We start from the raw sequence: 72,089 nt of genomic DNA, 5'->3' as shown, positions 1-72,089 counted from the left end.
TTATGAATATTGTGACATCCCATTGATAGACATCCAGACCATGGTGTCACATTGTGAACTCACAAATCTGTTAGGATTTCATCACATTTGTGCCAACACATGACTTTGGTGACTACACAGTCCCTTTGTGAACTCATATCCTCATTGTGAATTAATGATATTTGAGAATCGACATGCCATTGTGACATTTCCAACCAATTGTGACAGAACAAACCTATTAGAGTAGAAACACATTGTGATCTATTAGCCATTGTGGTAGCACAATCTCTTTGTGACCCTACATTTCCATAGTAATATCACTAATCCACTGTGAAATTCCAATTCTCTCATACTCAATCCAGGTATGAAATGTGATACCCGAATCCAGTGTGACATTTAGATCATGGTGACATCACACTGATAGATGATATGAGCATTTGTCACATTCTGATAACACGCACATTAGGACTTCATCACTTTTGAGACAACGCATGCCTTTGGAGACATCACAGTCCCTTTGTGAGCACATATACTCATTGTGAGTTGACAATTGAGATCACATATTTGTCATTTTGATGTCACCAACCCATTGTGACATCACCTCTTATAAACTCATTACTAGTGTGGCATCACCAATTGTGGTATCAAAATATTTTTTAGTCATCATATTGCAACATCACATTGCCATAGTGATATCACTGTTTCATTGTGTTTTCAATGACCTAGTATGTCTTCATAGCATTTTAGAAAATTCAGGGCCTTTTATATTTGTCTTCTTCTGTGAACTCTTATCCTCATTGTGAAATAGTAGCAACTGAAATTGAGCATGTGATTGTGAGATGTGACTTCACAAAACTTTGATTTCATCACCAGTGTGACATCACAAACCCATTGTGAGCTTTCATAGATATTTGACATCACTATCACATTGTAGAATCCCAAACTTATTAGGACCTCTTAGCACCTTTGAAAAACAAATGGCCTTTTTGACATCACAGTCCCTTTGTGTAACTATACCCTCATTATGAACTGACAATTGATATCAGACATGCCATTTTAACATCATGAACACTTTGTGACAGCACCAGTGTGACATAACATTCTCATTATAACAACATCAACTACTTTTGACATCAGAAAACTATGTCAAGATAGTATTATGAGATCACATTGTCATTGTGATGTTATAAACAGATTGTGAATGCCTGTTTTTATTCTTTTTTGTTGTTGTAGTTGGTCATGGGACTTGAACTCTGGGCTTGGGTGCTGTCCCTACTCTACAGCTCTAGGCGAGCACACTATCACTCAAGCCACAGCACCACTTCTCATTTTCTAGTGGATTTATTGGAGATAAGAGGCTCATGGACTTTCCAGCCTGAGGTGACTTTGAACTGCAATCCTCAGATCTCAGCCTCCTGAGTAGCTGGGATTACAGGCATGAGCCACCCGTGCCAGGCTTTGCATTCTATTTAAAATTTGACATGTGTGTTGATAGCAGAAACATAATGTGACCTCATAACCGTTGTAGCATCATAAATCAGCAGTGACATCAAATTGTCATTATGACACCATCAGCTCATTGTGACATCACCAAATGACAATGGCATCATAGCATGATAAATCACAGTGACATCGTTATGTCATAGACATAACAGTGTGAAGGCTTATTCTGTGAATTCATTCTATTTCAGAAACCCATTTGACGATATAACCATTGTGATATCACAATCCTTTGTGACATCACATTGCCATTGTGACATCATTAACCTGCTGTGCCATCACAAACCAGTCCTGTCCTTATAAGTTTTGTGACATTGTCATATGTTAGACCCTTTGTGAGCTCATAACCTGTTTTCAATCTCATATTTCTAATAGGACATGTGATATCAGAAATCCCCTGTGACATCATACTGCCAGATATCATGGCCATTGTGTCACATTGTGACATCACAAACCTGTGAGAACGGCATCACATTTGTGACAACACATGCCTTTGGAGACATTACAGTCCCTTTTTGAACTCATATATTCATTTCCAAATAATGACCATTGAGATCTGCCATCTGACATCATGAACCCAATGTGGCATCACAAACTTATTGTGACCTCATCACGAGAATGGCATCAAGAAATAATTCTAGTATCAAAGCATTATTTTGACATTGTATTGTCGTTGTGATATCACTGTCCCATTGTGTTTTTACAAACCTATATGGCCACATCACATCTTAGAATATTCATGGCCTTTGAGACTTCAAGCTCTTTCTGTGAACTCGTGTACTTATGACCTCTAAGACAAGGAGAAAAACCATGTAGTCACATTTAATATAATAAAACAATTTACAATAGCAAGAGGACTGTGATTACCTTATGCTGGCCTGGATAGCCAGGTCCAAAAGCAGCCTTGACCACCAAACCTGAGACCTCCAATGGGCAGCCCCACCCTTTCTTAATTGGTCTGCAAACCACCGGCCAAAAAATTATGATCTCCGAATCTCCAAACCTCAATGGGCAAGGCTTTTTACTTTTTCATTCCTTCCTCCTTCACTACAGACCTGTCCTTCCTTCCTGGTCGTTCCCTTTTTCCCTTCCACCATTTCCTTATTCTCTTTAGGTCTCTCCAGTCTCCACAGGCCTGCTCTACTCTGACCCAGTGACCACTTGCCAAACTTCTGCTCTCCTTCATCTTCCTCTCTTCTCAGGTTTTTTTCCTTCCTGTTGTCTCATCACTTTCTTCCATCCAGGTAGCTCCTATTTTATCCCCACTTCCAATGCTCTGAAAATGCAACCTATATATAGCTTGTACCCCTCCTCACTCTAACGGGTCTCCTGCCTAACAATTTTTAATCGTCTCTTCCCAATCTGCCCAATGCTCAATCACTTCTTGACAGCTCACCATGTGAGGCCTGACACCTCCACCTTTGGCGGCATTCACCACATTCTCCTGTGGTCCAGGCCAAGAATTTACAATGATTATAGGCTCCCACAGATAATTCTGGCAACACTGGTTATTACAGTATCCTAATAATGAATTAGAAGAAATTGAAGTTGTATATGTCATTGTTATATTAAAACTTTGAGATATCACTAATGCATTGTGACCTCATCACAGCGGTGACATCACAAACTCATTGTGATATCACATTGCCATTGTGCCACCATGATCATATTGTGACATCCCAAACCTATTATGACCTCAGAATCTTTGAAAACATGGCCTTTGTGTCATCACAGGCCCTTTGTGTACCCATATCCTCATTTTGAGCTGAGATCAGACATGCCATTTTAACATCGCAAAACTTTTGTGACATCATCACCAGTGTAACATTACATTGTCATTATGACACCATCAGACCATTGTGACATCATAAAACAACAATGACTTCATAGCATTATGACATCACATACTCATTGTGATGTCACAGATACATTGGAATGCCTATTCTGTGATTTCATTCTATTGCAAATGTGGCAGGTGGGTTGATATCAGAAATAGATTGTGACAACCTAACCATTATGACATCACAATACCTTGATGACACCACATTGCCATTATGATATCACTAACCCACTGTGACATCACAAAACTGTCCTATCCTCATAAATGTTTTGACATGCTGTCAGTGTGATCTCTGGCCTCCCTGAGCTAATAATTGTTTAATTCATAATATATCAGGTATGACATGTGATATCAGAAATCCAGTGTGACATCACAACTACTGTGACAACACATTGCCAGATGTCATGAACATTGAGTCACATTGTGACATCATAAACCTGTTAAGACTCATTACACTTGTGCCAACATATGCCTTCGAATACATCATTATCCCTTGTGAACTTATATATTCATTGTCAATTAGAGACCTAGCATGAGATTGTGACATCACCATCCCATTGTGAAATCACAAATCTATATGACCTCATCACCTATATGGCATTACCAACTATTTGTGACTTCAAAACAATACTATCTCATGTAATGGTAACTTTATATTGCCAATGGGATATCTCTGTCCCAACGCATTTCCACCAATCTATTATGTACTCATAATATTTTACAAAATTCATGGCCTTTCTGACTTCTAGCTCCTTATGTGAACAACTATCTTCATTGTGATCTAGTAATATCACCATGTAATGGTGATATTACAAATTCATAGTGACATCACTATCGAAGTGTGACCTTATCCCCACTGTGACATCACAAACCCATTGTGGCATCATAGTTCCACAGTGATATCACGATCACCTTGTGATATACCAAACCTGTTGTGACCTATTAGCACCTTTGAAAAAGCAAATACTGTCTGTGACATCACAGTCCCTTTGGGTAATTATATCCTCATTGCAAGCAAAGGACAACTGATATCAGACAGGCCGTTTTACCATTACAAATGCTTTGTGACATCATCTCCAGAGTGAGATCACATTGTTGTTAGGATAACATCAGCCCATTGTGATATCCCGAAATGACAATGACATCATAACATTATGACATCACATTTTCATTGTGAGGTCATAGAGACAATGTGCTTGCCTGTTCTGTGATTTCATTCTATCTCAAATGTGGCATATAGTTTGATTTCAGAAACCCATTGCGACCACATCACCATTGTGACAATACAATCCCTTTGAGACCTCATATTGACATTGTGATATCATTAATGCAATGTAACATCACAAACCTGCCTTGTCCTCATAAATTTTGTAACAAGCGACTACCTTGACCTGGGCTGGATGCACAGAGCTAAATTCAGCCTCAACCATGAAACCTCAGAACTCCAAACAGAAGCCCCGCCATTTGTTAACTGGTCTGCAAACAACCATCCCCCAAAATAATGATCTCCAAAACTCCACACTTCAAAGGACAAGGCTTTTTCCGTGCTCTTCATCCTCCTTCTCTCCAGACTTGTCCTACATTTCAGGTCTTTTCATTTTCTCCTTCCACCATTCCCTTCTTCTCCTCAGGCTGCTCTACTCTTGACAGTCCTGCCCTGCCATATCCAGGTGGCCAGCTGCCATCCTTCACCTCCTGCTCTCCCTCAATTTCCTCTACTCCCAGGTCTTTACCTTCCTACTGGCTCATCACTTCTTTCCTTCCAGTCCTTTCCCCTTTTTCTCTCCCCTTCTGTTGCTCTGAACCTTCAGCCTATATATAGGCTGGGCCCTTCCCCCAGTGTGATGTTTTCTGCATAACAGTTTTCAATCATCACTTCCCAAATGTTGATGCCCAATGACTTCTTGGTAGCTCACCATGTGGGGCTTGACATCCTATCTCCTTTAGCAGCATGTCCTGCCCCCTCCAGTGGCATGAAGCCACCCTCTCTGGTGGTCGAGACCAAGAGGCCATGATGAATATCTGTTCCCGTGGATTATAAGGACACTGCTGGTTTTTACCGTGTCCTCATGGTGGTCTAGTAGCAATTGAAATTGGACAAATAATTGTGATATTAAAAGTCGTGGCATAAGTAATCCATTATGATCTCATCACCAGTGTGACATCACAAACCCATTGTGTCATCACATTGCTGCTTTGACACCAGGATCACATTGTGTCATCTCAAATCTATTATGACCTCCTTTATCCTTTGATAAAATACATAGCTTTGTGACATCACATTCCCTTTGTGTACTCAAATCCCCACTGTGAAATATTGACAATTGAGAATCAGACAAGACATTTTAACATCAAAAACAGTTTGTGAGTTCATCACAATTGTGACATCACTTTGTCATTTTGACAACATCTGCTCATTGGGGAATCACAAAACTAAAATGATATGATAGATTTAGAACTTCACATCGTCCCTGTGACATCATAGACACATTATGAATGCCTTTTCTGTAATTTCATACTATTTAAAATGCGGCCTGTAGGTTGATATCATAAAGAAATAGTAAACTCATAACCATTGTGACATTACAATCCCTTTTTACATCACGTTGCCACTGTAATATCACAATAACCACATATCACAATATCACATAACACCCCGTGATATCACAAACCTATCCTGTCATCATAACTTTGTGTTATGCTGCAATTGTAATTCTAAGGCCATTTTGTCCCCATAATCTTTTGTTGACCTCATTAAATTTCACATATGACATTTTTAAAAATTAATTTTAATATTTATTTTTTGTGAACATATTGTACAGAGGGGTTACAAATACATGGGCAAGATAATGAGTACATTTCGTATCAAGCATTGCAGCCTCCTCCTTTGTTTACCCGTCACATCCCTTCCCAACCTCTCCCCACACCCCACCCAATCCGCCCCCCCCCCAAAAAAAGTTGTAAAGTTCGTTTTTGGCATGACAACTTGTACTTATACCTGCATCGGGTTCACCTGTATCCTTAAACGACTTGTTTTTCCCCATCTCCTCCACAAATTATACCGACATCAAAAATAGTGAAAGCAGGGGTTGTACTGTGGGGTGGGACATACAAAGCTACCAGGAAATAATCTTATAAATGAGTTAGAAACAAATGCATGAAAAAAAACATTTAAATACTTATATAAGAGTTCATTTTCCAAACATCACATTATCTGACCTTTTCTGCTTGACTGATACATATACTAGATATTGCAAATAAGGGAAACCATGGAGCTTTGTTTCTTTAGGCTTGGCTTACTTCATTTAATATAACTTTTTCCAAGCCTTTCCATTTCCTAACAAGTGGGGAAATGTCATTCTTACTGATGGAGGCATAGAATTCCATTGTGTATATATACCACATTTTCTTTATCCATTCATATACTGAGGGGCATCAGGGTTGGTTCCAGATCTTAGCTATGGTAAATAATGCTGCAATAAACATAGTTGTGCTGGTAGCTTTAGTGTGGTCTTGTTTGAAAACATTTGGGTAAATGCCCAAAAGTGGGATTGCAGGGTCATTAGGACAGCTCGATGTGAAGTCTTTTCAGGAAACTCCATACTGCTTTACAAAGTGGTTGAACAAGTTTACACTCCCACCAACAATGAAGTAAGGTTCTCTTCTGTCCACATCACCTCCAGCATCTGTTGTTGTTAGAGTTCTTGATTATAGACATTCTAGCTAGGGTGAGGTGGTACCTCAAGGTTGTTTTGATTTGCATTTCTTTTATGGCTAGCGAGGTCGAGCAATTCTTCATGTGTCTGTTGGATATCCTTCTTTCTTCTTCAAAGAAGTTTCTCTTCAAGTCTTTAGCCCACTTATTTATTGGGCAGTTGTTTCTTTGAGGATTTGTTGTTGGGGGATTTAATTTTTTGAGCTCCAAGTATATTTTAGATATGAGACCCTTGTTCGTTGTATGGCTAGTGAAGATCTTTTCCCATTCTGTGAGCTTTCTATTGATATTGCTAGCTATGTCCTTTGTCATGCAGAAGTTCTGAAATATCATGCAATTCCATTTGTCAAACCTTTCTTTGATTTCTTGTGTTTCTGGCTCTCTATTAAGAAATTTTCATCCTCAGCCAACGAGGCCTGGGGTTTCTCCTCTTCCATCCTGTAAAGTTTTCAGACTGTCTGCTTTGACTCCGAGGTCTTTGATCCTTTTGGAGTTAATTTCGGTGTGGGGTGATATATAAGGATCTAGTTTTAGTTTTCTATAAGTAGTTAACCAATTTTCCAGCACCATTTACTGAAGAGGCTGTCTTTCTTCCATTCTATTATTTTATCTCCCTTATCGAAGATTAGTTGGCTAGAGGTCTGTACGTTCATTTCTGGGTTTTCAATTCTATTCCATTGGTCCTGAGGTCTGTTCTTATGCCAGTACCAAGCTGTTTTGAATACTATGGCTTTATAGTAGAGTTTGAAATTTGGTATTGATATTCCTCCAGCACAGTTTTTTCTGTTGAGCATCGTTTTGCTATTCGGGGTCTTTTATTGTTCCATATGAATTCTTGGATTGCCTCTTCTATTTCCTTGAAGAATGAGGGTGGAATTTTGATAGGTCTCACGTTGAATTTGTAGATAGCCTTGGGAAGTATTGCCATTTTCACGATGTTTATCTTTCCAATCCAGGAGCATGAAAGGTTTTGCCATTTTCTAAGTTCTGTTTTGATTTCCTTTTTCAAGATTTTAACGTTTTCATCATAGAGGTCCTTCACTTCTTTGGTTAAGTTAATTCCGAGGTATTTTATTTTTTGTGGGGCTATTACAAATGGAGTTGCTTTCCTAATTTCAGCCACACTTTTTTCATTGTTGGCATACAGAAAAGCCATGGATTTTTGAGGGTTTATTTTATACCCTGCTACTTTGCCAAAGTTTTGAATCAGCTTGAGTAATTTGGGAGTGGAGTCTATTGGATTATTTAAATACAAGATCATGTCATCTGCAAAGAGGGAGAGTTTTATTTCTTCTTTCCCTATTTGGATCCCCTTTATGTTTGCATCTTGTCTTATTGCTGTAGCAAGGCTTTCTAATACTAGATTGAAGAGAAGTGGAGAGAGTGGACATCCTTGTCTTGTTCCTGAGTTAAGATGAAATGGCTTTAGTTTTTCACCATTAATATAATGCTGGCTGTAGGTTTGTCATATAAGGCCTTTATTGTATTGAGAAATGTTCCATGGATTCCTAATTTTTCCAAAACCTTCATCATAAAGGGGTGTTGGATCTTGTCGAATGCTTTTTCTGCATCTATTGAGATAACCATGTGCTTCTTATTCTTGCTGCCCTTGATGTGATGAATTATATTAATTGATTTGCATATATTGGACCAGCTTTGCATCCCTGAAATGAATCCTGTTTGATCGTGGTGTATGATTTTTTGGATGAATTGTTGAAGTCGATTGGCCAAAATTTTGTTGAGAAGTTTTGCATCAGTGTTCATCAAAGAAATGGGTTGTATAGTTCTCTTTCTTGGATGAGTCCCTGCCTGGTTTTGGGATGAGGGTTATGATGGCTTCACAGAATGTGTTCGGTAGTGAAATTTCTCTTTCAATTTCATTGAACAGTTGGAGGAATATTGGTGTGTGCTCTGCTTTGTAGGCCTTGTAAAATTCCGCTGTAAAACCATCTGGTCCTGGACTTTTCTTAGCTGGGAGGCCTCTTATTGCTTTTTGTATTTCAATGCTTGATATGGGCTTGTTAAGATAGTTTAACTCATCTTGGTTTAGTTTTGGCATATCAATATTTGCTAGGAAAAGGTCCATTTCTGTCAAGTTCTCAAACTAATGAGCATAAAGTTTTGAGAAGTATTCCCTTATAATGTTCTGAATCTTGGTTGTTCCGTGGTGATGTTTCCATTCTCATCTCTGAGTTTATTAATTTCAGTGTGTTCTCTTCTTTTTCTGATAAGATTTGGTAGGGGTCTGTCAATTTTGTTAATTTTCTCGATGAACCAACTCTTTGTTTTGTTGATTCTTTTTATAGTTTTTTTGGATTCTAATTCATTTAATTCTGATTTAATTTTAATCATTTCTTTCTGTCTACTGGATTGGGGTTTATCTAACTGCTCTTTCCAAGGAGGTTTAGATGTGTCATTAAATTGTTGGTTTCAGATCTCTCCAATTTGTTGATGTAGGAGCTCAGAGGTATAAACTTGACTCTGAGTACTACCTTTGCTATGTCTCAGTGGAGCTGGTAATTTGTGTGTTCATTTTTGTTGAATAGTATGAGCATTTGAATTTCCTTTCTAATCTCTTCCATGACCCACTCGTGATTCAGCAGTGTATTGTTAATGCATTCCATGAATGCCTTTAGTGATCTTTTTTATTCTTTTTCTGCTCTCTCAATTCCTGTATTACTCTTTGATTAGCTTCCTCCCATTCGTGGGATTCCTGTAGTTCTCTTTGAGTGTTCTCAGCCTGCTCACGCCATTCCTCCCTTTCTCTTTGAGTATTCTCAAGCTGCTCAGACAAATCCTGTATCAGTTTTTGAGTAGCTTCCTCACACTTATGATATTCCTGTATAAACTTTTGGATTGCCTCCTCTCTCTCCTTATCATGCTCATACAGAGTCCTTTGTAAGTTTTCAATCTTTTCATTTATCATGTTTGCCAACAGTGTTTGTAGAGCTATTTGGGAACTCTCCTCTTGATTATTCATTACCTGTTCTATCCCCTCATTATCAAGATTGGGAATTGAGATACCCGGACTTGCCATTTTTCTTGTGTTTTTCTGGCTTACTCTGCCCATTTGAGATGAAAATAGCACCAGTTTTGTGCTAGAACACTCTCTTAAGGCAAGCATCAACCAAATTCTGAATTTGCACAGTCAATAGTCTACAGATACAATAGTTCAACAGATACAATCTAGTTCAACAGATAAATCTATTCAATATCAAACAACTATATGTTAATGGGCTATGAACCGCAAAGAAGAATTTGGAAAACCAGAAATTATTAGGGTTAGGGAGCGATGTGGGTAAAAAATAGGAATAGATTGATGTCGGAAATCACAGGGAGTGTTAACTAAGTCCTAATCTCAAAGCAGGAAATAGGTTGGGTAGGATGAAAGTGGAGAGAGAGCAAAAATGAAGAAAGGGAAATGGAAAAGAAAAGAAACCAGAAAAAATAGAAAAATAAAAATTAATAATATTATGCAGGAATTCGACAAGAATCTATTTAAAGAAGACTGTGAATATAATGAGAGAAGGGGACGGATATAAAGGAGATGTGAAAACTTAAAAATAAAATGCTTAAAATATTATATAGGTATAAAGAAGTATTACTGCTATTAAGGAATTTATGTCTCAGAGGTATTGAATTGAGTAATAAATTTGTGGATTAAGTGTGTACACAATGGAGGATAGGGTCTAATATTCAAATCCAGGTTTATCTGAGGATGTGCAGGACAAGAGGTACATTCCATAAAGAAGAACGAAAGAGAGGAAAAGATGAAAAGGATAAGAAAGGAAGAAAAAAAGATCCGAAGTTCAGTAGAGCTAAACAAAAAACAAAAAGATAAGTAAAAAAGAGAAAGACATCAAAAAAGAAGGAAAAATGCACACATGTATCCCTAAAATAAAAATTGTAAGAGGGAAAAAAAAGTTACTGGAAAACATTTTTTTTTCAATCAAGACAAAAATTAATGATTTAAAAAAGTTTAAGAAATGAAAATTTTTTTAATATAAGGTACCAAAAAAAAAAAAAAAAAAAGGAAGAAGAAGAAGAAAAAAAAATCTTTGATTTTTTGCAGAGGGGTGGGAAAAAATCCTGGATCTCCCTTGTGTCCATAACCAGCCTCTTGTTGGAGTCTCTTGTCTGCTTTTGGTCCTTTGGCTTGGTTGGTTTCTTAAGTCAGTTTATTCTAACAGTCAGAAAAATGCTCTGCTTTACCCAGGATTTTGTGATCCTCCTCCCAGGCTAGTTCAATGGGAGTCAGATCTGCTTTGAGTATCACAAAAGTGGGAGATGCAGTGATGAGGCTAGGTTCTGGGTAGAGTTGAGGCCTTTCAACAAGCAGTAGCTTTTTCCTGGTGGCTAGTTTGTGAAAGACTCACAAAGCCCAGCCTGGAGCCATTCTCGGGTTTCTGTTTACTGAATTTCAATTGATTGTCGAGGCTTCTGTAGGGAGGGCCAGCCTCTGGCTCTGATTACCCAGTGAAGAATGCCACTACTAGGGCTGGCACCCAAGCTGGGTGACTTTTCCCTGGGTGGAGCTGAGTCTGGCAGGTCACAATGCCGTTAAGTTCTTGTGACCTGCTAAATGATTCATTTTATTCCAAGGCTTGAGTTGGAGCTCTTTGTCAGTATCCAAGATGGAGATCTCCAGTAGGGGGGGAGGGGTGGCATTCCCTCCTCTTCTCCCTGAGAAGGAGTGAGGACATCAGGCTTCTACTCACGCTGAGTCTTGGTTCCTGGGTCGTCTCTGGTCTGTGACCTGCAGGATGAAGATATCTGCTCCTTGTCGGTTCTTGCTGGTTTTGAGTAGAATCCGCTCACCTGCTGCATCTGGCTCCTTTGTCCCGGACTTTGTATGGCTCAGGTATGGCGCCTGCAGTTGCAGCTGCCACTGCGGCAGCTGCTCACAAGAGCTCAGATCTGTCTCCTTGCCTGGATTTTCCCTCTCTAGCCTGACTCTCTGTCCTGTGATGGCACACTTGGTGTGATTCTCTGGCTTAGGACTGTTCACTGGAACTCTAAAAGTGCTTTCTATGTGAGAGCTCGTTTAGACTCCAGCTTCTCCACCATCTTCCCAGGTCTGACTTTCTTATATTCAAGTACAGTGATCTTCTCCTTCATCCACATTGCTGCATATTTACCCAGATCCTGAGTACAAATTTAAAGCTTGGAAGATTAAACATCACGAATTGCAAGCCAGTGAGTTAATTTTTTATTTTACTTTTCTCAGTATGGGCTTGAAGTCAGTTTGTGGCAACTCTGCCTCAACTTGGATCACCCTAGGCTGGGGTGCAGCGACTAGACCTACAGCTGCTTCTGGGATCCTAGACCCTCAGGTCTTGCAGGGAAAGCAATGCACAGAAAAATGTGGCGTTTTTATGTTTCCTTCCTTTGCAAGGTGACCCTCATGGGTCTGAATGACACTGTTGCAAAGGGTACTTTACCTTGCATTGCTGAAGGCTGCCAGACTATCTGGGAACCCATAGGCCCACTTGGCAACATAGGCCCTGATTTCGAATCCCCCTCCTAACACCAACCAATGGCAGGATATACTAAGAAAATTGTTCCCAACCATAGGAAGAACAATGGAATGTTATCAATGTCAATGTTCAATGAGTTGATCATGAATGATGCTACTATAAATTTAGGCAGCATCATTTCAGGAGGCTAATTGATTTTTATTTAGTATTTATGAAGCATAAAAAGAATATTATTACTTACAGGAATGCAATAATTTCAGGACACTGTTTCATTTCATTAATAGTATAAGGATGAAAACAATAACATTAATGACATGGACGCATTATTAATACCCAGGAATTGGTAGGAATGTATTCTATATAACTGAGTAATATATAGACATCTTTAACACTCTATATAAATACATAGAAATATATATAAATACATATAAATACTTCCATCTGCAGGTCAATCTGTTCTTATTTTGCTAACACCTGGGGCTTGATCTCAGGTCCTGGTTATAGCCTTTCAGCTCAATTTGCCCCAGGATGGCGTACTGACACTCACCCATTCATGAATTGGGCCTAATTGGCTTGTGGCTGTGAGATCAGTTGCCAGCATTCCCTAAAAATGAATTGTGGAGTAAGAAGTTGATGGCGACGCATGTTTTCCTTTTCTGTGAAAGTCCTGAGTGTCGGGTATGAAGTGGAATACATATGCAGACCTATATCTTATGTAATCAATGTTTTATGTGCCATAATAATCAAAATAAATGGTCAATACATGAATAAAACAAATAAAATAATTGCACTGAATGCAATATGGAGTCAACATATGTATGTAAATATGAATCATATATGTAAATTGTACATGAATAGGATGTTTTCTAGTGGTGGGGATCTATTTCAGGCCTAAAGAACCGACTTGTATTTCTTGACTTCAAGGAGGCCAGCTTCCCCTTCCCACACAGTGCAAGAGAGTTACCAAGACCATAGGTTCCAATCCCAGTCCTGGCAGAAAAATGTCACCTTTATATTATGTAATAGTATAGTAATTCTTAGGTATTTCATTATGCCTCCATTTTATGAATGTGATTGTTTAAATGCTTCATAAAGCATTAACTAACATCGATCAGTGTCCTATAAAATAATTCTATATAAATTTATCCTAGAATCATTCAAGGACTGCTCTTTCAATCATGACATACATCATATTCTATTGGTAATCATATGGACAAGAATAAGTTTCTTAGGATCTCCTTCCATTTTGAGGTGGCTGGACCAGGATTCCAACTGTGGGCTATAGCTCCTGCCACTTAAACAGGAGGATAGGGAACTTATCAGTCTGTCCAAGAACATCAGTAAGATCAATGATTAGGCAGGCACCAGTGGCCCTCAACAGTCTTCCTTGATACTTACAAGGCTGTGATGGGTGGATCATGGTCGAAGTCACACTAGGCAGGAAAGTCCAACTTCAGTGCCAATAAAGCCAGAATCCCTGTGGCTCTAGTGTGGATGGCCAGCCTTGAGCAAAAGCAGCTCACAGACTGTGCCCATATCCTCAGTTCATGGTCTGGGACTGGGAACAAACAGCCATACACAATGATCTGTGCAGTCATGCGGCTAAAGCAGGTCACCCTATTGTCTCCAACTGAATTGGACATTGTTCCCTGGGAAAAGGGCTGGGGGAGCTGCTATCTTCTTGACTCCGCCCATGCTGTTTGCATCACAGGATTCTGGCCACACCCCCATTCTTTCATTGTTCTTTCTGACCAATGAGATACAAGAATGGCGGCCACGCCCACATTCCATGCTGCCTGGTAGCACCAGGATTCCCTCTGTTAGTTTACAACACTACCAGCAGTTGAGGAAGGTATAGATGGTTGAGTGGTGAGAAGAGCCTCAAGGCGACTGGAATAGAGAAGGAAATTGAGATGCCTGCCTAGTCCCCAGCCCCCCGCCCCCCGCCTTCCCAAGGTTCAGAATTTCAAACCAGGCAATGGCACCCTGCCAGGCTGTGTAAAGCCCCAACTTGGTCAAAGGCCTTGGTTCTCTGAGGACATGTGTCTGCAATGCCACTGCCATTCCCATTCGCCCCACCTGGAGCAGCCTCAAGCAACTTCCTCCAGGAGCACATGTGAGTGGCTGCCCCAAAACCACCCCTACACTGGGTCAGACACCCCTCTGAGGGCACCAAGACCCGCTATTTGTTTCCTCTCCCTGGCTCTGAGGAGCCACCTTTCTGTTTTGGGCATTTCTAAAACAGAGCCTCTATATGCTCTGGCTGGGCTGGATTGATGTCCTCCTATCTGTGACAGGTATGCTCCACCGGGCCTGGTCATCTGTAGTTGGGGTGGTAGACATGTAGCAACATGCACAGTCATCAATTTAGATGGATTATCTCAAACATTTACTCCACAGCAGCCGAGTTTTTTTTTTAATTGTGAAAATACTGTCCAGAGGGGTTCAAATTACATGGGCAAGTTATGAGGACATATCTTATCAAGCATTGTAGCCTCCTCCTTTGTTTCCCCTTCCCATCCCATCCTTCCCCCACCCCCTATCCGATCCTCCCCCTCCCCCTACCAGAGTTGTCAAGTTCATTTTCTACATACCACTTCTATGTCTCATTGTTGCAATAGGTCCAACTTTAATCCCTATTTCAACGATTTGTTTTTTCCCTTCCCCTCCATAAATTATAACAACATCAAATACAGTGAAAGCAGGGATTATACCGTGGGGGAGGGATATAAAAAGCAACAAATAAATAAATCTTATGAATGTACTAGAAAGAATCGTATGAAAGAAAAAAAATTGAATAGATATCTTAGGGTTCTTTTCACTAATATGTATTTATCTGAACTTTTATGCTTGACTCAGATATATACTAGTTATTGCAAATAAGGGAAACCATGGGACCTATCTTTCTGTGGTTCTGGCTTACTTCACTTAATATAATATTTTCCAAGTCTTTCCATGTCCTAACAAATAGAGCAATGTCATTCATTCTGATGGAGCCTTAGAATTCCATTGTGTATATATAACCCAATTTTTTGATCCATTCATCTACCGAAGGGCATCTGGGTTGCTTCCATATCTTAGCTATGGTAAAAAAGGCTGCAATAAACATAGTTGTGCTGGTAGCTTTAGTGTGGTCTTCTTTGTAAATATTTGGGTAAGTGCCCAAAAGTGGGATTGCTGGATCATAGGGGAGCTCTATGTTGAGTGCTTTGAGGAACCTCCATAGAGCTTTCAAAAGAGGTTGAACAAATTTACACTCTCACCAACAATGAAGTAAGGTTCCCTTCTGTCCACATCCCCTCCAGAATCTGTTATCAGAGTTCTTCATTATAGCCATTCTAACTGGGGTGAGGTGGTATCTCGATGTTGTTTTGATTTGCATTTCTTTTATGGCTAGAGAGGTTGAGCATTTCTTCATTTGTCTATTGACCATCCTTCTTTCCTCTTCAGAGAAGTTTCTATTTAAGGCTTTAGCCTTATTTATTGGGCAGTTGTTTCTTTGAGGATTTGTTGTTGGGGGATTTAATTTTTTGAGTTCCAAGTATATTTTAGATATGAGACCCTTGTCTCTAGTATGGCTAGTGAAGATTTTCTCCCAATCCGTGGGCTTTCTATTGATCTTGCTAACTATGTCCTTTGCCATGCAGAAGCTCTGCAACTTTGTGCAATCCCATTTGTCCAACCTTTCTTTGATTTCTTGTGTTTCTGGGTCTCTATTAAAAAAATTCAACCTGTGCCAAGGAGACCTAGGATTTCTCCTATTCCATCCTGCAATGTTTTCAGAGTGTCTGATTTGTCTCCGAGGTTTTTGATCTATTTGGAGTTGATTCTGGTGCAGGGTGATATATTCGGATCTAACTTTAGTTTTCTATAAGTAGTTAACCAAATTTTCCAGCACCCTTTACTGAAGAGGCTGTCTTTCCTCCATTCTATTATTTTAGCTCCCTTATTGAAGGGTAGTTGGCTATATGTCTGTAGGTTCATTTCGGGGTTTTCAATTGTATTCCATTGGTCCTGAGGTCTGTTCTTATGTCAGTACCAAGCTGTTTTGATTACAATTGCTTTGTAGTAGAGTTTGAAATTTGGTATGATATTCCTCAAGCACAGTTTTTTCTGTTGAGGATCGTTTTGCTATTCGGGGTCTTTTATTATCCTCTATGAATTATTAGATTGCCTCTTCTCTTTCTTTGAAGAATGAGGTTGGAATATTGATAGGTATCGCACTGAATTTCTGAGAGCCTTGGGAAGGATTGCAGTTTTCACGATGTTTATCTTTCCAATCCATGAGCATGGGAGTTTTTGCCACTTTTTAAGATCTCTTTTGATTTCCTTTTTCAGGTTTTTAAAATTTTCATCATAGAGTTCCTTCACTTCTTTGGTTAAGTTAATTCCCAGGTATTTTATTTTTTGTGGGGATATTACGAATGTAGATGCTTTCCTAATTTCAGCCACACTTTTCTCATTGTTGGTATACAGAAAAGCCATTGATTTTGAGGGGTTAATTTTATACCCTGATACTTTGCCAAAGTTTTGAATCAGCTTGAGTAATTTGGGAGTGGAGTATATTGGATTCTTTAAATACAAGATCATGACATCTGCAAAGAGGGAGAGTTTCACTTCTTCTTTCCCTATTTGGATCCCTTTATGTTTGCATCTCGTCTTATTCCTGTAGCTAGGCATTCTAATATTAGATTGAAGAGAAGTGGTGAGAGTGGACCTTCTTGTCTCATTCCTGAGTTAAGAGGAAATGGCTTTAGTTTTTCACCATTAAGTATAATGCTGGCTGTAGGTTTGTCATATATAGTCTTTATTGCATTGAGGAAAGTTCCATGGATTCCTAATTTTTCCATAACCATCATCATAAAGGGGCGTTGGATCTTGTCAATTGCTTTTCCTGCATCTGTTGAGATAACCAGGTGGTTGTTATCTTTGCTCCTGTTGATGTGATGAATTATATTAATTGATTTGCGTATATTGACCCAGCTTTGCATCCCTGAAATGAATCCTGTTTGATCAAGGTGTAGAATTTTTTGGATGAATTGTTGAATTTGATTGGCCAACATTTTGTTGAGAAGTTTTGTATCAATGTTCATCAAATAAATGGGTCTATAGTTATCTTTCTGTGATGTGTCCCTGCCTGGTTTGGGCATGAGGGTTATTATGGCTTCATAGAATGAGTTCAGTAGTGAACTTTCTCTTTCAATTTCATTGAAGATTTGGAGGAGTATTGGTATGAGCTGTGTTTTCAAGGGCTTATAGAATTATGCTGTAAAGCCACCTGGTCCTGGGCTTTTCTTAGATGGAAGGTGTGTTATTGATGTTTCTATTTCAATGCTTGATATGGGCCTGTTAGGATGGTATAACTCATCTTGGTTTAGTTTTGGCATGTCAATATTGCTAGGAAAAGGTCCATTTCTGCCAAGTTCTCAAACTTATTAGCATAAAGTTTTGAGAAGTATTCCCTTATAATATTCAGAATCTTGGTTGTTTCTGTGGTAATGTTTCCATTCTCATCTCTGAGTTTATTTATTTGGGTGTGTTCTCTTCTTTTTCTTATAAGATTTTCTAAGAGTCTTTCAATTTTGTTAATTTTTTGGAAGTAACAAATCTTTGTTGATTCTTTCTATGATTTTTTTTGGATTCTAATTCATTTAATTATGATTTAATTTTAATTATTTCTTACCATCTACTGGATTGGGGATCATCTTGCTGCTCTTTTTCAAGGAGACTCAGATGTCATATTAAATGGTTGGTTTCAGATCTCTCCAATTCGTTGATGTATGAACTCACAGCTATAAAGTTGCCTGTGAGTACTGCCTTTGCTGTGTCCCAAAGGAGCTGGTAATTTGTGTTTTCATCAACATTTGAATTTCTTTTCTAATCTCTTCAATGACCCACTCGTGATTCAGCAGTGTGTTGTTCCAGTGTGTTACAGGATTTTCTCAGGTGGCTTTTCCTTTTGAGTTTTAATTTTTTTCCCTTGTGGCCTGAGAGAATGCAAGGTATTACTTCAATGTTTCTGAAAAGTGATAAAATTATGAGAGGAAGAAAAAAATTAATAGAAAAAAATTAAAGTAAAAAATTAAAAATTAAAAAAAAAACTTTTAGAAAAAAATTGTAAAAGGTACAAAAAAAGAGTTCTTTGATTTTTTTGTGGGGGATGGGAAGATCCTGTATCTCCCTTGTGTTCTTAACCTGTCTCTTGTTGGAGACTCTGGTCTACTTGTGTTTGATTTTCCTGTGGTTTAATGATTTCTTAAGTCAGTTTGAGCAAGCAGAAAAATCACAGCAGACGATTCTTGAACCACTGGTGAAGGTCTGGGTCGGTTCGTAACAATCAGACCTCATTCTCCTCACAGGACAGTTGTGAGGAAACAAGGGATTTATACAGAGGGATCTCTGGAGCATGGCTAGGAACAGAGGGAGTAGTCTTCAGATAAGGTTCTCGGCAATTCTGTGAGGAAATGACAGGAAGATAGCCAGAAAGGGCTCAGGCAGGGCCTGTTATTAATTGTGCAACAGATGTGGGATTATGAAACAAAACATGGCTCTCTCTCATCATTACCCTATCCCCATGAGGAAGAGGATCCTTCACTGTGTTGAGTTTTGCAGCTGGAGATACCAAGGCAGAGAGAAGCCAGGTGACCTACTTATGACTTCAACTTCAGAGGAAGCTCTGCCTGACTTTGCTAAAATGCTCCCTAGGACAATGGGTGCTATTCAGTCCGCTTCTTGTGGTAGGAAGTCCACTTCTTGTCAGTCGTGGGGCTAGAACTCTAGGCATGGGCGATGTTCCCAAAAGCCTCAGCAAAAGGCTAGTGTTCTACCACTTGTGCCCACAACACTACTTTTGATTTTCTGGTGGTTCTTTGGAGATAAGAGTCTCACAGACGTTCCTGCCTGGGCTGGTTATGAACCATGATCCTCATATCTCAGCGTCCTGTGTAGTTAGGATTAGAATTCTGAGCCACTGGCACCAGACTTAATTGTAATTCTGACTTTTTTTCTCTCTCTCTTTCACAAGAACTGGTCAAATGGGTGCTGGAGGAGGGGGCCCAGCATCCCCATGTGGCTGGAACCCAAGGTTGGCCCTCTCATTCTGGAGGTTGGCTGTGGGTCAGGAGCTGTCTCCTCAGCTTGTTGAAACAGCTCCATGAGATAAGCCCTTCTGTTACCTGGATAGACGGTAACAGTTATTCATTGTCCATCCAGCCTTACTAGACTTATTGTATTGCATTGCTTTCTACAACATTTTCTAGCACCTGGCCAAAATTATGATATGTATTTACAGAATGAAAATGTAATGCCATCTTAAGAAAGTTATTTAGGGCTCCGGGAATGTGGCTTCATGGTACGGTGTTTGCCTAGCATCCATGAAACCCTGGGTTCAATTCCTTAGTAACACATACACACACACAAAACCACTGGAAGTGGTGCTGTGCCTCAAATGATAGAGAGCTAGCATTGAGCAAGAGAAAAAAAGCTCAGGAAAATTCCCTACCCCTGAGTTTATGCCCCTCTACTGGCAAAAAGAACAAAAACAAATCAAATCAAAAGAACACAAAAACATTCAGTTAGTAAATGCAAAATAAATAACCCACACTTGGAATATATAATTGCTCCTTCCATACTGACCCCTGACAACAGTTCCTAATTCATGTCCTTTACTTATATGAGGATACTGTGTTGAAAAAATCTTGTTCATTAAGTCACAGCAATTAATGCCAGGGATGTGCTTAGATGTCAGGTAACGTTTAATTCTGGAAATTCAACCATTCCAGGATTTGTGTCGTCACTGTTAATCACAAAGGGAATGGTAGGCTATGTGTGACTTTGAAATCTTTTTGGACAGTTATGGCACCAAAAATGCAGAGGTTAATTAATAGTTGTGAAAGAAAATAAGGAATAACTCCAGATAGAAGGAATAAATGATAGTAATTAAGGTATACCAGAAACTGTTCTTGAGAACCATTTTTGGTTATTGTAGAACTAATTGTTAGCTAGGCTGTTCCTCATTGCCTTTAGCATTCTAAATCTCTTAGGCTAGCTCTTAATCTCTGTGTGATAAATGTATCTCCTTCTAAGCTATTCTTTCATACCTTATCTCCTTTGCTTTCTAAAAATCTTATTCTGTCTATATTTCTCTATGAACATTTCCTGATACTAAATACACCTATACAGATGGCACAGGATGCTAATGTAAGGGTCCCATAGCTCATCAGTCATTAATGTAACAAAATGGAAAGGAGGACATATTTATTGCTACTTCAATTTTTCTGAATTGCTGCAATATCATTTGGTTAAAATTTCCATTCTTTTTCTACACAGTGTCATTCAGTGCACATAAATGCAACTATGAGCCAGGTGCTGGTGGTTTACTCCTGTCATCCTAGCTACTCAGGAGGTTGAGACCAGAGGATTGTGGTTCAAAGCCAGCCTGGTCAGGAAAGTCCACGAGACCCTAACCTTCACTTAACCACAAGAAACCCGGAGGTCATGTTCTAGCTTAGCACCCAGGATCAGAGTTCAAGCCCCACAACCAACAAAAAGGTGAAATACGACTTTAAGTTTCCCCAAAAGGAATGACAAGTTCAATAATCTTCCCAAACAAAAAAATTCCAAAATGATTCAGTGCACCTACTTTTGCTGAGTTATGTTATGGATTCTTTTCTGGACATATGCTCTAAAAACAAATCATTTAACTAGGGATACAGGTGGACCCATTTCAACAATGAGATTTACAAGTCATTATGTCGAAAAACGAACTTTACAACATTGGTGGGGGGGAGGATCGGGTTTGGGGAGGGGGGAATATGGGAAGGGATGGGAAGAGGAAACAAAGAGGAGGCAACAATGATTGATAAGAAATGTACTCGTTATCTTGCCCATGTAATTGTAACTCCTCTATACGTTATGCTCACAATAATAAAGAAAGAAAAAAACTTGTAAAATATTAGCTTTACAATAAACTTCATCTAATATTTCTCGTTTGAAAAGAGAAGTCTATACAGTTGATGTCACTTGGCTTTCTTACTATCTTAGTTTAAAGCCAAACCAGGCAGGAGAGGCTGTCAAACTCTTATTTGTAATTACACAGCAAAAAAAGCCAGAAGTGGAGTTTTGGTTCAAGCAGTAGAGTACTAGCTTTGGGGGTAGGTGAGCAGGAAAGAAAACTGTTCAGGGACAGGGTTCAGCCTCTGGCTTCAAGCCTCAGAACCAACACAAGCTAAACACAAAAGCAAACAAAAAAACAGATATTTCATTGGACCCTCCTTAAAGGAGTATTGGTCTGAGAAATGGCTCCTTTTGCTGATCATACTCACTGGATGCTTTTTTGGAATCCTTATTGCTCTGGAGAACTCAGGACCAAACTAAAGTAATTGATAACTGACTTCTGCAACAAAAGAATCATCTCGGGGTGAAATATCCATCCAAAAAACACTATAAAACATCCATGTCTTTGTTTCATTGCAGTAGAATTTTTTTTTGGGGGGGGTCCAGTCTTGGGCCTGAACTCTGGGCCTGGGCGCTTTACCTCAGCTCTTCAACTCAAGGCTAGCGCTCTACTACTTGAGCCACAGCACCACTTCTGGCTTATTTTTGCTTATGTGGTGCTGAGGAAGTTTACCCAGGGCCTCAGGCATGCAAGGCAAGTGCACTAACACAGAGTCAACTTCCCAGCCCCTGAAGAAGAACATATTTAAAACAATGTTATTTCTTTTTGTTCTATGCTGGCCATCAAATGGCACATTATATCTTTTTGTAATACTCTCAACTAGAAGTTTACAGAAAAATTATATATAAGTAAAAACACACTAGAAAAATTCAGGGACAAAGTTTCCTTCAAGCTTTCAGATTCTCTTCATTTACAGTATAAAGGAAAGCACAAGTTAACTTGAACTTTGTCAATACTCTATGTTCCATTCCTCTACTGGGATCAGTTTCCATATCCAGTAACAGTTACTTCCAGGAACAATCTATGGTGCTGCTTGAGGTATAATGAATGATTTCTGGCTTCACCGAAATAATACAAGAACACATTTGGACCTGATGTAACACGTATTTCAGAGACAACTTAGTAAAGAGAAAATATGAAATTTATATTTCTTATAAATACATTATTCATGAGTATATTGAATTCAAAATTTGTAAATTCTCTGTAAATTAAGGCGAATTTTAAAGAGGAAGAAGGTTCCTAGATCATTTTTTTTGTGAGTATATGTGCTGCACATTATTTCCCAAGTGTACATGAATTTGTTAACTCGTGTTAACTATAGCAATAATAAGAGAAAGAGAAATTCTGTGTTTAAGTATAAAGGTTCAATACACTATAGAAGACTCTACAAATAAGACCACATTGAAACAATAAAGCCAAGTCCAATATGTAGATTTATGAGAGTGATATAGAGAAAGCATTACTCCTACGTGGAACCCGAAGTATGAGGCCACTCCCTTCCTAATCACGCTTGCTAATGACACAACTTTGTAGAAATTAGAATGGAAGAATAATTCTGTTTCCAATGCAAGTCAGATATGGATTTAATAAGGAAAAAATTCCATCTTGAGAGAGCAGGGATTATACTAGCCATCAACTGGTGGATAAGATCACATTTTTTTCTTTCCTTTACTTATATATTTTTTGTTGGTGGTGGTCTTGGCACTTGAATTCTGGGCCTGGGCACTGTCCCTCTGCTATTCCGCTCAAGGCTAATGCTCTACCACTTTATCGACAGTGCGGCTTCCAGTTTTCTTGCAGTAAATTGGAGAAAAGAGTCTCCTGGACTTTCCTACCTGGGCTGGCTTTGAACCCCAATCCTCAGATCTCACCACCACCCAGCTTAAGATCACATTTCTAACCGTGTACATTCAACATATGTAATGTGTATGTTCATCTATCTTTATATGAATTCTTGAGTTAAAAATCTGGGTTACAGCTTAGACTTTACACTCACAAAAATGTTTGTAGTTTAAAAGTTGTTTCTACTGGATAAATGAAACCTAAGTATGTAAAGGAGTCTGGGAAGTTCAGATTGCATCCAGCCTGGGCGGAACAGTGTTTGAGACACTATCTGTAATTAACCAGCCAAAAGCTAGATTGGAAGAATGGCTCAGGTGATGGAATAACAGTCATGAGCAAGAATGATGAATAAGAGCTTGAGGCTTTTGCATACATACATATAAACATACACATACACACAGAGGCACTTATATGTGCACACACATATACACAAATGAAGCAACTCTCAGAATATGTAGAAAAGTTAGAAAATAATAGAAAGTATGTCCTGAGTGAGACTAGAATCAAGTGGTAATTTTTAAAATTAGAAATTAATTTTTAAAATTAAAATACTAAAGTGAACTTTCTTCAAAAAAGTTTGAGAATATTACATAAGTAGGGACCAGAGATAGTAAGAGAGTCAAGTAATCAATATTAAAGGGATAGGATCCATGGAGGAATGAATCAGAGACCCGGCAGGTGCATTTGAAAATGTTCATACCCTGTGTCAAATGTTAGAACATCTTTGAAAATAGTGCATGAACAGTCTGAGAAGTCTAGTGGATAATATCACTGGAAAAGTTCAGAATTGATAGTCTGTATCTAGATTAAATAAACAAAGAAGGGGCTGGGAAGGTGGCTCAGTGGTAGAGTGCTTGCCTTGCATGCATGAAGCCCTGGGTTTGATTGCTCAGCACCACATAAGCAAAAAGAAAAAAGCCAGAAGTGGCTCTGTGGCTCAAGTAGTAGAGCACTTGCCTTGAGCTGAAGAGCTGAGGGACAGCATTCAGGCCCAAATTTCAGGCCCCATTACTGGACCCCAAAATAAATAAACAAACAAACAAACAGATAAAGAAATAAACCAAGAAACTATGGTGGGGCAATGTGATATAAGCCTTGAATTCTAGCACCCAAACTGACAGGAGATTAGAGACTGGAATTACTACTGAGAACTTCGCTGGACCAGGTAGTATAATTTTGTCTTAATGAAACAAACAAAACAAGAAAGGAATACACAGTTGGAAATTTGGGCTAATTTTTTCATTATGTTTTGAGAAGCCAAGTTTTCTATTGAAATACAACTAATCCTCAGTTTTGTTTTATTTTATTTTTTATTTTTTTACTCTTTTTTTTTTTTTTTTTTGGTTCCGGTTGTGGGGCCTGAACTCTGGGCCTGGGCACTGTCCCTCATCTCTTGAGCTCAAGGCTAGCACTCTACCACTTGAGCCACAGCGCCACTTCCAGCTTTTTTTACTTTTTCCTTATGTTGTGCTGAGGAATTGAACCCAGGGCTTCATGCATTCGAGGCAAGTGCTCTACCACTAAGCCACCTTCCCAGCCCCTCCTCAGTTGTGTTTTAAATGCGCTCTTCATTACAGAACATTCCTAGATGCAAAGTGGTTCATGATTCCCATCCAAAATTTGAAAAAGGAAGTAATCATCATTCTGTTAGATTCCAAGGAAAGGATGAAGGATTACAAAAGCTTAAGCCTGGAGGAATAGCAAAGATTACCTAATGTAGGTCTTTATAGATCTTGCTAAATTGGAGTTTAGACTTCAAAAAATACTTTGGTTTCATTTGTAATTTCATATTCTATAGGATACTACAAAATTCTTTTTAGGTAGAGGGTTTAATTGACAAATTTACAGATGTTTCTTGCATTCTATTTACCTAGCATATTGTTTCAAGCGAGTTATAATTAGAACTCAGTTAATAGATAATTCTAACTTCATGTAGAAAATGATAATGTGAATAATTTAGACAGAGTTGCCAAGAAATTGATGATATTAATTTATAAATTTAGAAAAAGCAATTTTTGAGGCTTTAATATAACATGGTATGAAGAGAATAATTGTGTGACATCTTCTTTCTTCTACCTGTATGTAACCCAGGAAGCAATTTCCTTAATTACGTGCCTCTGTATACAGTGAGAAAAATGCTAGGATTTGGGTTTGTTTTTATTTTTGTTTTTGTTTTATTGCTTTGTCATAGGGCTTGAACTCTGGACCTGGACACTGTGTCTGAGCCTGTTAAGCTCAAGGCTTGTGCCCTACCACTTCAACCTCAGTACCACTTGTGTCTGGCTTTTGCTGAGAAGTTTATTGGAGATAAGAATCTAGGGAACCTTCCTGCCTGGGTGGGCTTTGAACTGTAATCTTCCAATCTTTAGCATCCTGAATATCTATGATAGTAAAAAAGTATAAATATAAATAATATTTGCAAGAATACCAGTGGAGGAAAAATGATGCAACCCAGTATGTTGTGGTGTTCTTTCCGGAACATGGAGGGCACCACATTAGCAAGGTGTAATATTTTTCCCAATACAGATAATCTATTTGTGATGTGAATTAAGGGAATTTTGAGGTGCACCCTACAAGTTGGAAACTGTTGGTCTAGGATGACTTTATGGCATAAATTTTGGGATTGATGTTCATAGAAATAATAGCTTAATCTGATAAAAAAAATTGCTTACTCTTGAAGAATTAATTATAACCGGTGCTTTATAGTTTTATCCTATACCAGAATGTGGCTATTTTTCTGTTCACTTCTCAATCTGTAACACCCCATTGGAAAATGCATCTATTGCAGAATTACATAACATGGAAACAGGAACTATTTTGAATCTCTCAGGTATGGAATGTTGAGAATTTGAAAGTGAGTAGTTATTAGTCATAGGAATTTTGAAGAACACACATATTCTGTCCTCTTAACAACTTATTTACTTTTAAAAGTTATGGGTTTCCATAGAATTAAATGTTTTCCGGTTTTAGTATGAGAAAGTACTAATTTATTCTTTTTTGAAAATATTGGCAAGTATATTGTGAAAAAATTTTCTAGTTGGATAACATTCAAGTTGATGGCCTCTGATAAAGAAGGGGTAATTAATTCAAATTATATGCCAAATAACACTGAATTTTTAAAAAGTTACTACATAAAGAATAATATTTACTATACCAATACAGTGAAATTTTATTTCATGCAGCTTATTTTTTAAATTTAATTTTAATGTGAAAGTGATGTGGGTTAGCAATTGTAAGGCAGTGAATACATAACTTTTCAAACTTGTTATGCCCTCTCTCATTTTTTCTCACGTTTTTCCTTCACACCCAAACCCCTCACAGGTTGTAATGTACATTTCCAACATATTGTCTTCTGAGTATTGCTATTGCATTGGTTTGCTTTTTGTCCTTTATCTCGCCATTTTGTTGTTTCTCTTCCCTTCCCTAATTAAGGTAAATGTATACACAATACACAGGGTACCAAAATCAAACACAGTAGGAGTTATACCATAGGGGAAAAACCCAAGGAAAATAGAAATCACATAGTACATTAAAAACAACAACTGCAAATAAATATCTCTTTACATATCTTGGAGTTCATTTTGCTCCGCATCAGCTTATATCTTCATATATATGAGTAACAAAGCCACTGGAAAATAATAGTTTCATGGATACTATATCATGAAAACAACATGTTAACTGTTTTTGATGATAAACGTGGAATTAGGATTGGTAAATTTGAGATTCTGATAAAGGAATTTCAAAAGTGTTTTAAAATTATGACAGGTAAATTTTAATTGTTCTAACTTTTAACTTAGCCTATTCAGAAAATTTAAAATTTCCTGGGAAAATAGGCTTTCATGCAAAGAAATCCATGGAGACTTAGCTGAGAGGGAGCAATGTGGGTAAGGTGGCTCATTTTCACAGTAAACAAACAAACCTCTCAAACCTTGCTGTAAATCCTGTATAGGTTCCCATGAGAATTGTCCTTACCCAGGAAATATACTCTTACTGTGTGAAACAAGGTTGTAGTGGAATTTAAATTCAAAGTTTTTTTTAAAATAAGACATCAAAATTTGTGAATTGACCTTTAATTACTAAACAGTAATTCTCTTAAAAAGCTTATTTGGGTCAAAATATTTAGGGAGAAAGTGTCCTGCACAATGAAAGAACGTATTGAGTTTACACTTCTCTGTTTTAATACTTTCCACAATGTCTTTGCACGTGAAGCACTGAAACACAGAAAAAAATCTGATTGGATACTTTAATGATTTCACATTTCTAAGTAGCTCAAAAATATAATATCCTTATTAACATGAGATAGTGAAAACTTCTCCTATTTCATAAGCCCAAAAGATCGGGGATCAGAAAAGATTAGAGCAAATAGAAAAGGTAAGAAAACACGATATTAGAAGACCTAGCTAAGCGTTTTGGTTTCAGCAATGGAGGGGGCCAAAACTATTCTATATAGTGATATAGATTGTGTTAATCTTTTTGCTACCTAAAGTAATTTTACAGAGCTTATTTGGTTCAGTATAATGCAGAATAAATTGAATGAAGACATGAAAATAAATTCCACCTCCAAATAAAAGAGTTTTCAAAGAGAAACCATGAAGATGTAGCAGTGGGGGAAGCCTTATGGTGCTTCAGCTTCTCTAGAATTGAAGCCAAGAACCTGTGATTAATTGGAAATCAGGCAAGAGCTAAGAAGAGGACATAGAAGTAGGACATAGAAGTATTGTCCTTTGTAACAGACAATATCATCCAAGGAATTGGTGATTTAACTCTATTCTTCTCATACATCTTGTTGAGCAAATACAAGACCAAGAGGAAAATAACCTATTGAAATAATTTTGCAAAGAATAACTTCACTGTTCCTGATATGGTATCTAAGGAGATTCTTACGAGAGAAGATAAAAGTTTTAAGAGAGAAGATAAAAGTGGAGTATTCTTAGGATTCCTCTAAGCATCTTGTTAGCAAAATATCTTTGAGGTTAGAAGTGATTGAACCAAAAAGTGGTGGAATACTTATTTTTGCGGGCACTTTAGACACAAGAAGATTTCAAGGTAAAAAAAAAGAAAAATTATAGCTAAATATTTGTGATTATAGGTTCTTGGACTGGATTTTTGGAGACAAAGTTTTGCATTAGCGTTGGTCCGCATTAACATAGTTGTTGGATTTTCGTGGCAACCAAATGAAAAGGGGAAGTTTAATGGACTCGCTTGAACAAGTAAAGAGCATGATAGAAAATAATGGCAAATAATATTTAATGAATTATTTTGAACAATTACTTTGTGAGAACAAAGAAGGAAAGATATAATTCAAAATTACTTGACGTTGTTAAAAGTATGAAAATGGAGTAGTGAGGAGATTGAGAGAAAACAGAGAGGACTGTTTTCTCTCCAGTGGAGAAATAGGTTCTTGATCTTGTTTCTTCCATTCTGTCTTCACAAGCTATCAAGTGTGACTCAGGACTGGAGTATCCAGTTCAGACAAAGAGCACTCGCAGAAGAAAATATTTGCAGAAGATATAGGTGATTTATAACCTTAGACAATCTTTCTAAATCTGGTCAAAATTCTCCCCTACCCCAAACTGCCCTCTTTGAACAGATTGTTTGCTTTTCCAAAGACTGCCCTTCATTAACTGCTTAAAATTTTGAGAGGTCATATTCATACTCTCTAGAGATTGCTGTTTGGTTGTCATTTTTGTGTGTTTTTGTTTGTTGTTTTTTTAACTGAATTTCAAAAGGTTGTACAAGTGTTTACAATTAAATATGTCCATCTGATTGTCTAATGCTCCTGGATCAGAGTCACTCCTTCTATCAATGTCAACCAACTCTTTCTCCAAGATTGAATTCAGATTTAGCACTTCCTTCATTACATATGTACATTGAGTATTCTAGCTGTACTTGCCCCGTGTTCCATTTTTCATTCATTCTATTTCTTTATTATTGTTCCTCTCTGGTTTCAATTTCCTGATAGTCATTCTGTTAAACTGCCTGTTAATACTTTGAAACGTTTATATACATTCCATGGAGTTTCACTCCCACATATACTTGAACTGATGTCAGCTTATATTTCCATAATTCATTCATCTGCAATAACAACTAGCAAGACTGGAGATGTGAAGCATTTAGACATGATTTTATATCTTTAGTCAACAAGAAAATTTAAAAATGGCTTAGAATTTATTTCTAACTACCAGTTTTTATAAATTGCTTTGTAAAATGGTGTATGATTATTTTATTTTACATAGGATAATTTTTTCTACTACCTATAAGTTTTGGAAAAAGAAGAAAACTAAAATTTACTACTTAGAGGAATATGATACAAATAAATGACAGATTTTATTTTTGTCACATTTCTCATTAGTACCCATATTCAAAACTTAAAGTCATATTTCTTACTATGTTAGACAGATAGGGAAAATATAAAACAACACATGATAAGGCAACTATTAGTGACTTTTTAAAATGTACCTTCTTATGTGATAAAATTTACTTTATTAGCTAATATTTGGGTTTGAAATATGGGAGGCTGATCTATTTAACACATTTCTGGAAGGCACCTACTGAACAACACAAATGGTGGGGAGTACTATTTCTACACTTTGATGAATGGTTGAACTTGTTTGCTATTGGTGCTGGGTATGTAAATCAACTCTATTGTAACTAGCTCCCTACACTTGAAATCCTGGTAATGTCACTATCATCTACTTGTCAAGTGCTATTTTGGCAAATGTGATTTTAAATAGTTTATTTGAAAATGAATATACTTTCAGGAGATTAAATATAGGTTATCTTTGGTTTGAGAATGACAACATTTTTTTATACTACAGAACCTCATTTTACTGAAGTACCAGTGTTTTGAAGCACTAAGGATCTTCTCAATTAATGTTTTTCTAAATTATATTTGACCTCTAAATCAAGTATTCCTAGCCTTGTTAGGCCACTTATGGATCTATCATTACAGAATCTATTTTTTGGCTGCACTAAAATCTTTCATTAATCATTAGGAGAGGGGTATTAAAAATAATCTTGTTCATTTGTAATTTTGTTGACTCATATGGGCTGATCATCTGTAAATTGAAAGTTTGAATTATAGTACTTTCTCTCAGATTTTGTGATCTCATCTTTCATTTTAACTTGCCTTGCATTTCACAATTGAATTCTGCTAATTCTTGTAAGGAAGTGGGGTCCTGAAATATTATAGGAAATGAGAAATTGAGATGTCTTCAATTATTTTCTGTTGGCATGTTGCATGGGCCTATGTGAGAAGTCTTGCCCTTGTTATCTGATGATACAGATAACTAGGAACTGGTATCCTCGGATCCGTGGGTCCTTCAGAAAAATAATAGATTTTAGACATCATATCAGCAAAATTTGGGTATAATCTGTAAGAATGCTTCAGAAATATGGAGAAAAACACTTTGGGACCAGCGAGTTAAAACAATAAACAGAGCATCAGAGTAAAATCCGTTATAGATTAGCAGAAAACAATATTGTTATTTTACCATGTGATTTCAGAAGATCACGAACACATAGAACGTATCACAAGTTTATACTGAAGATATTGCATTGATACTTTTTATATTCTAATATATATCCTAAATCTAATTATTTATATTCCATTCTATTTATCAGAATAAGTGTCAATATATTTGTCAAATTATCAATTCTAGTAATATTCATTGTGTGAAATTTAAAATCAGCACATACTTTATATTTATAAATATAAAATATATAAGTATATATAATATAAAAATTGTTTTGCATTGTTGTGTTGTAGTTAGGGAATCAAAGGCAACTCTATTTTAAAGTTTTCTTCCATTATCTCCACCTCAGTGTTTGGTAGAGTTAGACTTAAAGCTTTACCATTTGTAGATTTACAGCCTAGAGGCAAGAGGAAACACTGTGATTAAAACATTACCAATTTAAGGGCTAATTTCGAGGAGAAACATATGGACTTTTCCAGGAGCTATGGAAATATTTGGTGATAGAGAGTCAGTAGTGTAAGTTCCTGCCTGGTTGGATGATAGACAGGCCAGGACAGTAGGTAATCATGCATATGAAAATTTTTTCACCTTCTTGGCTTTAGCTACTTTTGAAATGATAAGTATAATAAACAATTATATTTTGATAAAATACCTTCTATTCTGAACAATTCTGTCTGAACTGTTCATCTCTCTATGATCCCTTGTAACTAAGATTAATTTTGTTCCAGTAAGACAATCTATGGTGTCAGGGTGAGATATTCTGGTTGGTCTGTTCCTACAAGGAAGAAGGGTAAATGTTCAGGTAGACATTTGTCCCAGCAAGACCTAATTTGGGAAATTTTAAGCTGCAGAAGTTTAGAAGTAGCTCTCAAGCAAGGCTTACTTTGAATCAATTAGCTCTACAAAGCTAACTCAGTTGATAAATAAGTACTTGAAAAGCCATCACCTTTGGACTTAGCTTTAAAGGCTTCAAAGTATGATCAAATTTAAAATGAAAACGACAAAATAGTCATTGACAAAAAAATTGTAAATATGAGCAATCGACCAAATGATATAAGCTTTTCCACTATACACAGAATTTTAGAGAAATAAGATCAATCGCAATTTAAGGAACAATAAGTGTTCCTTGTTACAAATAGGCAACCATGGATATATGCCTGTATAAAGATTGCATCATTAAGTATTTAAATTTAGAGGGTACTTCATGCTTCAGCAGCAGGTCTACCCAAATTACAATAACACAGAGATGAACATGGCACTTGCACAAGGATTATATGAAAATTTGTGAAGTATTCTATATTTGTCATTCTTCTTATGCAAGAAATATAAAAACAGTTATTAAAAAGTTGATTACAAAAATACAAGTGTAACAATACATGTAATTCATAGAATTAAAGGTTAGTTTGACATCAGTATATTAAATCTTCACCTTAGAAAGGCCTTTACATAGCATAACCATTACAAAACTGAAATTAGATAACATTGTCATGTAATCCCAAAGAAATAAAATAATATAAGGACCTAGGATAAAAAGGAATTTTAAACTTCTTCTATATGGAATGCAATCTGAAAGGACACATTTATTAATGAAACTATACATTATATAAAAATGTAGAATTCAAAGTATTATATCTAGGAGCGAATGAAATAGATTATGGATATTGTACAAACATAGATATACTTGTTTCCCAAAAGCACCATTTCAACAGATAAGTTAAAATTATTTCTGATAAAAAAAATCACAAACTCTGCAGAAATCATTATAGATGTATACAAAAAACTCTTGAATGCATTTTGACATCAGAGTCAGGCAATTCACTTGGAAGAATACCATGGAATCCATGAATTTTAAAAGTAAGATATTGCTGTTGCTTTTTATTGTGAAAAAATGTGTAGGGCCACAGAGGATGGACTGGCATTTTTGAAATTTAATAAACTTAACCAAACCATTACGACTTATGAGAACAATTTGTACAGCCTTCCACAACTTCAAAGAGGTAGTGATACATACTTATCCTTTTGGCAATATTAAATGCAGTTTCTTCCAAGCTGTTCTTCAAACCTGGTTTGATATAATGGTTCAACAGAGTATCATTTCGATTTATATTCCCAGCAGCAACATGCAAGGAGGACCAGAGGCCTTTAATTTGGGGATTGGTATCTGCCACTCTGGTATTATTCCACATATAAGCACTGTGCAGGGGTGTCAGCCATTCAGAGTTATTGCATGAATATCTGCCTTGAGCTACCAACTCATGGACAATGTCTAAATGTCCACTCTAGGCTTCCATATGAAGAGGGCTATGCTCATCCTCATCCCTAGTATTCATCTGGGTGGCCTTTTTGGAAAGTAGTCTTCACACCATAGTAAGAAATTTGCTTGGATCCTACTCCATTTTTTTCTTGAAATTGATACCATTCCTCACTTTTTCATCTTGTTCCTTGTCTGAACATGAGGACCCTTGGTGTCTTCATGTGCAGCTTATTCTAGGAATGAGAAAATAGGAAACAATGCCTTCTTTGTAAATGATTTGGGAAATATCATGTTATAGTGTAAGAGAACTCACTATTCAACATATGGGCTTTAAGAGCTTACTAGTAGCTTTCTAATGTTGGTATCCAACATTAGAAAAAATGTATAATGCAGTAGTAAAATAGAAGTCCTTGGTATGACTACCTAAATTCTTGTTTTTTTATGTTTTTTTATTTTTATTTTTTTTAATTTAATTTTATTTTATTTGAGAACATACTGTACAGAGGGGCTACAATTACATGGGCAGGATAATGCATACATTTCTTACCAAGCATTGCAGCCTCCTGCTTTGTTTACCCTTCACCTCCCTTCCCAGCCTCCCCCCTCCCCCCACCCAATTATACCCCCCTCCCCCCCACACCGACATTGTAAATTTGGTTTTGACATGACATTTTGTACTTCTCATTGTTGCAACAGGTCCACCTGAATCCTTAAACGACTTGTTTGTCCCCATCTCCTCCACATGTTATACTGACATCAAATATAGTGAAAGCGGGGGTTACACTGTGGGGGAGGGACATACAAAGCAACAAAGAAATAATCTTATAAAAGACAGTTGTTTTCATCTAAAAATAGGCCTGTCTATTGCATTCAAGTTATTTTGATTATTGAAGATGCTTAATGAGAAGTCAAAATGTATTAATAGTCCTTTACTATCAATTAAATTTCACTTTTTCTTCTTGGAAAATATAATGATCAAAGCAATAGTTCAGAATCAGCAAGCAATAGTTCTGATTCATGCTTCAAGTGCAAGTGAATCACCAGTAAGTAGTCCTCGATTCCATTTTCCACAAAGTTTTGTCACAGATACATTCTGCCTGCCTTTTGTAGCTGCTTTCCTAGCCTGGACCTATTCCTTCATTGTACAGGAAAAATGTGATTCAACTGATTTCAGTCAGATCTGTTAGTAGAATTATCAAGTATTTAGATTCTTTTTTTAAATTAGTTGTGGGGCCTGAGCTCAGCCTGGGCACTCTCCTTTAGCTCTTCAAATCAAGGCAAGCGCTCTACAACTTGAGCCACAGAACCACTTCTGGATTTTTCTGTTTATGTGGTGCTGTTCTGGGAAATGGCAGAGCAGAAAGTGAAATGATGAAACTAAAAATATAAAAGCAAAATAAATTAGGATAATTATGGAGCAACCATATTGTCTATGAGAACCATGAAAGAGAAAGAGGAAAAGAGATACATATGTGAAATGACATAGCTAGCCACAAAATCCATGCATCTAATCAATTTACAGAGCAAACAATTTTTTTTTATTTTTTAAAAGAGATGGAAATAGAATTTATGTATTTACTTGAAATTAGTAAATACATTTTTAGTCGCCTATGTAAAGAGACATAGCTTTGACCAAATTACAGGCAAGAACCTTAATCCTTGGGCTGGGAAGGTGGCTCAGTGGTAGAGTGCTTATCTTACAGCTTACTACAGTGTGGAGAGTACTTTCCAAAAGGGCCACTTATATGAATACTAGGGATGAGGATGAGTATACCCCTCTTCATCATGAAGCCTAGAGTGGACACCTAGACATTGCCCATGAGTTGGTATCTCAAGGCAGATATTCATGCAATAACTGAATGGCTGGACACCGCTGCACAGTGCTTATATGTGGAACATATTGCAACAGCACACACACACACACACACACAAACACACACACACACACACACACACACACATGCACATATACACACACAACATCAGGTTTCTTCTTAAGTATTTTTTGTGTATGGTCTTAAGAAGAAATTTACATTACTAACTTGAATTTCTGACAGGACAATATCATCACTGTACATCTTGCTTCTATGCTCTCAGTTTTAAATTACTATCTAAGTATGTGCATTACATATGTACAGGAAAAATTAAGATCCACACGGGTGGTTCAGGTCTTTAATCCTACCTAATCAGAAAGACGAAATCTGATGACTGTGCTTTGAAACCAGACAAAAAAGTTCATTAGATTCTGGTTTGAAAGTAACCAGCAAAAGCTAGAAATGGACCTGTAGTATAAGCAGTAAAATGCTAGCATTGAGAAAACTAAAACAAAAACATAACAAATTCTGGGACAGAGCCAAGCCTTGAGTTCAAGCTCCAGTATTGGCAACAAACTAGTGAATGATGAATAAATGAATGAACTAAAAATAAATTAAGTGGTCACATGTGGAGAGACAGGTAAAATGTAACAACCGTGGTGATTAGATTATGTATTATTTTGTAATAAGTCAAATTATCATTTTTCTAATCACTAATATTTTAATTGAACTTTTATGTACAATAAACCCTGAATTTGGCATTCATGTATATGTGTGTGTACATGTGCGCACATGTGTGTGTGTGTGTGTGTGTGTGTGTGTGTGTGTGTGTGTGTGTGCGGTTGCAATGTTGCTTGCCAATGTGGACACTGAGGCTGAAAAGAGCTATGTTGCAATATTGTTATTTATCAGTGTTCCGTCCTGTCATTTCAGTGGAACCACCCTTCTGTACATTTTATTTGTAAAATAATAACATCATCATAATCAAAGCATTTACACCATTAAGTTAGATAAAAGAGATCACTTTAAGCTCTTAGCATATGCTAGGAAAGAAAATACACATATAATTATGTAGTAAGTCATTGCTGTAATATGACTCTCAGTACAAAATATGTATTTGACCTCTTAAATTGGATATACTTTTAAGATATACTCATAGAGTAATTTTGACCAACTTGACCAAACAGTTATTACTCTCCAGTTATTCCTGTGAAACTCAAGGTGGATAAACTCTTTCCGGATTTCTGTTGAAAATAACTTTCTTTGTAAGTTTGAATCTATTCACACTAAGATAATAAACCCCGTATTTTTAGGTTTGAATATCCCATCATATTTACTGAAAATCAGTATTGTGGATATGTTTGTTAGATATACATTGCAAAAACAAACAAAAAGCATGTGTCACCTCCAGATTGTGGATGCATTTGAAGTTGTATTATACATACAAAGGTTTCTTCATTAATAGTACTTTTGTGGGAGTAACTATCACAACTTTAACAAATAAGGCTTTTTGAATATCCTTTCCAATCTAAATAACATCACAGAGCGAGTCTTGCAATTTCTGAAAATCCTTTGAATATTTTAGTGTTATTTCAGTTCATTGACTATACAGCTAAAGACATTTCTGAAATAAACATTGTTAAAATCTGAAAATGTAAGTGGGTATATAGGCTTTTTATGCATCATTTTATGAAAAGCCAGTTTTTATGAAAATAAAAGATATAGAATAAAAGAATGGAAGTGAATTGGCTGAGATAATTATTAGTATAAATTTATTTTCTATTAGCAAAGTCCTTTGAATGTATACGATGCAGTTAAATTATGTCCTTCGTTACACTATGCTTCAGTTATTTTTAGAATCTTTGTAGTTACGAGAGTGAATTTGTAGTATAAATAAATGTCTTTGAATATGATTAGGATTAACCTTGTGTTTTGTTTCCTACTCCCAAGAAAATGAATTATTTTCAAGTGTTAACAGTTTACAATTGAATCTTCAGTATCATAAGAAATTTTGAACAAATATAGTAGTATTGATATCTTTTTTTGGGGGGTGGGGGAGTCTGGTAGTGGGGCCTGAACTCTGGGCCTGGGCGCTTTTCCTCAGCTCTTCAGTTCAAGGCTAGTGGTCTTCCACTTGAGCCACAGCACCACTTGCGTTTTTTTTTTCTTTTTGCTTATGTGGTGCTGCGGAATCGAACCCAGGGCTTCATGCATGCAAGGCAAGCGCTCTACCACTGAGCCACCTTCCCAGCCCTTAATGTCTTTTTAAACCAATTGTAGTCACAAGTTGGAGAGGCTTTAATTCATGCTTAGGCCTTCTTGTCTATGATTTTTTATCCCCTCATTCCTAACATTAATAATAGGTCAGACTGCATTTTTGGGTACATGAAAGGCAAATTATTTATCTGGGGTCAAAGGTGATTTTTATATCAGTGTTGCTTTAATAGCATTTTAAAGTAGTACCTTTGTCTCAAAATGTTGGGTATAAAAAACTATTAAAATACTTCTAATGGTAAACAACTTACTTGAGCTACAATGTGGAAATGATTGGTCCAGAAGACCTGCAGTCTGTTTCCATCAGGAATTGGGGAGGTCATTCTTTCAGTAAGACAGTGTTAAACAAAGTTAGGCTCCCCAGGCAGTGCAGTGTTGAGTGAAGGGATAGAATATGATTTCTGCTATTTTGACCTAGAAATCAAGAATGTTATATTTTAGCAGTTCCTTTCACCAGGGAGGTATACATTGATTCTGAACTTCAAGTTTTCATATTACAGTTCCCTATTTTCTAACAAAGATAAAATGTAATATTATGAGTGTACACAAAAATTCTAGGAATTTTTCCTAGAATTTTAGTCATAAAATAGAATGAGGTTAATTGATACAGTCGGGGATGGACCTCAGGCTAACACTTACATGTGTGCAATGTTGTACTAGTAATTACAACTCTGAAGACTTCAATATCATCATCAGAGAATTAAAAATGTAAGTAGTTCCACTTTATGGAATTATTCTGAGGATTAAATTAGATACCATAGGTAAAGTACTTGGAAAAATAATCAATTAGCATTTGGCACATTCTACCTGTTATTTTATCATGTGGTGAATTCTAACATTTTTACTGTGATTTTTATTGTGTCTCTTTCTGATGTGCAATGTGATGTATTGATATTCATTGCATTGATCATTTTTCTGTCACTATGAGGAAAATACCTGCAAAGAAAATTTCTGAGGAGGAAACTATTATATTGACTCATGGTTTAAGAGAACACAATTTAAGATCAGATGTCTCCATTCTTTTTAATTATATTTTCATTATGTTAACTAGTTGTACAAGGGAATTTCCATTAAATAAATCATGATTTAAGTGTAATGGATCTTTATATAACCTTTCCCTATACTTTTTTCTTTTTTATTTCTTTTTTATTTTATTTTATTTTTTTGTGAACATACTGTACAGAGGAGTTACAATTACATGGGCAAGATAAGGAGTACATTTCTTATCAAGCATTGCAGCCTCCTCCTTTGTTTACCTTTCACATCCGTTCCCAGCCTCCCCCCGCCCCCTCATCCAATACTCCCCCCCACCAAAGTTGATTGAAATTAATAGCAATTATCCATTTTGTTAAAGTAGAGATGGTTTTCCCAAACTGATTCTCACAATTCATCTTCCATTCAACAAGTAGTAACGTGTAAAAATTCCCTTTGTTTTGCTCCTTATTAAATTTGTTTCCATTTTATTTTATAATGAAGGATGATTTCATAAATCTACTGTAGATGCAAAAATATGTCAATGTATTTCTAACTGTATGCATTGATCTATATATACACATATATTACACAGGTTACAATGATAATTTATAACTTCTGTAACTATACAATTTACTGAATTATTAAAAACGTCAACGGCTCATGCCTGGAATCCTGGTTACTCAGGAGGCTAAGATCATGGTTTGAAGCCATCCTGGGCAGGAAAGTCCATGAGCCTCTTATCTCAAAACAACCAACAGAAAATCAGAATTGGAACTGTGGCTCAAAGTATTAGAGAAGTATCCTTGAGAGAAAAAGCTCAAGGACAACACCCAGGCTCTTAGTTCAAGAACTACAATCTACCCAAAAATTCTAATTTACACCTCTGTAAGTAGAGTATTTCCATCACCCAAATGTACATCCATGCTCATTTGCAAGGTAACTCTGTTTTGTCTCAAGTACCACAAAATATTATCACTAAAGTAGATTGGAACATGGGTTCATTCTATCTCTCTAATGGATTTTTCTCCACTCAAATACTCAAGTATTACAATTGTTCTAATTATTTAAATCATAGCTTTTTTTTACCCCTAATACTAGAGTTTGATTGAGTGTTTTGTGCCCCTTAAATGGATGTTCTTACCACTTTGTCATGCCCCCAGCCCTAAGTTATCCTGATTATTTTTCAGCTAGAAACTTGCTTCCTACTTGTGTATGAACTTGGTCTCAGTGCACTTCATGTTATTCTTCCTGGAATTTAGAATAACAGGTGCATGGCATTGTGTACAGAACTTTCTGTTCAGTCTGGGCTTTAGCCACTATCCTCCCAACTGCACTCCCATGTAGTCACGAATTTCATAAGCTTGTCATAGCTGATTTTTTTAAATCTTTAATTTCCTGCAGGTTCTTGAGTACTGAATTAATTTTTGTTTTCTTGGGTTGTTTTGTTTCATTTGAATCTATGTGTTGAGTTGTTCCTCACTTTTCCTTTTGTTTCTTTCCCTCAAGTTCTTACTTAAAGTGCTAAGAAACCAATGCTTCTTTTTCAAGATAGTCAGGGTGAACATTATTTATTCCAAAGCAATTTCAGTATCTATGAATGGTATACACATGCTAAGCGCAGACTTTGGCATACACAGAGAGATCATGAAATATATGAAGAAAATAAAACTACAGATGAATGCCAGGAGGAGAATAAGCTATTATTAATTGTTTGACAGAGGTTTCTGTTCTAGTAAAAGAAATATATTGCTTGATGCAGAATTTCAAAAAACCATATTGCTAGGAGGAACCTAAACAATCAACTAATACTATAGACTTGAGAGTGATGAATTGACTTCCTGAATAATTTACTTTTGGGACAAATAAAAGCAGGCTTCCAAAAAGAGAGTAGATTTTAGAGAAACATGATGAATTTTATGTAAATAGGTCCTTAGCTGATTTTGTTAATTTGTGAACTAATACAGGGAAATAAAGTACAGCAAGGTAAAAAAATAAATAACTTCACATTGAAATATTCATTTGTGTTTGTATATGTATGCATGCATGTACAAGTACGCACACGAACATGTGCATATGCTCATGCTTGCATTCATCATTCTTGAGGCTTGATAGTCCCTGGGAACTATTTCTCACCTTTTGTGCCCAAGGATAGTGGTCTACTACTTCAGTCACTGCTACAATTCTGTTGTGTGTTTTTTTTTTAGATAATCGCTTGTATTTTCATGATTGAACAGTGGTCTTCAGATCTCAGACTCCCGAGTAGGTAGCTAAGCTTATTCAGCCTCTGAGTAGCTAGTTAAAATTCTACCTATCCTCTGTGCTTCACTGCTCTTTTATTCTTTTCCTGAGGTATTCACAAGCCTAAGTCATACATATATATGTTTACTTGCTTTAAAAATATTCTTACTGCTTGGCACCAGGGTATCACATGTATATTCTTAACTACTTAGGTGGCTTGAGGACAGAACCCAGGCCAAAATTTAGTGGACTTATTTCTCAATCTATAGCTGGGTGAATTGGATCATTTCCATCATCCTGCGCTATCTAGAAACTAAGATTGGAAGGACTGAGGATCCAGGCCAGGCAAAGTAGCAAGTTAGAAAAGTTGGTGTGCAACTCTGATGCCATTGATGATGGGAAGGCTAAAAGGACAGATCAGGTGCATGTTCTTGTGGAAAGGGAACTACTATCCTAAAATTAACCACAGATATGATGCCGGCCTGCAAGAACAATATACCCCAAGTTGAAATCCCCACATTTTCCACAACCAAAATAAGTATATACATTAACATCCAAAATCTTAATAAATCTGTTCTTTGTTCTAATATCAGCTTTGATTATCATATGATGTGACAGAATAATTTCTTCATTAAACTTATGATAATTTTAAAAGACCTAGAAAATTCTTTTCACTTATTAAGTGCAAATGAATGGCAAATTGCCTCATTTCTTACATATTTGACTACCACTATAAATTCATCATATGATTATTATTAATGGTAATATATTCTGATTTATTACTTTACTTTGTAACAGTTTTTAAACTTTTTGCTTTTCTGCTGAAGTTGAAGCGTTTAAATAGTATCATCAAAGTATATTTCTTGGATATTTAGGAAATTTTTTACAATGTTTTTCACCAATGGCTTCTAAGAATTCTTAATTGGTATATTATTTGGTTTATTTTTAATTTCAAATTAATTTTATTGTAATGGTAATGTACTCAGTGGTTACAGTTACATAAATGAGGTAATGAGTACATTTCTTCGGGAAGGAACATTGTTATATATTTCAACGATATTTTTTTACACTCAAAACAAGAACTATTGATGCTTTTGCTGTTGCCATTGATCAATGGGTACTTTTGCTGTTTTTGTTCATTTTTTATTATAAAATTGATATACAGAGAATTTACACTTAATTAATTCAACTAAAGAGTATACTTCATTTTCTTTACTTTTTTGGGGGGGGGCGGGGTCCGGTTGTGGGGCCTGAAGTCTGGGCCTGGGCCCTGTCCCTCAGCTCTTCAGCTCAAGGCTAGCGCTTGAGCCACTTGAGCCACATCACCACTTCCGGCTTTTTTCTTTTTTCTTTTGTGGTGCTGAGGAATCGAACCCAGGGCCTCATGCTTGCAAGGCAAGGGCTCTACAACTGAGCTACCTTCCCAGCCCCTACTTCATTTTATTTTCTAAATTTCAAATTTTGAGCTTAAATATTTCTTTTTCTTTCTTTAGAGTAACTCTTTTTTCAAAGTTTAGGATCAGTTAATTTAATTTTGCATGATTTTTACCCATGTAAATTATTCAGACACATATATTTTGCTTTTATAATATTTAACATGTGGCTATTTAAAAATTAATTTCTTAATTTTACATGGTTAGTGAATCTAAATACATTTATTTTCTTATAGTATAAAAATATTTGTGCAGGTAACAAATACTTACAGTATTTTCAAGAAGCACATACTTTACTAAGAAAGGCTTCATTACTTGGTCACTTTTTGGAAGTACGTTTACTTTGAATTAAAAAAAAAAAGCTTTGAGCTAGGCATGGTGATTTGTGACATCCATTTTCCAGCTATGGTGGGATGTGTAAATAGAGTTTGTAATTTGGGAGAGACTGGTAAACTATGAGGCCTTAGAATAAAAATATTCAGAGTGAAATAATTATGGATATAACCATCCCTAGCGTTATATACAGCACCTCGCTATCATATTCTAAATCTTGAGTTAAAACACCAGTAATATCAATCATTTGTTAAAATAAAAGGACACATGTTTCAAATGTTTATTGTTTAAAACTTATTTGCAAAAGTTCTCATGTCTTCTATTAATTCTCAATTTACTTAATCTATTAAAATCCAAGTATATTGCGACTATTTTCTTTCTACCAAACTTTTAAATACTACGAGCAATATTATTATTTCATATATTAACATACTTTTACTGTTTGTGATAATTTCCTCCGTTTAATATGATAATATCAATATTGCAAATATGTGTAGGTGGTGTGTGTGTGTGTGTGTTTATGTGGTTTTTGTGTGTTTGTGTGTGTGCTTTCTGTGTACTTTGTAATGCTTGGGAGTTCACACCGTTGCTTCACATATGCAAAGCCAATGGTTTACCACTGAGCTATACTGTCTAGTTATAATCCAAATAGTGTTTTAAACCATGACTTTCATTCCTAGTATGCTTTTTCAAAATTATATATAATAACATGTCATCCATATTCTATCCACGCTAGCAATTTTTATTGTAATTTAGAATATTTCCACTTCCAAACTGTTGTGTGTGTTATTGATAAAGGTTTAACTTTGCTTCTTTTCTCTCTTCATTCCTTCTCCCTTTAGAGTTTAACTATTCTCTCTTATTTCTTTGAAAATTATCATATTCCTATTACAACATGTATATACAATGCTTTAATTTCTATTTTAATTTTTCCCATTTCCACTGATTTTAGTACAAGCTATTAGATGGATTGAAAAGAAACTTGTCTCAGGACACTTTATTTTTCTCCTTCTCTACTCTGAAGTCTTTCTGGTTTTTGAAACACAATAGCAATCACATATAGCTCCTACGTGGTCCATCATTTTTTCTCCTCTCACTTTCCTCTGTTGTACAGCTCAAGTTGTTATCATTCAGCTTTGTTATGCTACAGTGTTATCTAAATCTTAACTAATTCCTGAGTTAATTTTAGTTGTTTCAAGTATACTCTGAAGACATTTTTCTATATATAATATCTGGGATCTTGTGTTTTTTGAAGGTACAAAATATGAGTGACTATCAAACATCTAGATATCTCTGTAGAATATTGGTCCACCTGCTCAATAAACTCCTATGTAAATTCAAGGAATACAGGTCAGTCAGAACAATCTTGTAAAATGGTGTAGCTTCACCCTGCATACTAGCTTTGAATCTTTTTATCATGTTTAGTAGTGGAGGCAACATAGTTCTACTACAACAGCAGACACATAGAAGAATGTAACAGATATGTTAAAAATAAATTCTCAGTTGTATGGTCAATAGATTTTGAAAACTATCCTATGACTTTATGAAATAAAAATAGAATCTTAAATGGGTATATTGGCACTATTGTCTTTCGGGATTTACAGAATGATCTTAGACTACTACCTCAATCCTTTTTTTTTTGTTTCTTTTTTTTTTTTTTTGTCACTCATGGGGCTGGAACTCTGGGATCAAGAGCTGTCTTTGTGCTCTTCAGCTCAATGTGAGCACCCTACTACTTGAGCCACTGCACCACTTCTGGATTTCTATTGGTTTATTACAGATAAGAGTCTCATGGACTTTCCTGCCCAGGCTGGCTTTAAACCGTGGTCCTTAGATCTCAGACTCCTGCCTAGCTAGGATTACAGGAGTAACCTACAGGTGGCTGGCCTACCTCAATCCTTATACAAAAATTTATAATAAAAAAAGATTATCAAACTAAATGTGAGATGTAAAAACCTATAAGAGATAAACGTAAAAATTCATGACATTGTATCAATAAAGGTTTCTAATGGAAATCATTAGTGGCTAAAGAAAGGCAAGAATATACTGGATTATATCAAGTGATAGTATTTCATAATTCAAAGGACACTGTACTCATAATTCAAAGGACACTATAACCGAAGTGAAACATATCCAACAGATAGAGGGAACATATTTGTTAATGCTACAATGTGAATGCTACAATGATTCCGAATCTTAAGTATTATTCTTCCATTCTTGTTTTTACAAATTTGCATGATTAGCTACCATGATTTAGAGCTAGTAGAAGAAAGGGAGTGGCCTCATCCTTCATGTTCCATTTAGGAGTAATGCTTTCTCTATGTCCCTCCCATAGGTCTAAATACTGGCCTTGGCTTTATTGTTTCAAAGTTGTCTTATTTGCAGAGTCTTCTACAGTGTATTGAACCATTATACTTAAACATAGAACTTCTCTTTCTCCTATTCCTATTGTTTATCCTTCTGTTAATTTATGTACACTTGGGTAATAATGCACAACACCAACACTGACAAAAAAATGTTTCTGAGAACCTACTTCCCACTTAAAATTGGTCTTAATTTACAGAGCATTTAGGAAATTTGAACTTAATGTACTCCAGGATAATTTTTTTTCATGTTTTTTTTAATTGTGAAAATGGTAGACAGAGGGATTAGAGTTACATAAGTAAGTTAGTGAGTATATTATCTAACGAACATTGTTACCTTCTCTTTTGTTTTTCCCTGCCATCCCTTTTCTCCCCACCGCCCCAACTCTCACCTTTCATTCCCAACTAGTAAAGTTCATTTTCAACATAGTGTCTTGTTCATCTCATTGTAACAATGGGTCATACTGTGTACTTCTTTCAGCATTTTATTTCCCTTCCCCTCCCCACATTAGAAATTTGTATATGCAAGTTGGAGCTCACAGACCTCAAATACAGTGGAAACGGGTTATACCATGGAGGAAGAAAATAGAAGAGAAACAAAAAATCACATAATATATGGTAGATTGGCAGTTAGGGTGGCTTTGCTAGGGCATGTTAGCTTGGTGAGGAGAGGAAGAAGTCTCGAGTCCCACCCAAACCGATAATGAAAAATGAGACAACCAATGGCTAAAGAATTTCAAGAACAAAGGCAGGGACTTATAGGTAACCTCCAGGGGCAGTGAGGGCAGCAAGGCTGGGCCTGTGGTTGTCATGCCTCTCTCGATGCCTTTGGAAGTGAGGGCCAGCTCTGCTGTGGGCTAGCCCTGGCTCTTGCCTTGAAGCAGGCACCAGGCAGGAATTGTCAGCACAGCTTCAGCCTGCCCCAAGGAGGTGGCCTGTTGTGGGTGCTGTAGCCTGGGCAGCTGCTAGGATGCTATACTCAGCAGGGCAGAGGAAGCATGGCTGGTAGGCTCCGCTCCAGCCCAGCCAAGCTCAGGGCCACTTTGGAAGTTCCAGCTCTGGATCAGGACCAGGAACTGCTCCCCAGACAAGTAGGGCCTCTGGGGACCTGTGCAGTGGCCACTACGTGTGGGTTGTGAACCTCCTTAGAATGACCGAGGAGTTTCAATGGAGAGGTGCATTTGCTTCTGTGCCTCTCACATCTTCTGGATTTCTGCTCTCCTCCTGCCTCCTGCCATGTGCAACTAAAGGAGTCAATTTCTCCAAGCCACTGAGAGGCCATCCCGGAGATGTTCACAGGGCTTTCCAGGCTGCTTCACCATGCATGCAGGGCTCACAGGGTGCCACCCTCCAGGCAAAGTTTACCACCATTTCAGCTTGGCTACCACTGCCTAGAGGATCACAAACTGCTTTCTTACACATAAATCCAGGGGTACACAAGGCTGTCCTGCAGTCTAAGGCATCCTTTCCTTCCTCCTGCTCAGGTGTGGAGCAACTGTGGAGCCAACTGCAACATCATGATTGATTATCTAAAAAGAAGAGGAAAAAAGCTTCATTTTTCCAGATACAGCTGCCCCTGGGGTTCTCTGTGTACACTAGCCTTGTGCTTAGATAAGGATCCCCAAAGACCACCATGGATCCAGTTCTCATGTGACCACATTAGAGTCATTTATTGCAAGGTCGAGCCTGGACTCACAACTGTCACCATTGCAGTGGGTCAGAGTTGAGATCCCGACCCTTCTGTTAACTGGGTAATCATATAAAAATCTTATGGGCTAGCGAGTGCAGGCTAAGCAAAAAGAAATAATTTGTGGAGGAGAAGGGGAAAAAAAACAAATCGTTTAAATAAGGATACAGGTGGACCCATTGCAACAATGAGATGTACAAGTTCTTATGGAGAAAAACGAACTTTACAACTTTGGTGAGGGGAAGTGGGGAGCAGGATTCGATGGGGGGGCGGGGGGGACAATGGGAAGGGATGGGAGGGGGAAACAAAGGAGGAGGTTACAATGCTTGATAAGAAATGTACTCATTATCTTGCCCATGTAACTGTAGCTCCTCTGTACAGTATTTTCACAATAAAAAAGTGAAAAAAAAAACATTAAAAAATTAAAAATAATCTGTAGCTTTAGGTACTTCCTGTCATCCGCTGATGGCTGTTGCTAGGGGAGTTATAGGCAGAACTTTATTGTGACATTTCACGGTTTTTCCAGGAACCTGAGTTCTAACTTTCAGTAAATGTCTACTTACAATGGGTACTTTCAGTAAAGGCCCTCACAGTGGATAGTTTCAGAGTATTCGGTGTCTAAGTCCAGAATGCCTGTCCTTTGGCAAAGATTTCTCACTAGGTGTGTGTGTGTGTGTGTGTGTGTGTGTGTGTGTGTGTGTGTGTGTGTGTGTGTGTTTGTGTGTGTGTGTGCCTGTGTGTCTGTGTGTGTCTGTGTGTGTGTCTGTGTGTGTTGTGTGAGAGAGTAAGACACAGCTGAGGTTTGCGGTAAAATTCTCCTTCCCTTCAGCATTGAGCTTTGATATCTATTGTTTGTCCCACCTCCCCAATTTTGAGTTCTAATGTTGTCCTTCTAAATACTTTTATCCTTTCATCTTCTTGATATTCAGTTTCCTAAGGTATGCTTGTGAACTTCAACATTTGCTTCATGAAGGGGATGCCTTTCTTCGATCTTTTATGAAGCTCTTTGCTCTCTTTAAATGCAGTTTATACTTTGTTAGTGATTTTACTTAGGCCAGACTGTGGTGGCCCAGGCTCTGACTGTTAATTCTGAGATTAGTTTAGGCCAATATGAGATACTATACTTTCAGTATATCAATGAAAGAAGTTCAGCATCTTTATTGAAACAATTTCCTGGCTGTAAATACAAACAAAACATCCAGTGATATAAATGTACAATCTGTTGTTTTTAGTTAATTGTGCACCACTGTAATGAAAAAAAATCATTTTACTAACTGAAATGAGTATTTGTAATGGGAAAAAATCAAATGTTATAAATCTTAAAAATTGATCAAATACCAAAGAAAAAGAAAGACACTACTCAGGAATGAAGTATAAATGTAAGTATTTAATAAATAAATGAAATTTTTGAGATTCATATCCACATAGCAAATACGAAGGAAAATAAAGAGGAAAGTCACTGAGATCCTATCTTACACACCAGAATAGCTACCACCACTCAAATAAATAAACTGCTGGAGAGGTAAATAAATCAGGAACTATATTTGGTTTTGTGGCATTGTAAACTAGTGCAACCCATAGGGATATCTTAATGGAAGTTTACACAATACCAAAAAGACAGATATGTTGATGACGTTTACTGCAATTGGATACATATTGAAAGAATATAAATCAACATGAACATACATGTTCATGGCAGCAATATTCTATAGCAACCAAGCTGTGTAATCAACCTAGATGCACCAGAAAGAGGGAATGAAGAAAATGTGCTATTCATAGCTATAAACATGTTCTGGTATATGAGAAGTGAATGTTTCTACTGTATCATTGCTAAATATTTTGAATATATACCTAATCCTACTTTCACTAAGTTTTGTGGCATTGTGTTTTTGCTTTAATGAGGAACATCCATATTGATTTTCAGACCAATTACAATAGGTTGAGATTTCCTATAATATGTAGATATTAGATCAAAATTTAAATATATCAATGAACACATAGAGGACCATCATATATAGTTTATAATTTGAAGCAATTTTAAGAAGGCAACTGTTGGGGGAAAAGACGATGTTAGAAGCTTAAAAAATACACAGACATGGAAAAATACCAAAAAAATGTGCAACTAATTACTGGTAATAGTAAAATATTTTTCTCAAGTATTAACAATGAAACTATTAAAATAATACTTAATAACATCAAATAAATATGCCATAGAAGAAAATGTACCATAGATACGCGTTTCCCCATAATTTGTTTTCCTTTATAGCAAATGGATTAGAAGATGATAACACATTCAAGTGTCATTGATTGCATGCAGCAAAGGAAAGTAACAGAGAAGTAGAGAGTAAGAACAACCTGGGGTATGGATAAAGATACTCAGTAGAACTTTGTAAGGAAAGAATGTGCTCTGTTTTCCTGATCAAAATAGAGCTAGGACAGCTAACTTTTGACAGAACACTTGTAATGTAGAGTAGTGGAATTAGTAATTTCGGTAGTAATTTATTACATTAATTCCCTAATCTTATGATGTGATTCCCTAATGATCTGAGTGATCTTAGATTTTCTTTTTTGGGGGGAGGGGTGTCCGGTCTTGGGGCCTGAACTCTAGCCTGGGCACTGTCCCTCAGCTTTTCAGCTCAAAGCTAGCGCTCTACCACTTGAGCCACAGCGCCACTTCCAGCTTTTTTCTTTTTGCTTATGTGGTGCTGAGGAATCGAACCCACGGCCTCAGGCATGCAAGGCAAGCTCTCTACCACTGAGCAACCTTCCCAGCCCCTTTATTCTAGATTTTCTGAGCCCTATTTTTCACCCAAAATCTCTAAATTCCTCACCCTGCCAATGGTTCTTCTGCTTCTCTCATTTCTCCTTGTTTCTGAACTAAACTCCTGTAATCTTTTGGTTTATGAGAAAGAGCTAGAGAAATATGAGGATGGCTTGGAGTCTGAGCTAACATCCACTCCAGCTTGGAGGATCTGGTAAAGGACTTTCACCTGGGTCTCAGAATCAGATATTAATTGACCTCTTTGGAAATGGAGAAACTCACTCACTCAGACAGAATCTGTCATTCCTTGACATTCTTTGAAGAGATTCGATACTAGGGCACAATGAAGAGAATGAGCTTTCCCATTGTCAGAAGGAACAGGTTGAAAACTAAAAGTGGCCTCAGGTCCCAAAGGGCCAGTCAGAAGCCAAGAGATCAAACTTTCCTCCTCATCAGGGACCTTCTAGTAGGAATAGAGTCTGAGCAAAGTCTGACATAAACTGAGACTGGGCCTAAGGTGGAAACAAAAGGATGACCCTCTCTTTGATTACAAGGGAGTTATGTAGTGAGACATGACAACTTCCTTCATATAAGAAAATTAATGTTATCTCATTGCCATTTTGCAGGAAGTCAGTTTCCCCAAAGCAGAAGTTGTTAAATGTTGTGACTGCCTGTTTGCTCTGTAGGCTGTTGTCTCTCTCACCCCTTCTGATGTCAGGAATGCATTGCTTCTTTCAGGCACTCAACTACCTGTACTGACTCCTAGGCAGGAATACTGTAGGCTGTTCTTTGGCTAACCTCTTGCATTTAAAGTAGATTAGGCCCAGGCTCTGCTCATGCCAAGAGGTAGATGCAAGAGGTGAATATAATCTCAGATTTGTACAGAACCACGATCATACTGAAAAAAATTAAATGAAATTAATAGTTGAGTAATTTAGGGTTTATAGCCACAAAATTTAGGTAATTATTAGTAATACATCTAGAATCATGGATTAGGAAGAGAACTGTGAAGTAGGTTCAGAATACAATGAAAAGACACACAATAGCCATAACAGGAGATAAGAGTATGAAGGAACTATTGGCATATGTCCATTTATTATCTTAGGAGTGACCTTGGATAGGAGGCTTTTAGAATAATATCTAAAAGAGAGGGAATTGCTGGGCGCTGGTGGCTCATGCCTGTAATCCTAGCTACCCGGGAGGCTGAGATCTGAGTATTATGATTCAAAGCAATCCCAGGCAGAAAAAGCCAGAAGTGGTGCTGTGGTTTAAGTGGTAGAGCACGAGCCTTGAGCTCAGGGACAATGCCTAGGGTTCGATTCTTCAGTGCCACATAAGCCAAAAAAAGCCAGAAGTGCTGTTATGGCTTTAGTGGTAGGGAACTAGCCTTGAATTGAAGAGGTGACAGAGAGTACTCAGGCCTAGAGTTCAGGCTCCTTGTCTGGTCTAAATAAAAACAAAAAAATAAAACAAAAAAACTTATAAACTTATCTTTTCTCATAATTGAAGAGAGGCTGTTTTTACAGAAATTCTCCTTATCTAGCTCAAGGTCATCAAAACTTCAATAGAACTTTCCTGTTGAGATGTAATGCACCTAACTCTACTGAACCTAATCATGGCTGGGAAAGTGTGGACATAGATACTTTTGTTGTATTTTTCCTTATTAATATATAATACTCAGTTATTATATATAATATATATTATAATATAGAATATATTATACATTGTAAAATATATTAAATAGATTATAACATGTATTATGTATTAACAGACTTCCTCATTTTAGATGTAGGAACAGGCAACATATTAAAAGAAAAATGTTCTAATCTCCGAGTTATTTCTCTACCAGAGAACAATACCAGGTTTCATTCTTTTTTTTTTAATTTTATTTTATTTTATTTGTGAACATACGGTACAGAGGGGTTACAATTGCATGGGCAGGATAATGCGTACATTTCTTACCAAGCACTGCAGCATCCTCCTTTGTTTACCCTTCACATCACTTCCCAGCCTCCCCCCTCCCCGCCAATTCCCAGCCTTCTGCTTTCCCCCCTCCTCCCCTCCTGCACCAACCTTGTAAAGCTCATTTTGGACATGACAACTTGTACTTCTCATTGTTGCAACAGGTCCACCTGCATGCTTAAACAACTGGTTTTTCCCCATCTCCTCCACAAGTTATACTGACATCAAATATAGCAAAGAGATAATCTTATAAATGCATTAGAAACACATGCATAAAAGAAAAAAAACATTAAAATACACATCTAAGTGTTCATTTTCCTGACATCACATTATCTGACCTTTTCTGCTTGACTCATACATATACTAGATATTACAAATAAGGGAAAACATGGGACCAATGTTTCTTTGGGCCTGGCTTACTTCACTTAATATAATGTTTTCCAATTTTTTCCATTTCCTAACAAATGGTGCAATGTCATTCTTTCTGACGGAGGCATAGAATTCCATTGTGTATATATACCACATTTTCTTGATCCATTCATCTACTGAGGGGCATCTGGGTTGGTTCCATATCATAGCTATGTTAAATAAAGCTGCAATAAACATATTTGTGCTGGTAGCTTTAGTGTGGTCTTCTTTGTAAACATTTCGGTAAATGCCCAAAAGTGGGATTGCTGGGTCATAGGGGAGTTCTACGTGAAGTCTTTTGAGGAACCTCCATCCTGCTTTCCAAAGTGGTTGAACAAGTTTACATTCCCACCAACAATGAAGTAAAGTTCCTTTCTGTCCACATACCCTCCAGCATCTGTTGTTGTTAGAGTTCTTGATTTTTGCCTTTCTAACTGGAGTGAGGTGATATCTCAATGTTGTTTTGATTTGCATTTCTTATATGGCTAGCAATGTTGAACATTTCTTCATGTGTCTATTGCCCATCCTTCTTTCTTCTTCAGAGAAGTTTCTCTTCAAGTCTTTCTCCCACTTATTTATTGGGCAGTTGTTTCTTTCAGGATTTGTTGTTGGGGGTTTAATATTTTGAATTCCAAGTATATTTTAGATATGAGACCCTTGTCCGTTGTATGGCTAGTAAAGATCTTCTCCCAATCCGTGGGTTTTCTATTGATCTTTCTAGCTATGACATTTGCCCTGCAGAAGCTCTGCAACTTTATGCAATCCCATTTGTCCAACCTTTCTTTGATTTGTTGTGTTTCCGGGTCTCTATTTAGAAAATTTCGGCCTGAGCCAAGGAGACCTAGGGTTTCTCCTATTCCATCCTGTAATGTTTTCAGAGTGTCTGCTTTGACTTCAAGGTCTTTGATCCATTTGGAGTTGATTCTGGTGCAGGGTGATATATAAGGATCTAGCTTAAGTTTTCTACATGTAGTTAACCAATTTTGCCAGCACCATTTACTGAAGAGGTTGTCTTTCTTCCATTCTATTGTTTTAGCTCCCTTATCGAAGATTAGATTGCTGTAGGTCTGTAGGTTCATTTCTGGGTTTTCAATTCTATTCCATTGGTCCTGAGGTCTGTTCTTATGCCAATACCAAGCTGTTTTGATTACTATGGCTTTATAGTAGAGTTTGAAATTTGGTATTGATATTCCTCCAGCAGTGTTTTTCCGTTGAGGAGCGTTTTGGCTATTCGGGGTCTTTTATTTTTCCATATGAATTTTTGGATTGCCTCTTCTATTTCCTTGAAGAATGAGGGTGGAATTTTGATAGGTCACACGTTGAATTTGTAGATACCCTTGGGAAGAATTGCCATTTTCACAATGTTAATCTTTCCAATCCAGGGGCATGGGAGATTTTGCCATTTTTTAAGTTCTGTGTTGATTTCCTTTTTTAAGATTTTAAAGTTTTCATCATAGAGGTCCTTCACTTCTTTAGTTAAGTTCATTGCTAGATATTTTATTTTTTGTGGGGCTATTATGAATGTGGATGTTTTCCTAATTTCAGCCACACTTTTCTCATTGTTGGCATACAGAAAAGCCATTGATTTTGGGGGGTTAATTTTATAACCTGCTACTTTGCCAAAGTTTTGAATCAGCTTGAATAATTTGGGAGTGGAGTCTATGGGATTCTTAAATACAAGATAATGTCATCTGCAAAGAGTGAGAGTTTTATTTCTTCTTTCCCTATTTGGATTCCCTTTATGTCTGCATCTTGTCTTATTGCTGTAGCTAGATATTCTAATATTAGATTGAAGAGAAGTGGAGAGAGTGGGCATCCTTGTCTTGTTCCTGAGTTAAGAAGAAATGGCTTTAATTTTTCACCATTGAGTATAATGCTGGCTGTAGGTTTGTCATATAGAGCCTTTATTGTGTTGAGTAATGTTCCAGGGATTCCTAATTTTTCCAAAACCTTCATCATAAAGGTGTGTTGGATCTTGTCGAATGCTTTTTCTGCATCTATTGAAATAACCATGTGGTTCTTATTCTTGCTCCTGTTGATGTGATGAATAATATTAATTGATTTGCGTATATTGAACCTGCTTTGTATCCCTGAAATGAATCCTGTTTGATCATGGTGTATGATTTTTTGGATGAATTGTTGAAGTCGATTGGACAAAATTTTGTTGAGAAGTTTTGCATCAATGTTCATCAAAGAAATGGGTCTATAGTTCTCTTTTTTTGATGATTCCCTGCCTGGTTTTAGGATGAGTGTTATGATGGCTTCATAGAATGTGTTCGGTATTGAGCTTTCTCTTTGAATTTCATTGAAGAGTTGGAGGAGTATTGGTGTGAGCTCTGCTTTGAAGGCCTTGTAAAATTCCACTATAAAAACATCTGGTCCTGGACTTTTCTTAGCTGGGAGGTCTCTTATTGCTGTTTCTATTTCAATGCTTGATATGGGCCTGTTGAGCTGGTATAACTCATCTTGGTTTAGTTTTGGCATGTCAATATTTGCTAGGAAAAGTTCCATTTCTGTAAAGTTCCCATACTTATTAACATAAAGTTTTGAGAAGTATTCCCTTATAATGTTCTAAAACTTGGTTGTTTCCGTGGTGATGTTTCCATTCTCATCTCTGAGTTTAATAATTTGCGTGTGTTCTCTCCTTTTTCTGATAAGATTTGCTAAGGATCTGTCAATTTTATTAATTTTTTCGAAGAACGAACTCTTTGTTGATTGTTTCTATAGTTTTTTTGGATTCTAATTCATTTAATTCTGATTTAATTTTGATTATTTCTTTCTGTCTACTGGATTGAGGTTTATCTTGCTGCTCTTGTTCAAGGAGGTTTAGTTGTGTCATTAAATTGCTAGTTTCAGATCTATCCAATTTGTTGATGTAGGAGCTCAGAGGTATAAACTTACCTCTGAGTACTGCCTTTGCTATGTCCCAGAGGAGCTGGTAATTTGTGTGTTCATTTTTGTTGAAAAGCATAAACATTTGAATTTCCTTTCTAATCTCTTCCAAGACCCACTCTTGATTCAGCAAGGTGTTGTTCAGCCTCTATGTTATACCGGACTTTCTTTGGTGGCTTTTGGTGTTGAGTTCTAATTTTATTCCCTTGTGGTCAGAGAGAATGCAAGGTATAACTTCAATGTTTCTGAATTTAGACAAGATTGGTTTGTGGCCTAAATTGTGGTGTATTTTGGAAAACGTTCCATGTGCTGCTGAGAAAAACGTGTATTCTGATGCTGCTGGGTGAAATGTTCGGTAGATGTCTGTTAAGTCTATTTGATCTATGCAGCTGTTTAGATCTGCGGTTTCTCTGTTGAGTTTTTGCCGAGTTGATCTATCTAGTGGGGAGAATGGTGTGTTAAAATCCCCAACAATTAATGTCTTTGGATCTATATGGGATTTGAGGGAAACTAGTGTTTCTTTGATAAATTTGGGTGCTCCATTGTTTGGCGAATAGATATTTAGAATTGTAATATCCTCCTGAAGGAGAGATCCTTTAATTAGTATGTAGTGACCTTCTTTATCTCTTCTCACGAATTTTAATTTGAAGTCTATTTTATCTGATATTAGGATTGCAACTCCCGCCTGTTAATGGGGGCCGTTTGCTTGGTAGATTTTGTTTCAGCCTTTAACTTTGAAAATGTGTTTGTTTTTACGGGCAAGATGTGACTCCTGCAGGCAGCAGATAGAAGGGTCTTGTTTTTTAATCCAACTAGACAGTCTATGTCGCTTAATTGGAGAGTTCAGTCCGTTAACGTTAAGAGATAGGACTGAGAGCTATTTGGGAGTGTCTGCCATGTTATCCACCTTCTTGGGGGCTGCGAAAACTGGGTTCTTCCTATGGTTCTTGGATTCTCAGTTTGGGTGCAGTTTCTTGGCCTTTGTTGCGGTCTTGTTGGTTTTCTATGTGTAGGACATCTTTAAGAATCTTTTGTAGGGCTGGTTTGGTGGAGATGTATTGTTTCAATTTTTCTTTGCTATGTAAGGCTCTTATTTGGCCTTCAGTTATGAAGGAGAGTTTAGCTGGGTACAGTATTCTTGGTTGATAGTTGTTTGTTTTTAGGGCATGGCATATGTCATTCCAGGCTCTTCTTGCTTTGATTGTCTCTGCTGAGAAATCTGAGGTGATTCTAATTGGTTTCCCTTTATAGGTGATTACCCTTTTCTCCTTGACAGCTTTAAGGATCTTTTCCTTGGTCTGAGTTGACCCTGTGTGGATTATAATGTGACTGTGTGATGTCCTATTCTGGTCTGGTCTATTTGGGGTTCTAAAAACTTCTTGTATCTGAATAGGCCTATATTTTTGTATGTTTGGGAAGTTTTCTGCTAGGATCCTGTTAAATAAATTTCCTAGACAATTAACTTCTGTTTCTAGGTGCTCCTCTACACACATTATCCTTAGATTAGGCCTTCTGATGGTGTCTTCCAGGTGTTGGATAGATCTATATTTCTTGGACTTGTCTTGGATGGTTGTATTTTCTTTCTCTATAATATCTAGGCTGTCTTCAATCCCTGAGATTCGATCTTCTGCATGGTCTAACCTGCTGTCAAGACTCTCTACTTTGTTTTTTATCTCTTTTCCTTCTAATTGGTCAGCTTTGATGGCTTCAAGTTCTTTGTTGAAGCTCTGTTTTAGGTCTTGTAGGAATTTCATTACTTCCTTAATTTGGTGTTCAGTGTTTGTTCTCAAATCACTTAGTTGATTGGTTATGGTTTCTTTGGACTCCCATTCCTTCTCTTGGGTTCCATTCAGCATTCCTTTGTGGTCTCCCTGACTTCCTTCAGCTCTTTGTTAATGGATTCCATGAATGTCTTTAGTGATATTTGTGTATTCTCTACCTGGTCTCTCAATTCCTGAATTACTCTTTGATTAGCTTCCTCCCGTCTGTGGGATTCCTGCAGTTCTCTTTCTTCCCATTCGGGGGATTCCTGCAGTTCTCTTTGAGTGTTCTCAGCCTGCTCACGCCATTCCTCCCTTTCTCTTTGAGTATTCTCAAGTTGTTTACGCAAATCCTGTATCAGTTTTTGAGTAGCTTCCTCACGCTTATGATATTCCTGTATAAACTTTTGGGATGCCTCCTCTCTCTCCCTTTTCACGCTCATACAAGGTCCTTTGTAAGTTGTCAAAATTCTCATTTATCATGTTTGCCACCAGTGTTTGTGGCGCTATTTTTGAACTCTCCTCTGGGTTGTTCATTATCTGTTCTGACCCCTGATTATCAAGATTGGGAATTGAGATACCGGGATTTGCCATTTTTCTTGTTTTTCTGGCTTACTCTGCCCATTTGAGATGAAAATAGCACCAGTTTTGTTCTAGAACACTATCTTAAGGCAACCATCAACCAACGTTTGCATTTATACAGTCAATAGTCTACAGATACATTCTAGTTCAACAGATACATCTATTCAACATCAAACAACTATATGTTAATGGGTTTCAAACTGCAGAGAAGAATTTGGAAAACCAAAAATTTTTAGGGTTAGGGAGAGATGTGGGTAAAAAATAGGAATAGATTGGTGTAGGGAGGCACAGGGAGAGTTAACTATGTCCTAATTTCAATGCAGGAAATAGGTTGGGTAGGATGGAAGTAGAGAGAGAGAGAAAAGGAAGAAAGTGAAAGGGAAATGAAAAGAGACCAGAAAAAAATAGAAACGTAAAAATTAATATTATTATGGAGATTAAAAGACCATCTATTTAGAGAGGAATGTGAGTATATTAATAGAAGGGTAGGGACATAGAGGAGAAGTGCAAAACTTAAGAAAATGCTTAAAATATTATAGAGGTATAAAGAGGTAGAACTGCTATTAAGGAATTTAAGTCTCAGAGGTTTTGAATTGAGTAATAAATTTGTGGATTAAGTGTGTACACAATGGGGGATAGGGTGTAATAGTCAACTATGGGTTTATCTGAGGATGTGCAGGAAAATAGTTAAGTCACATACAGAAGATCAAAAGAGAGGAAAAGGTGAAAAGGATTAGAAAGGGAGAGAAAAAGATCAGAAGTTCAGTAGAGCTAGCCAAAAAAACAAAAAGATAGTTAAGAAAGAAAGAAAAAGAGAAAGAAGACAAGAAAAGAAAGGAAAACGCACATTCATGTATTCCTAAAATAAAAATTATAAGAGGAAAAAAAAGTTACCAGAAAACAATTATTTTTTCAAAAAAAGGCAAAAATTAAAGATTAATAAAATTTTTAGAAAAGGAAAAAAAATTATATATATAAAAGGTACCAAAAAAAAGAAAAAAAAGAGAAAAAAAAGAAAAGAAAAGAAGAGGAAGAGAAGAAAAAAAAAGTTCTTTGATTTTTTTTTTGATTTTTTCGGAGGGGTGGGAAGAATCCTGTATCTCCCCTTTGTCTGTAAACAGCCTCTTGTTTGAGTCTCTGGTCAGCTTGAAGTCATGTGGCTTGACTGGTTTCTTAAGTCAGTTTGTTCGAACAGGCAGAAAAATGCTCTGCTTTACCCAAGATTTTGAGATCCCCCTCCCCGATTAGTTTAATGGAAGGGTGATCTGCTTTGAGAATCACAAAAGAGGGGGATGCAGTGGTAAGGCTAGGTTCTGGGTAGAGTTGAGGTCTTTCAACAATCAGTAGCTTTTTCCTGGGGATATTTTGTGAAAAAAAAAAAAAAAAACTAACAGAGCCCAGCCTGGAGCCGTTCTCAGGGTTTCTGTTTTTCAATTGATTGTTGTGGCTGCTAGAGGGAGAGGCAGCCTCTGGCTCTGGTTAGCCAGTGAGGAATGCCACTCCAATGGCTGGTGCCTGAGCTGGGTGACTTTTCCCTGGATGGAGCCGAGTCTGGCAGGTCACTTCGCCGCCGTTAAGTTCTTGTGATCTGCTAAATGACTCGTTTTATTCCAAGGCCTGGGTTGGAGCTGGCAGCTCCTCCGAGCTTTGTCAGTATCCAAGATGGAGATCTCCGGTGCTGGGGGGGGAGGGGTGGCCTTCCCTCCTCCGCTCCCTGAGAAGGAGTGAGGATGTCGGGCTTCTACTCACGTCGAGTCTTGGATCCTGGGTCGTCTCTGGTCTGGGAACTGCAGGATGAAGTTGTCCACTCCTTGTCATTTCTTGCTGGTCTTGAGTAGAATCCGCTCGCCTGCTGTGTCTGGCTCCTTTGTCCTGGACTCTCTGTGTGAGCGCTCAGTTATGGCCCCAGCTGTGCCGCGACCCTGCTGCCGCCGCCGCCGCGGTGGCTGGCAGGCGCTCAGATGTGTCTTTTTGCCTTGGCTTTCCCCCTCTTGTCTAACTCTCTGTCCTGTGATGGCACACTTGGTGTGATTCTCTGGCTTAAGACTGTTCACTGGAACTCTAAAACTGCTTTCTATGCTAGAGCTTCTTCAGATTCCAGCTTCTCCTCTGCCATCTTCCCCCCAGGTTTCATTCTTATTACCCAAAGAGCAACATAGGAAAGCTATGCCCATGGATGTGGTTCTCTGGATTTTGGAAATTGTGATCATATGTATATATATATATATATATATATATATATATATATATATATATATATATATATATAAATGAATAATATTGAATATATAAAACTATAACAACAGATAAATAAGTGAATAACTATGTGCACACACTCCCAGTCACTTTCATGTATAAGACTTTTTTTCTTTGCTCTTATTCACCTACATAGAGAGTACATGAGTTGCCCTTGAATTGTCCTGGAAGTTCTTTATTGGGATACTGTAACTTCACATCTTTTGTTCCCTAAGTAGTCAGATGCTATGTATTCAATAACAAAACTGTTACAAGCAAAAGTATCCACCCTGACACACAGAGGAACTTGGATTTCAGAAATGCCACAAATAAGCGGGAGGTACAGCAGTACTTTTCAAAATTGAATAGACTACATATTTATTAGAAAGCTTGTAAGAAAAAAACTTCAGCATAGGATGATACACTTGAAGAAAACTACAGTTTAAATTACATATAGCCGGGGGCTACAATAGACAATAAATAAGAATTAAAAAAAATAAATTACATATGACATCAAATTACAAAGTTCCAGGACATTTCCCTACTCTTGAAAACTAGAGTAATACATATTAAAAATAAATAAATGAAAAGACAAATGTTTTATACCAAATTTCAAAACATACTAGATGTTATACAAAGGAAATGCAATAAGCATGCATTTTACAGTCTAGTAAAATCATATGGCATGAAGAATCTGATTAACTGATTCATAAAAGTCAATACAATGCAGTTAAACCTTCCGTTATCTCACGTGGTAACTTAGCAGAATACTTTCAATCTATGGTGTCTATTTTGCATGTTATCCAGCCCTATCCATCCCACAATGGCAGAAGGCTTTTCCTGAGAAAGTCCAGAGACCCGTCTACTGTGAGTGCTCAATGTAAACCTGTTCCAATTCTCTTTTATTTGGGCATGTGATAGACTGACTATCTGTTAACTTGCCAAAGGCACAATTTGGACAGGTTTCCAGTAGTGATATTTTAGCTCTCAGAAAAAAAGGGAAATTGAAGTCAGAGGGAAAATCTACCAGATCTCTGAAAGATTTCTATCATTGTGCTAAACCTGTAGCTTTCTACTGACAGTTGAACAAACTGCAGTAATTGCCACTCCAACGACATGTCCAAAAATTGGCTTTCCAAATATTGACCTATTTTCACTTTGGTAAATCAAGACACACTATTGTGGCTCCGTTTTACTTAAACTATCAGCTATGGTTGGCCCAAAGGATAGTTGAACTTACGAATTTCTTAAATTTTAGGTCATCACACAATCACTTCATAGCCCTTAAACATTAAAAATACCTACCCATATAAGTCTGCATTACATACTTATTACTGTTTTTCTTCATTTGTCATGTTTTACATATTTGGGTATCCCTGGGCTTAGCTCTGTAATATTCCTTCTCATGTTTTTTTTTTTTACCACTGAGTACAGTAATTATTTCTGTAGTTTTTCTCCATCTCTGTTTACTTTAATTCAAGTCCTTAATAGCATCCTGTCTACTGACAACTCCTAACAACTGATTTTAACAAACTCAAAATATCCCAAAGTGAGCTTTGATCTCTATCTACAAACCAATCCCTCATTACTATTTGATTAAGTGATAACTCTTCCAGCTGTCTTCTCAAAATACCTTGGAGTCATTTCAGACTTACATACTTTTTCACACCTCATGTTTAATCTATGACCAGGTTCGACAAATTAACTCACTGTATATTTTAGGAAGCATATATATGTGTATACACACACACACACACACACACACACACACACACACACACACACACACACACAAACACACACACACACACACACACACACACACACACACATATATATATATATATATATATATATATGTTATATGAGTGCTAGTACTATGACTAAAATTTGCGGCCTAGGTTCTTTTATTTTTATTTTGTTTGGGGGGGGGTCCGGTCGTGGGGCCTGAACTCTGGGCATGGGTGCTGTCCCTCAGCTCTTCAGCTCCAGGATAGTGCTCTACCACTTGAGCCACAGCACCACTTTCAACTTTGTTCTTTTTGCTTATGTGGTGCTGAGGAATTGATCCCAGGACCTCATGCATTCAAGGCAAGCGCTCTATCACTGAGCCACCTTCCCAGCCCCTTACTTTTCTTTTTGGTTCAGTCTTTATTTGGTATAAAGATCACCTACAATGTCATTACCCACACCCTTTTAATTTAAAAATGTGTATATTCTGTAGCAATGTTATTGCCATTATAACCATAATTAGGAAGATATTGTGGGTTCATCTGCTCCATACATCTTGAAAGGTAATGAATGTGAAACCTACAGAATATCCTCAGATATGCCTGGTGGAAACCTGGATTTGAATTATGGTTCTGCAGCTGATCCGTATTTGGTACTTGGGAAATTTGTTTGGCCTTGTTGCCTACTTCTGTTTTTAATAAAATAGTTAATTCATTTCCTAACTGGAAGAACTATCTTGAGCACGAAAATTACCCTAATGCAGGTGCAGTGCTTGGAATGGTGACTGCACACTGTGTAGTAGGTCCCAAAGAAGTCAGCTTCCATCAACATTGTCAGAGAGTCCTTCCTGAAGGCCTTAAGAAATATATACCCAACTGCTGTTAATATCTGTGAAAACTTATCTTTACAAAAAAAGGTCTTGTCTTCATATGAAACAAAGTAATGTTGGGGCTGTCCTGTGGCTTTTAGTCTGAAGGAGTTTTGCCTAAATTTTATTCTTACACGATTAGTAGTAGCAGTAGCATTCTTTAGTGCTACCCTTCATTTTTCTAGTTCTGTGTTCCATTTGGAATACTATTGTAACAATTTATAATCTTTGTTATTAGAATAAATAAACTAAAACTGCTGAAGTTTTAAATAAAGAGACAATTTTAGGTGTGCATTACATTTTATGTGCTTAATACTTTCCTGAAATTATTCCTTTTAGGTTATATATCCCTAACAAACTATTTTTTAACATTTCTTATATGATTTATAGATTTATTTTATGATTCTTATATGATTTCTTAGAGATCCATAAATAAAACATCTCAGAACAGGAAAAAAGTAGGTAAGAAGTTATAAAAATACTATTATGGTGTCTTAATGGCTAAGTGTAAAGAACATGTAACAAAACAGTTAGAAGATTCATTTGTTCTTTTTTCTATTCTCTCACCCTTCATTGTAGAAACTTTCTCACAATGAAGTGCCAAGTTGTCTGGACATTTCAAGACTCATCTCAGTGACAGAAGTGATGGGATTAGGACATGTGCTCCTATGACTGGCTTTTAGGAAGTTCACAATAAAGCAATACCAGTACATATAAAGAAACTTTTGTGAGTGATGTGCATTGACTTCCTCAATTGCCAAAATTAAATTCATATGTCAAAACATCAAATTACTTACATTATAATATATGCAGTTCAACTGGCATTACTAACACTTCCATAAATCAAATGCAAACTAAAAGCTCTATATCAAAAACCAACATCTAAGGCAGTGTTGGAAATACAAGAAGAAACACAATAAATCTTATAGAGTGAGATCTTTAACACTGGCAATGAGCAATGATATCTGAATTTTTCACCAAGCTTGGAAAGTTCAGGTGTCCACTAATGATGTGATTAGAGTTTCGGAGTTGACCTTGGTATTAAGATTAGAGGTAAAATTCAAAGACAGCTAAGGTTGCTGCAGTATTGTAGCTCTATACAATGTGACCCTCCCTGATAATGGTAAAGCACAGAGTAGAAGCTAAGTCAGTAAAATGTATAGGAAGGATTTTCCACTGAGAATAATTGCAGGGGGTGATCATCACTCTTCCATTGAAAATGTACAGCCCATCATTCTACTTTAAACTCTAGAATATTTCTGATCTGAAGACAATTATAACACACCGATGTGCTGTGAGTGCTGACCAGTTTAGGTGTGTATTACTATAATATATGTAAAATCTTTAGAGGTATGGAGTGACCTGTGTTGTTAAGTTTCATGGAAAAATGTTCACAATTATGCAATTCACACTCATCTAAGTCTGAATCAGGCAACTGAGATAAGACATTTGGGTCATCACTCCAGTGACCAGGTTTGTGACCTATGAAATAAATAACATTATTTCACAATGTATATGTGTTTCTGAAAATTTATGCAATACCAAATACCAAATGTACAAAAGGGACAATTGTCCATCTCTTATATATATCCGAAGTAAAGGTACACCAGAATTATACTTTCTTGTTAGAGGATCACAGAATGACTGCTGATTTTAGGTTTCTTTCCAGGTGCTCCTATACATTTGTGAATCTTCTCTGAGGAAGTGTTTTCCATAGTTTGTTTTGAGGTGTTCCGAATATCAGTACTGTCACTAACCACAGCCATGAAACAGCAAAGATGATGGGATACCTGGCCAAAGAACTGAGAAATCACAGGAAGTGATAGGAAAGAAGATACCAGAGGACCCAAAGCCTCATTGCCAGCTTCTGGATCCCCAAATCCTGTTTTAAATGCTTTATATTCATTCTACTACAGGGGTGGGGTAATGAGTGGCTACAGGTATGTCCGCAAACTGAGGCATCAATCTAGTTGGTGGTTACAATTATTAACTGAGGTATTGTTTGTATACATAGTGATAATTGAATCCCTTATTATTAAGGAGCAGAAGGGAGCAATAATCATTACAACCATAGCACAGACATCCATCTTGTTTCCAAAGTCTTAAACTTTTAGTGTCCAACAGCTCTAACTTAAATACTTTTGAGGTAATAACCCATACCCCTGTCTTCCCTTAACTGTTTGACCTTTCCAGAGCACAGCTCTCAGCCTTTTGATTACTGTTTGAGATGGCTTCCCAATATATCCCTTTCCAGGTATAACAGTTTGACTCTAGAATCCCTCACAAGTACTATTACAGATGGGTTATTTTGAAAGGGATATTTTTTTCTAGGGTAGGTTCACTTTTTTAAATTTTATTTTATTTAAAGGTACTGTACAGAGTGGTTACAGTTACATGAGTAAGGTACATTCCTTGATGTATATTGTTACCCACTCCATTGTTGTTCTCCTATCCTTTCCCACCTCAACCATACCCCCCACCCCAAAGTTGTAAAGTTCATTGCTGGTATATTGTCTTGTGAATATCATTGTTGCAATGGGTCACTTCTTTCATCATTATGTTATTTCCCTTTCCTTCTCCAAATCAGATAATGTATATACAAGATAGAAGGTACCAGAATCAAGACAGAGATGTCCAGAGATAAATCAAAGACAAATGAAATAAAATAACATCTAGTTACACTTCTTTACCGACATCAAGGTTGATATCTGAAAAAAAAAAGTAATTGTTGTTTCCATGTCTTGGAGTCCATTTCAATTAGCATCATTTTGTATGGTCAAATGTACATAGCTCTAGAGCCAGCATTCCCATTCATGGGCATTTGTCGAAATTATCTCTAGATAGCTAATGGATGAAAAATAGAATTGAAAATAGCAAAGGAAAACAAATCACCATTCAGGTATTATGATTTTATAATTCTAATATGAAAGAACTGAAGCTTTTGTTTAATGAAGAAGACAGTTTAGCCTGTAATTTCAATGCAAAGCATCAGTTGAAATGAGTCTAAAGTCTTTTCCTCAAAGATATCCAAGAGTAATATACTCATCCTCTAAAGAGTAAAAAAGTAATTATTTTAATTAGCTTTGCTTAATATTAATTTACGTGTAGAAAATAAGTTAAAATATCTTCTCTCAGGCAGGGAAGGTGGCTCAGTGGTAGTGTTGGCATGCAAGAGTCCCTGGTTCAATTCTTCAGTACCACATAAGCAAAAAGAAAAAACCCGGAAGTGGCGCTGTGGCTCAAGTGGTAGAGTGCTAAACTTGAGCTGAAGAGCTGAAGGACAGCGTCCATGTCCATAGTTCAAGACCCACGACCGGACTCCAAAAAATAAAACACTAAAACTACCAGCACAAGTATGTTTTTGGCAGCATTATTACCATATCTAAGATATGGAACCAGTCCAGATGCCCCTCAGTAGATGAATGGATCAGGAAAATGTGGTATATATAAACAATGGAATTTCATGCTTGTATGAGAAAGAATGACATAGCTCCTTTCTTAAGAAAATGGAAAGACTTGGAAAAAAATCATTATGTGAAGGAAGCCAGACTCAAAGAAACATAGGCTCTATGGTTTCCCTCATTTTTATTAATTAATATATGCTTAGGATAGTCCTGTAAGATAGGTTCATTTTTTACACTCTTAATATTCGCTGTGTGTGTTTGTGTGTGTGTGTGTGTGTGTGCACGTGTGTGTGTGCACGTGTGTGCACGTGTGTGCAGTAATGAAACTGACTCAGAGCCTCAAAATCTTGCTTGGTTTTTTTCACTCATGTCTGACTGAATCTGTACTATTTTAACCAAGGTTTCACTATGTGTTTGATTGAACAATTGAACATAAATGTCTCGTGGATTGCTACCCCAGCCATCTGTGAACCATGGTCTTACAATCTCAGCCTCATGAGATGAGATACTGGCATCTAGCTCTATTGCCAAGTGTCATTTCTTCGTTTTGTTTTGTTTTGTTTTTTGTTTTTGTGCATCCAAAATCTGTATGGAAAACAAATCATTTATAATCAGGACTAGTCACATAAAATTGTGTGTTGTTTAAAGATTACCTTAATAATGTAATCCTTTTGCATACACATTATGTGATTTGATTTTTTGAACTCTTCTTGTCTTGGTTTTATAGGGTGTTAGGTGTTTAAAAACAGAATTTATCAAGGTTTAACTCTAAACTACTGAAACAGGACCTTTATTATTACTCAATGTCCTGTAAATCATAAGTTTATCACTACTTGAGGCACCATATGAGCACAAATAGTTTCCTATAATACCTACACATATTTTAGACCTCAATTCCATACAATGCACACTTCTGTCAAATATGCAAGGGCATTCTTTCTGATTCTCCATGGATTTTCACTGTTCTTTTCTCTATTCTCCAGTGCTAAGTCTTGTGATGGTCATGTTGATTTTCTCCCCTATTATATTCATCATTGCATCTTGGGAACTACTGGTATGCATTACTATACTTCTGTCCATTCTCCTTGTGCTTCGGCTTGTACCCCTCTGACCTCGAAGGGCTAAGAATTGGGGATGTTTGCTTTACTCTTTATCTCAGACATCTATCTTTACTTTCTAGAAATACATTCATTGAATTCCTTCTGTAAAGTCTAATGTCTTAAAATTATTACTGCATTTTCATGGCTTTGTTACTTGGCATTAGGGAAGAACATAGATCAGTACTGTAACTTAGGTAAAAGATTATTGCAATCATGTTTCACTAGATATTCTTCATTGGATAATGTGTATTTCAAGGTCTGCCTGCCTGCTTCCTTTTCACTGTTTTGTTTATTTTTCAATGTAGTCTTTTCTTCTGGAAAATATTTATGTGCCTAGTGAAGATCAATTCTTACTGTAACTATTCATAAATTTTATTCCAACCTCATTTCACAGATCCCTCTGAGTTTCTTCAGGGTCTGTATAGTGCTTCACATTTTTAAATATGTTTTAACATCGATGCATCCAATGATGAAGACACATTCCTTAAGTCACCATTTTGATGACTGAAAAGAAACCATGCTGCAATCTCACTATATGGCAATTTTCTGGTTTTAAATTCTTTTAGATTAAAATTGATGCTGGACAACAAATATTCTGTGTACAATTTTATATTTTCCTAATTATTTTAATATACTTCCCATATTATATAAAGTTAAAACATTATCACTTACTTAGTTTTAGGATTTCTAAAACGGTCAGAGTAAAAGTTCTATTCATTCACAATTTTTTTTTTGGGGTCCAGTCGTGGGGCCTGAACTCTGGGCCTGGGCGTTGTCCCTCAGCTCTTCAGCTCAAGGCTAGCGCTCTATCACTTGAGCCACAGCAACACTTCCGGCTTTTTTTTTCTTTTTGCTTATGTGGTGCTGAGGAATTGAACCCAGGGCCTCGAGCATGCAAGGCAAGCGCTCTACCACTGAGCCACCTTCTCAGCCCTTCATTCACAATTTTAAGATAATAGAATATCCATTATGACCAAGTGAGATATTTTAAATTTTTTTTGTAGTCCTTAAAGGTTGTGCTGGGGAATACAGCCCAGTGCTTCATATTTCTTGGTCTACTGTGGGCCTCTGAGCCTGATGTGACCTGTGGTTTTATTTTCACTCAACAGGAATTTAAAAAAAAATTTAATAGGAAAGAATTATTACTTGCTTACTTTCTCCAATATCTCTCGCATACATAAAAGTAATATAATTCTACACTGACTGAAAATGGTGTTCCTATTAGAGTAATTGTTTATTTTTTGTAGCCCCACTCTTCACTAAGTCTTGTCCCTTTCCTATCTCCCCTTCCCATAAAACTTGACTGGAACCACTGGAAACCCACTTCCAGTCAGCCTGGTACTTAAAAAGCCAAACCTTAACTAACCTACCCCCTGATAGTCCTGCTATAAATTTTCAAAGGCCTGACTGCAACCAGAATCCTTCCTGAAAGTCCTCCTCTGCTACAGGGAAATCCTTCTTCCACTCCACCACTTCCTGGAATCCCTGCTCTGCACCACCAGAAACCAAGCCACATCCATATCTCCTCCTAAGATCCACCTTGCTGCACCAAGAACCCCGCCTACATTGGGCTCCTCCCTCTACTCCTAACTTCATCCACCAGATACCCTGTCCCTAACTACTCTATTCCCTCAGAGTCCCATTACTCCCATATTCTATTACTTCCAAGCTCCTCCCGTCCCTTTCATACCCCACTCCCAACCAAACTTCTCCCTCGACCCCTCCTGGTTTCATCAGAAACTCGATCCATAACTAGTCTAAGTAGCCGAACTTTTCAAGCACAGCCCTGAACCTACCTCTTCCCACAATTCCCTTCATGCTACACCAAAAACCCTCCACCTCTCTATAACTGCCCTTGTAGCCCCCCCTTAGTTGACCAGAAGCTTCTCACACAGCCCATCTCCTGCTTAGAAAGCCAGCCCTGCTCCACCATGGGCCTCTCTACCTCCCATATCTACTCTCTCAATGGCTTCATTGTTCCCGTGATGAATCCTCCCCTTACTGGCTCCTCCCACAGATCCACATCCTACTCAACCCTGCCCATAATTACTCTACACCTTTGTAGACCTTCCACTCCTTCTCAAAGTCCCTCTTCCAATTAACCCCATGGCTCCAAGCCCTGACCTGCTCTAGAAAACCCCCACCACACTATCCCATCTCTCGACACCCACATTGCTCCACTGCAAACTACTGCATCTGTTGGCCTCCCTCTGGAAGCCTCACCAGGCTCAACTGTAAATCCCTGTCCCTTCATAATCCCTTTTTGAAGTTTACCTTGCCCCACTGGAAACCCTGTCCAAGTCTAATGTCCTGCCTTGCAACACTGAAATCCCCACCCAAACTCACTGCTCTTTTCGAAGTGGTAACTGGCTACACCAGAAACCCTGTCCTAACTAATCTAGTCCACTGGATCCTATCTCTGCTCTCACAAAGCTCTGGTCCTGAAAAATTCCTCCATACATTGTTACTACATCCTGCTCTGCCAGAAACCCCACCTCCACCCTAACACACTTCCCAAAGGCCCGCCCCCTACTAGCCCACTTCTTTCTAGCACCACTCTGCCCTCTCACAGACCTTGAAAAGCCTCTCCCTCATAGCTCTGCATTCCTGCACCAGAATCCCCACCTTTTGTCAGCCTCTTGCCTTCATTATCTTCCCTGTCTTATGGGAAACCTCACCCTACATATCCCACCAGGGCTCACAGTGCTACACCACAACCCCTCCTCTAAGTAACCTCTTCCTCTGTAGCCTTGTTCTTCCTTTTCAAAGCTCTGCCTCAAACAGCCTCTTCCCCAGTGACCATGCCTTCTTCCACTGAAAACCCATCCACCTGCCAGTCTCCATCCTAAAGTTCCACCTACTCCACAAGAGACCCTGCTCCTAACAAGTCTAGTCTTTCCTGTCCCCTCCCTGCTGTCTCAAAGCCTTACACAGACTGGCTTTCACCCTCAAAGCCCCGCCCTGCTTTACCACAGAGGCTGTGCCAATACCAACTCCTCCCTTGAACCAGACACGGCTCCACCAGAAACCCCACACCACCTCATCCTTGAAGTTCCCACCTAGGAACTTTTATTACAAATGTGATTTTATAATGGTCACAGAATTCATACTAATCAATATGATAAGAAAGCAGTATTGACAAAAGACAACAAAAATTAGATAGCTATTAGATGCCTTAGTCTAGTTTGGGGTTCTGTTAACAGTGTAGGGCAGACCTGTATTTAACCCAAGTTTTGTATGCAGTATGCTATGGTTTTTTTCAGGCTTGATACAAAATGTCTCTGCCCAGAATTAAATGAAGGCATTTAAAGCTAAAATGATTTAGGGTCATTGTTAACATCTAACACATGTTGAGTTTTTTCTTTATACCTCTCCTTTTCCCTTTCTTTCTTCCTCCCTTTCTTTCTTCCTCCCTTTCTTTCTTTTCTTTTTTTCTTTTCTTTTCTTTCTTTTCTTTTCTTTTCTTTCTTTCTTTCCTTCTTTCTTTCTTTCTTTCTTTCTTTCTTTCTTTCTTTCTTTCTTTCTTTCTTTCTTTCTTTCTTTCTTTCTTTCTTTCTTTCTTTTCTTCCCTTTCCTTTCCTCTTTTAGGAAATGAGTATGAATTTATATATTTTGTTTGCTGAACAAGTATTCTACCATTAGAATAATCCTTTTTCGATTCATTTACTTTGTTCATAGGTTATCCATTTTGCTGAGGGCTGAACACAGGCTAAGTTCCTCACCTCTGTCTGCCAAGTAGCGGGGATCACAAATGCATTCCAACATGAGAACCTTTAGGATGATATGAGACTCTTATTACTTTCCTTGCACACTGGTTCTGATCTGTGATCCTCTCAAATTCTACCTCTTCCATTAGTGATGTGAGTTCCAATAGCCTGCCCTCAGTTTAGATCGTCTAAATGAATTATTGAAGGCAATTTCACTTTAATCTCTTTTTTTGCCAGTCCAGGTGCTGTTATAGTTTTATTTCTAGACAAATTCTGTGTATATATGCACATTAGCGTTAAAATATTACTTTCCCCCCCTTTTTTCCTTTTTAATTTTCTTGGTCAAGGGGCTTGAATTCTGGGTCTGGGCGCTGTCCCTGGCTCTTCAGATCAAGGCTAGCATGTTACCACTTGAGCCACAGTGCTACTTCTGGTTTTCTGGTGGTTAATTTGAAGTAAGAGTGTCATGGATTTCCTGCCAGGGCTAGCTTTGAATTACTATCCTCAGATCTCAGCTCCTGAGTAGCTAGGATTTCAGGCATGAGCCACTGCCACCCACCTAAAAATGTTACTTATTTTAAGTTCTGTTTTTTAGTTGAGGGAGTAACATAAGTGTGTAGAAATTTAACTTTCAAGTTACCTCTCTAAGTAATTTCAGAGTTTCATTTTCATATTTATTGCAGTTATTAATAACAGAAACTCTCAAAGTAACAGAATAATCCTTCATTTTCTCCTTCCCATAGGTACTATTGGAAGAGAATGAGTGAGATCTTAGACAATATGTACTTGAAATTATAAAAAAAGTTATATTGATGATACATAAAGAGCCAGATAACACAACGTGCTTTGCATTTTCTAAAGAAAGGAATGTCATGAAAGTATTTTTATTGGCAGGCTTTTCACCTGTAAAACAAAGAAAAAACAATTTCACAAAAAAGCTGAAGGGGATCAGCTGCCATGAAAGTGTGATTTAGCATTGGAGACTTTACGAAATGAACTGGTTCAGGTAAAGTAATACTTTGGAAAAGTTATCTGTTCACTAAATTTATTCATTATATTTTTTTTATTTTTATTTACCTGTCACTTAAAATATAAATGCATACATGTGTGTGGAATATATATATATATATATATATATATATATATATATATATATATATATATATATATATATATCAGCAGTATCTGTCCAGTGAACTGTATGTGGTTATGTATGTTTAGGTAATTTCATCATGTCAAGTCCATCAAAAAGATGGGCTTAGATAAACCTTAACCACCCTGCAACACCAATGCACATGCAAACTTAAGTGTTCACCATTGTAAGCTAAACCTGTGTTCTACCAAAGCTTTATATATATGGTGTTAATTTTTCATTTATTCTTGACACAAAATGTGTGTGCTCCTAGAAATAAATGATGGCATTTATAACTACAATAATTTAGTGTAAATCTTTACAATGAACACATGCTCAGTATGAGTTGTTCTTTCTTTCCTCGTCTTATTTTATCTTTAGGAAGTTGATTTGAGTTTTGATGTTGTTTTCTAGATAAGTATTCCACCACTGGAGTCACTCCACCTCTCCTTTCTAGTTTAAGTTACTTTACGCATAGAGTAGCAATTTTTGCACCCAGCCCAAAAAGCAGGGATCAGGATTGCATTCCAATATCCCTACCTAGTAGGTTGATATGGCTGATACTTTTTTTCCTAGACCTATTCAGATATGTGATCCTCTCAAATTCTACCACTTTAGTTAATTGTGTGAGCTCCTGTTCTCCCTACTGCTAGAAGATAGGACAGACATAAATGATTACAGGTAATTTGAGTGAATCATTGCCTAAATATAAGTGATTTGATATTAAAGTGTAGGGTAAGTTTGAAAGTATAATCACAGTAGTCAGATATTTTGCTAAGTAATTTTGTTTCACATTAACAACACATCTTAACCAGAATTAAGGACTTACTTTTGCTGTCTGTCTAGTTGTATGTCATTTGGTAAAATAAATTTCTTGTCTTCCATGTGGGATAAAGAACTTTGAATGGTCTGATGTGCTGGTTCACATCTATAATCATGGTTAGCAATCAGGAATAAATAGATCAAAATTTGAACATAGCCTAACCAAAAACTTTAAGAAGTCCCAATCTCAATAAACTAGTGGATCATGTTGAATCATGCTGCCATTAATCTCAGCACCACAAGAAGCTAAGTCTCTGCCTTGTATCTGTTTCACTTGAGTAACTGGGACTCTTGGAGGCAGTCACCTCTATAGATGCAGAATCTGGGCTGAGATTTAGCAAGAGAAGGGAGGAGTCTGCTCCACCTTCCCAGGGTGAACCTCACAGAATGAAGTGAGCATGCTTGCTTTCCTCCTCCAAAGGGCTTGAGATGCCATGCTGCTGAGTGTTCATTATGTGATTCCAGTGACCTGTGGTAGAAGTAGAAGGAAACATTAAATAAATTTCACATATGCCAATTGAGCTGCTCTCCCAGCCTGTGAGTTCAACTCAGCAAGTGTTCATTATTTGA

At 37.2% G+C, this 72,089-nt stretch overlaps 1 long non-coding RNA gene and 1 pseudogene across 1 annotated transcript; both read left to right on the top strand.

Annotated features, from left to right (window-relative positions):
- The first annotated feature begins 14,341 nt into the window (after positions 1–14,341).
- LOC138818318 (uncharacterized) lies at positions 14,342–62,076 on the top strand. Its single transcript, XR_011369062.1, has 2 exons — positions 14,342–14,627; positions 61,934–62,076. It is a non-coding gene; the product is annotated as an uncharacterized lncRNA (long non-coding RNA).
- On the top strand, positions 31,989–32,088 carry LOC138818321 (U6 spliceosomal RNA; annotated as a pseudogene).
- Positions 62,077–72,089: the final 10,013 nt, after the last annotated feature.

Source organism: Dipodomys merriami, unplaced genomic scaffold, assembly GCF_024711535.1.
Source record: "Dipodomys merriami isolate MVZ:Mamm:240054 unplaced genomic scaffold, mDipMer1.0.p SCAF_733, whole genome shotgun sequence".
In the NCBI taxonomy this organism is placed as follows: domain Eukaryota; kingdom Metazoa; phylum Chordata; class Mammalia; order Rodentia; family Heteromyidae; genus Dipodomys; species Dipodomys merriami.
This window is presented reverse-complemented; position numbering and strand designations above follow the sequence as displayed.